Source organism: Bombina bombina, chromosome 3 (assembly GCF_027579735.1).
Source record: "Bombina bombina isolate aBomBom1 chromosome 3, aBomBom1.pri, whole genome shotgun sequence".
NCBI classification, from domain to species: Eukaryota; Metazoa; Chordata; class Amphibia; order Anura; family Bombinatoridae; genus Bombina; species Bombina bombina.
In genome coordinates, this window is record NC_069501.1 from 693,399,847 (window position 1) to 693,471,935 (window position 72,089).

A 72,089-nucleotide genomic window follows, 5' to 3' on the forward strand; every position below is an offset into this window, starting at 1 on the left:
AGGTATATATGTACATCCACCAATCAGCAACTAGCTCCCAGATCCTGAACCTACATAGGCATGCTTTATAACAAAGGATACCAAGATAATAAAGCAAATTGGATAATAGAAGTAAATAGGAAAGTTGCTTTAAATTGTACCTGAATCATTAAATAATTTATGTGGGTTTTATGTCCCTTTAATAGCAATTCACTGCCCTCACATCTTTCTCTCTGAACTATATAAGACAGAGGCCCATTAAAAGGACATAATACTCATATGCTAAATCACTTGAAACTGAGGCAGTATAGCTGTAAAAAGCTGACAGGAAAATATCACCTGAGCATCTCTATGTAAAAAAGGAAGATGTTTTACCTCACAATCTCCTCAGTTCAGCAGAGTAAGTTCTGTGTAAAAAGTTATACTCAGCTGTTGCCCAGCTGCAAGTAAAACAAATGAAGAAATTAACTGCAGCCAATCAGCATCAACAGTGCTGAGGTCATGAACTCTTTTACTGTGATCTTATGAGATTTGACTTAACTCTCGTGAGATTTCATAGTAAACTTCCTTTAAACTGAATAGGGAAATAAAATAACATGGCTCAACCCCTTAGCTGTCCTGGGACAGACATACTGATTTGCTGCTTAAGACGTTCCTTTACAATGGGATGTGGCTACTGAGAAACTTTTGAGGTAAAATATCTTTCTTTTTTACATAGAGATGTTAAGGTGATATTTTCTAGTCAGCTTTCTAAAGCTATGCTGCATCACTTTCAAGTGTTTCAACATTTGAGTATTATGGCCCTTTAAGCAAACATTTATCTCTAAGGGTGTTTGGTTAGTTGGACGAAACTAAAATAACTACACATTTTCTTTAGCTTTACCATCTTCACATGTATCATTAATGTCATCATATCCATCTTTTCCAGATCATATGCCATTCTATACAGCTGATTCACTAAAGATCAGTCATGTATGCATTATTTAAGGAATCAGTTACACAGTAACACTGATTCAATTGTCAGAGGCTGGACAGACCTTTTAGTGAATTTTAGTTATTGGATATCCATGCACCAATTTCCTACCTTCAGTATATATTTAGTTCAGGCATTAAAATATAAAACTTACTGTTATATATTTATGTAACAATATTTTTTTAATGGAATTATGAATATGAATAATCAATCATAAAATTACCGTCAGCAATACCTCCAATTAATATAGTAGAAATGATATCAGTACACTCCAGTGAAGTATAAAATCTCTGTAGTATACTCCAAAATAACACTATTGAGATATCTATAAACTTGACAATGAAATTATCATTAAATATTAACGTTCAACCTCAATTAAAGTAATTCCTAAGTTCTGACTAGTTAATCTCTATGAACACATTGATTGTTTATGTAGTAACTGAATATCACCTATGATCAGATATATATATATCAACTGATTATTACAACCTCAAGGTAATTCAACACGCTATTAAAACCTTCAGGTCATTTAATATGCAATGGAATGATCTGTTATCCTGTGTATGAATAATATTATCTAGAAGTTAACCTTAACTCAAAAATGAATTTTGTATCAAATATCACAATTAAAGTTTACTTGAACAACTTATAACATTAAGCCAATGCTAAAATATGGATTAATGATTTCACAACACTTGATTAACAAAAGATATCCCAATGTTATAATAAGAATCTTAGCTCAAATTTAATGTCTAATGCAATTTGCGGGAGATTATTGTTCAACAACTAGCCAAAAATAGCTATATATCACTTCAAATAATCAACCAGAGAAATGTATATATTATCAACACAATAACCAATTAATGTGCAATTCTTAAGAAATGTCACAGTAAATTAAACAAATTAATTTATAAGTATGGACTGCAAAACCCGCCTTCTTAATAATAAATGGCTAGATTACGAGTTTTGCGGTATGAGTGCAAAAGCAGCGTTATGGCTCTTTTTCACTACCGCTGGTATTACGAGTCTTGCAGGTATATCTGTCCTGCACACTTTTTTGGCCGTAACGCAACGTAACTACCGCAGCTTTCAAAAAGTCCTTTTTCAATGGGACTTCCATAATAATAAACGGCTAGATTACGAGTTTTGAGGTATGAGTGCAAAAGCAGCGTTATGGCTCTTTTTCACTACCGCTGGTATTACGAGCCTTGCAGGTATATCTGTCCCGTACACTTTTTTGGCAGTAATGCACCGTAACTACCGCAGCTTTCAAAAAGTCCTTTTTCAATGGGACTTCCATAGCGCCGGTATTACGAGTTTGCCTGGGAGGCCAAAAAGTGATCAGTAGTTATGGGTTTTATGCTACAAAGTCTTAACATAAAACTCATAACTAAAGTGATAAAAAGTACACTAACACCCATAAACTACCTATTAACCCCTAAACCAAGGCCCTCCGCATCGCAAACACTAAAATAAAATTATTAACCCCTAATCTGCCGCTCCGAACATCGCCACCACTATTAAACATATTAAACCTTAAACCTCCGCACTCCCGCCTTGTAAACACTAGTCAAATATTATTAACCCCTAACCTGCTGTCCTTAACATCGCTGCAACCTACATTACTGTTATTAACCCCTAATCTGCTGTCCCTAACATCGCCGCTACTATACTAAAGTTATTCACCCCTAAACCTAACCCTAAGTCTAACCCTAACACCCACTAACTTTAATATAATTAAAATAAATCTAAATAAAAATTACTATCATTAACTAAATAATTCCTATTTAAAACTAAATACTTACCTATAAAATAAACCCTAAGCTTGCTACAATATAACTAATAATTAAATTGTAGCTATCTTAGGTTTTATTTTTATTTCACAGGCAAGTTTGTATTTATTTTAACTAGGTAGACTAGTTAGTAAATAGTTATTAACTATTTACTAGCTACCTAGCTAAAATAAATACAAATTTACCTGTAAAATAAAACCTAACCTGAGTTACACCTAACCTTACACTACAATTAAATAAATTACATTAATTAAATACAATTAACTAAATTATAAAAAAAACACTAAATTACACAAAATAAAAAAGAAATTATCAAATATTTAAACTAATTACACCTAATCTAATAGCCCTTTCAAAATAAAAAAAAGCCTCCCCAAAATATAAAAAAAACATAGCCTACAATAAACTACCATTGGCCCTTAAAAGGTGTAGGTAGGTGACGGTGACGTTGGGGGCAGCAGATTAGGGGTTAATAAGTGTAATGTAGGTGGCGGCGATGTTAGGGGCGGCAGATTTGGGGTTAATAAGTGTAGGTAGGTGGCGGTGATGGGGGCTGCATCATATTTCTATTAGGGGAATTAAAAGGATTTTAATATTTCTAGTACAATGTTATACTTTTAGTTATTTGATTTTAATAGAATCATATCATTCCATATTATATATTTTATTTCATCATTTCACATGTCTTAATAATGTTTTAGTGCATGGACTCATGCCTATGATACTATTTATAGGACAGCTTATTTAATATGTATTCATCTCAAACCCTCTGTATATTCTGAAATTGTTTGTCAAAAATTTTAAATATCAATACAGATATATATTTACTTCACTTCATATTTAATATATGGTGCAACATGGATGAGACATGAGATATCCCTCAGAACCTATATATATATATATATATATATATATATATATATATATATATATATATATATATATATATATATACAGGGAGTGCAGAATTATTAGGAAAATGAGTATTTTGACCACATCATCCTCTTTATGCATGTTGTCTTACTCCAAGCTGTATAGGCTCGAAAGCCTACTACCAATTAAGCATATTAGGTGATGTGCATCTCTGTAATGAGAAGGGGTGTGGTCTAATGACATCAACACCCTATATCAGGTGTGCATAATTATTAGGCAACTTCCTTTCCTTTGGCAAAATGGGTCAAAAGAAGGACTTGACAGGCTCAGAAAAGTCAAAAATAGTGAGATATCTTGCAGAGGGATGCAGCACGCTTAAAATTGCAAAGCTTCTGAAGCGTGATCATCGAACAATCAAGCGTTTCATTCAAAATAGTCAACAGGGTCGCAAGAAGCGTGTGGAAAAACCAAGGCGCAAAATAACTGCCCATGAACTGAGAAAAGTCAAGCGTGCAGCTGCCAAGATGCCACTTGCCACCAGTTTGGCCATATTTCAGAGCTGCAACATCACTGGAGTGCCCAAAAGCACAAGGTGTGCAATACTCAGAGACATGGCCAAGGTAAGAAAGGCTGAAAGATGACCACCACTGAACAAGACACACAAGCTGAAACGTCAAGACTGGGCCAAGAAATATCTCAAGATTTTTCTAAGGTTTTATGGACTGATGAAATGAGAGTGAGTCTTGATGGGCCAGATGGATGGGCCTGTGGCTGGATTGGTAAAGGGCAGAGAGCTCCAGTCCGACTCAGACGCCAGCAAGGTGGAGGTGGAGTACTGGTTTGGGCTGGTATCATCAAAGATGAGCTTGTGGGGCCTTTTCGGGTTGAGGATGGAGTCAAGCTCAACTCCCAGTCCTACTGCCAGTTTCTGGAAGACACCTTCTTCAAGCAGTGGTACAGGAAGAAGTCTGCATCCTTCAAGAAAAACATGATTTTCATGCAGGACAATGCTCCATCACACGCGTCCAAGTACTCCACAGCGTGGCTGGCAAGAAAGGGTATAAAAGAAGAAAATCTAATGACATGGCCTCCTTGTTCACCTGATCTGAACCCCATTGAGAACCTGTGGTCCATCATCAAATGTGAGATTTACAAGGAGGGAAAACAGTACACCTCTCTGAACAGTGTCTGTGGTTGCTGCTGCACGCAATGTTGATGGTGAACAGATCAAAACAATGACAGAATCCATGGATGGCAGGCTTTTGAGTGTCCTTGCAAAGAAAGGTGGCTATATTGGTCACTGATTTGTTTTTGTTTTGTTTTTGAATGTCAGAAATGTATATTTGTGAATGTTGAGATGTTATATTGGTTTCACTGGTAAAAATAAATAATTGAAATGGGTATATATTTGTTTTTTGTTAAGTTGCCTAATAATTATGCACAGTAATAGTCACCTGCACACACAGATATCCCCCTAAAATAGCTATAACTAAAAACAAACTAAAAACTACTTCCAAAACTATTCAGCTTTGATATTAATGAGTTTTTTGGGTTCATTGAGAACATGGTTGTTGTTCAATAATAAAATTAATCCTCAAAAATACAACTTGCCTAATAATTCTGCACTCCCTGTATATATATATTACTGAGGTACAAATTAAATATCTGAACATTTTTAATATAAGTTATTTAAAATCCCAATTTACTTTCTCATGCCTTTAAGTGTCTCCTCTAGACCACATATTGTGTATTAGGACTTGAAAATGACCTAGTGATCCATCATGTTGATTGCCACATGTATCTGTTAACTAACAATATCCTGAAATTCTGAGTATATTTCACCTAAAGTGCAGACTCAGTGTTTGCGGTCACCACAGGGGCATTATCTAGAAAGGGAGCTTGTAGGCAGTTCCCTTAATTGAGTTATTTAGGTATACATCAAAGTGCAATCTGTATATTGAGTGGGGACATTTGTCTGCTTTGTACTCTGAGATGTCTTGATCAGTAAGGGGGGTTTGTGTCAACCTCCTCAGTAATTTACAAGTGGTCAACGCATTTTATATAATACTGAATATTACATATATTATATGTTGATATATACAATTTGCAGTGCCCTCACAATTCACCAGACATTACTTAGGTGTCTTTGGAAAATCATGTAAATCTGTTCTGTCAAAGGTATGAACTGCTAAATATATATTGCATATCAGCAATTGTGTTGTTTTGAACATAAAGTCCCTCAATTACCTCTATAAATCATTGTAAGTATTGTAGAAAATTAGAAGGGCCAAAGGTCCCTCTTCATTCGTTCATCGCTGGTAGTGATCTGACATGTGGTCAGGGGTCAAGTCGGGCAGGAACACATGGGAACGGAGTTTCTGCGCTATTTTTGCAATAGGAATTAAGTTACCTCTGGACAGAGAACAGAAATACTTCAGTAAACACTGCTGTTGCTGGTATGAGGAGCTGGAGCACAGTTTGTTTCAAGGGATAGGGAGATCCTCTAATAATGGGCAGTAACACCTCCTATAACACACTAAATGGAAGCCTGTCAGTGGTCCTGCTGTGTGATCACCCTGTACTGTGTGGAACACATGGTGCTAACATTTCTGTGTGGCTTGCTCTGGGTTTATTTAGCTCCCCTCAGCAGAAATAGGATAAGTGCACCTTAATTGGGTGAGACTCTGTGACAGAGGAGAATTCTCAGACCCAAAGGCAACTATTCAACACTTCACTGGATTTAATTTGCTTTCATTAACCAAAGTGTATAGATGATATACATATAAATACAGTGTGTGTGTGTAGGTGTATGTATAAAACAATATTAATTGTGAGGGGGTGGACATCTTGGTAAGTTCCAACACTTTTTTTGTAGGACTTGACCCCTGCATGTGGTGTCATCACACACAATAAAGAAGGGCCCAGAGTGACAGGCACTTCCTTATTTGCAGTATTGTGGCTGGATGGCATATTTTGGAGCCAATATCTTGATCCCAATAAACCTAACTTGAAGGAATAGAGTCTGCCCTTTCACAAGATGGGTAGAATGACCCTCTAGATTTCAGGAGGTAGGCACACAATGTGTAATAAAAGTCAGTTTTATTCTCCCATCTTGTTTAACCTAGAAGGACTTTCCTCTTTCAAATACAGTATTTCCCACCTAGGATCTAGGTGATCACTGTGATAAATGGTGATCACCTGTCTCACATAATATTAGCTGACTTTTAAGGAGGGGGTATTATTTAGCCCATATTTAACCCTCTGGTTTACTTACAGGGAAGAGACCCTCAATAGGAAAAAGGGAAAACCCCTATTGTAATAAAGGGGTTGAATGTACCTCTAGTTTACAGGTAATCACTGTGGTGATATTGATAACTTGTCCTACTTAAAGTAAGGGTTTTTAAAAGGTAAGGGTGCTCTTTAACAGCACCTGAACCCATGCAGAGGGGCATAAGACCACATTTGGGAAAGAAAGTTTCACTTTCCAATAAGGGTCTCATACCCCTGTGTTAGATGTGATTTTCTTAAAGCTGGCAAGCACCAATCTAATGTATTTGCCTTGAGAGAGCCTGGGGTGAATTTCCTGGGCATACCAACTAGCCCTGCATCTTTTATATCTGGTAACTTTAACAGCAAATCATCCTGCTTCCAGAAGGATCACCCCAAATGCTTGATATTGTTTAAAAGCTGTCGTTCTGTGAACATTTGGTACATTTTGGTCACATGGTGCAGGGGCAACAAGCCATTTTGCATTTAATGGGTTCTCACAAGCTAGAGTAGCCAGGATTGGGGGTATTGCAGGTTCAGTTAAAGACTATAAAAATGCTTTGATAGGACGCTTTTGTGAGAGGATGTGTCACAGAGTTGCTTTACATTACTAAAAGGTCAAAATAGGACAGAATAAAAGTTAGGGACTTGTGGCTAGGAACCGTCTATATGGTTGGGCTATAGAAAAAGCAACAGGCTTTTTGACTGCAAAGACAGCTTACACCACACACTCCAGCATCCCTCAGAGGAATGAGGAGGTTATAAAATATCAACCAGTCCACAGATTATGATACTGGTGAGACAAAAATGGATATGAAGATCCTTTTAAAATCAGGGCCATAGTGAGACATGAGACCCCTTACTGCAAAAGCAATAAGGCTGATCTTTTAAATGAGTGGTCCTATGTATGTTTAGGTAACAGATGTTTGCCATTTGTCCACTTTTAGGAATTTTGGCAACACTAAATAGGTCTATTTCAACCACTGACAGTAGAAACATATCACAAAACCCCTTGTTTGAAAAAGAGGGTTCTACAACTTAAATAAGAGGCTGCACGTCCTTATGTTTGTCAAATGAGCAACCACTAGCGGTGGTTTGTTTTGTTTGTCATGGTTTGTTTTGTGGATATTGTTAAAAAATAGCAGGTATCCCAATAAGGGCTAGATTACGAGTGGAGCGGTACTTTGCACTCTCACTCAGGTGTTAAAGGGATACTGAACCCACATTTTTTCTTTAATGATTCAGATAGAGCAGGCAATTTTAAGCAACTTTCTAATCTACTCCTATTATCAAATTTTCTTCATTCTCTTGCTATCTTTATTTAAAAAACAGGAATGTAAAGCTCATGAGCCGGCTCATTTTTGGTATAGAACCTGGGTTGCGCTTGCTAAATGTAGCCACCAATAAGCAAGCGCTATCCAGGGTGCTGAACCTAAAATAGACCGGCTCCTAAGCTTGCTTTTAAAATTTTACAAATAAACACAGTAAAATAATAATAAGTAATAATAAATAAATAAATAAATAAAATAAACCAAAAAAAAGTAAAATAATGTTTTGTTTTTGCTTTGTGTAACACAACATGTTCTTTTGCTCCAGAATAAAACTGTTTAGCCTTAGTTAATAACTTAAAATGTATGTTATCAATTAATTTCCTCTCCAAAGGTGATCAAAAACTTTTGACTGGTATTGTATATCTTTATATATTCCTATATATATATAGGTATAGATATCTATTTTACTTAACAGTATTTGATATATATTTAACAATAAAAATGACATTATTTTATGTGAAGAACATAGCAATGTAAAAATACACACATCGGGTTTCCAATTTAGGAAAGGTATCATGAGGAAATGCTATCTTTAATGCGTGTTATTGAAATATTAAATATAAACTATTACAAAATATGAGTACAGTTATTTAAAATTATTATACATAATGCAAATTATTCTAAATAATCCATTAAAAATACACAATCTGCAATTTATTGCAGACATGTTCACAAAATGTGAATCCTGTCTGTTTGCAGATGGATAAAGCTTTCCTTAAGTGTGTAAAATAGGGAATAGAATTCTATCAGCCAATCGGAATTAAGGTAGGAAAAATCCTATTGGCTGATTAGAACAGCCAATAGGATTGAGCTCGCATTCTATTGGCTGTTCCAATCAGCCAATATGATTGAAGTTCAATCCTATTGGCTGATTGCATCATCATTCGTCGGGTAGTCATCGGCCAGGAAGGATGCGCCGCGTCGGATGACTTAAAGATGCACCCGCTCCGCGCCGGATGGATGAAGATAGAAGATGCCATCTGGATGAAGACTTCTGCCCGTCTGGAGGACCACTTCGCCTGGCTTTGTTGAGGATGATCTTCAAGGGGTTAGTGTTAGGTTTTATTAAGGGGGGATTGGGTGGGTTTTAGAGTAGGGTTGGGTGTGTGGGTGGTGAGTTTTAATGTTGGGGGGGTATTGTAATTTTTTTTACAGGTAAAAGAGCTGATTACTTTGGGGCAATTCCCCGCAAAAGGCCTTTTTAAGGGCTATTTGTAATTTAGTATAGGGTAGGGTTTTTTATTATTTTGGGGGGCTTTTTTATTTTATTAGGGGGATTAGATTAGGTGTAATTAGTTTAAAAAAACATGTAATTATTTTATTATTTTCTGTAATTTAGTGGGTTTTTTTTCATACTTTAGATAATTTTATTTAATTGTATTTAGATGTAATTAATTTAGGGAATTAATTTAATTGTAGTGTAGTGTTAGGTGTAATTGTAACTTAGGTTAGGTTTTATTTTACAGGTAAATTTGTCTTTATTTTAACTAGGTAGCTATTAAATAGTTAATAACTATTTAATAACTATTCTACCTAGTTAAAATAAATACAAAGTTGCCTGTAAAATAAAAATAAATCCTAAGCTAGCTACAATGTAACTATTAGTTATATTGTAGCTATCTTAGGTTTTATTTTATAGGTTAGTATTTAGTTTTAAATAGGAATAATTTAGTTAATTGTAGTAATTTTATTTAGATTTATTTAAATTATATTAAAGTTAGGGGGGTTAGGGTTAGACTTAGGTTTAGGGGTTAAAAACTTTAATTTAATGGCGGCGACATTGGGGGCGGCAGATTAGGAGTTAATAAATGTAGGTAGGTGGTGGCAATGTTAGAGACGGCAGATTAGGGGTTAATAAAATTTAACTAATGTTTGCGATGCGGGAGTGCAGCGGTTTAGGGGTTAATATATTTATTATAGTGGCAGCGATATCTGGTTCGGCAGATTATGGGTTAAAATATTTATTATAGTGTTTGCGATGTGGGGGGGTTATGGCTGTTAGTGTACTTTTTAGCACTTTAGTTAAGAGTTTTATACTACGGCGTTAGACCATAAAACTGTTAAAGGGACATAATACTCATATGCTAAATCACTTGAAACTGATGCAGTATAACTGTAAAAAGCTGACAGGAAAATATCACCTGAACATCTCAATGTAAAAAAGGAAGATATTTTACCTCACAATCTCCTCAGCTCAGCAGAGTAAGTTCTGTGTAAAAAGTTATACTCAGATGCTCCCAGCTGCAGGTAAAAAAATAGAAGAAATGAACAGCAGCTAATCAGCATCAGCAGTGCTGAGGTCATGAACTCTTTTACTGTGATCTCATGAGATTTGACTTAACTCTCATGAGATTTCATAGTAAGCTGAATAGGGAAATAATATGAGAGTGCACGAGGCTCATCCCCTAAGCTAACCCAGGAGAGACATACTAATATGCTGCTTAGAAATCCTTTACAATGGGAGGTGGCTACTGAGAAACGAAACTAAAATATATTTCTTTTTTACATAGAGATTTTGCTTTGCTCTGTTTTGTACCAGTGCAAGAATATCCTCTCTACTGCTGCAGTACATTTCCCCTCAGCTGTCTCAATTAATCATGACCCTATTTTCTAAAAGCCAACAAAATAGAACCATAATCCTTTTTTTTATTGTTCCTAGCTGAAGTTTTTAGCTATGCTATAGCTATATGCTATTTCTGTCCTGTAACAGAGGAAGAAGTCTCTGTACTCCTATCCTTGGTTCATCTCACAACCTGCCCACTTGACCCTATTCCTTCATAACTTATTCCCTCTCTCTCTAACTAACCCCTACCCTATCTCATCTCTTTAACCAATCTCTCATTGCTGGCACATTTCCGGATACATCCAAGCATGCATCAATCATACCAATCCTTAAAAAAGCCTTCGCTTGACCCCCCACACCTTGTAACTTTTGACCGGTCTCCTTACTTCCCTTTGCTTCAAAACTATTGGAACGACTGGTCTATAATCGGCTAACTCAATTTCTCACAACTAACACCTTACTTGATGCACTACAATCTGGTTTCCGCCCTAAACACTTAGCAGAAACTGCTCTTGCTAGAGTAACAAATGACCTGTTATCAGCTAAAGCAAAAGGCCACTGCTCTCTTCTTCTTCTTGACCTATCCACTGCTTTTGACACAGTTAACCATCCTCTCCTCCTAAAAATACTACATTCATTTGGCATCCAAGACACAGCCCTCTCCTGGTTTGCCTCATATCTCTCAAACCACTCATTTTCAGTTTCCTTTAACAACATATCTTTTGATCCTATGCCTCTTTCATTCAGAGTACCGAAAGGCTATGTCTTGGGCCCCTTGCTTTCCTGTCCATATACATCCTCCCTTGGAAAACTTGTAGCCTCCTTTGGATTCCAGTAACACTTATATGCTGATAATACCCAATTCTATCTTTCCTCTTCTGATATCTCTCCCTCTTTACTCAACCAGATTTCCAACTGCCTCTCTGCACTTTCCTCTTGTATGTCTTTGCACTACCTCCAACTCAATCTGTCCAAAAATGTGCTGCTTTTTATTCCCCAACTCTTTGAGATATCCAACATCTGACATTTCTCTGATGGTTGGAGTCTCTATTCTCCACACCTCACCCAGGTCCACTGTCTTGGGGTCACACTAAACTCAGAGCTTACAATACACTAGCTCCCCATGCACTCCAGAATACAATTTAAAGTATTAACCCTAACTTACAAAGCAATCAACAGTCTAACTCCCAACTATATTTCCTCTCTCATCATGAAATATGCCCCATCCCATCTTCTTTGATCAACCTCTGACCCACGTCTCTCCACTCCTGTTATATCTACGTCCCACTCTTGCCTCCAAGACTTTGCACCTGCTGCTCCTGTCCTCTAGAACTCTCAACCCCACTCCATACAACTGTCTCCAACCTTGTATAGCTTCAGATGCTCCTTGAAAACACAAACACACCTATTCAGAGTGGCTTACCATCTCTACTCCATTCCTCATCCAAACCAAAATAATACATGAACTGCCTGACTCGCTGCTGCAACTACAACCAATGTGACAAGCTACCCCAAACTTATGTCTCTGCACCCTAAATCTGTAGACTGTGAGCTCTCTGGAGCAGGGCCCTCTTCCTCCTGTACTAGATTTGTTTAGTTTTGTTATTGTCAGGGTAATTGTGAAGTAACATTAAATAAACTACACATGTATCACATCATTTAATATTTAATGTCAACTAATATCTCCCTTAACATGAATAGAGTGGGCTATTACCCTGTCAGTATATGGCCGGGTTATAATATATTTAATAATTATCCTTTAAAATAAACCCCCCCAAAAATGCATATACAAAACAATAAAATTAATGTAAATTCCTAAATTCTTTATATTAGTTAAAATTTATAGACACATTGAATTATATTTATAGAAAACCAGATATGAATCAAACTATACATGTTTAAACTATTATAATATGCTATGCAAACATCATAAAAGTTACCTTATTTATTAACCTTATTCGCAATTGAATTTCATTAAAAAACCACAATGAGATACCAAGATATGAGCCACTAACATTTAGACTGGTACAATTAAGTTATTTCACTCACAAATGATTCTATACAACTCTAATTCAAACACCAGAAGTTATATATATTCTTACTGTAAACAGTCAGTTTATATGCCAATTTATCTAAGCTGAAATAAATTCTTAATTATCTACATTTAAGACAAATTCTAAAACATAGATATATATTTCCAAAGATAAATTACACACCAGAGAGATTTACTTACAATAATGGGCCTGACTTAACAATATGCAATGCAAAGGACCTTTGTTTGGAAAATAACTTATTTAGCAATAGTGATTAGTTAAGCCTACACAGGACTGTGAAACACAAGTTTAAAATACAAATTTTTCTTTCAGAATTACTAACTGCAATTTGACTATAGTCTTAGAATACCTTTGATTTTAGCAATAATGAATGTATTTGCTTTAAAATGTCAAATTATAGAGTTCATACATTACCAACATGAGCCAATGTAATATTCCAAAATTCCTTGTTTTACCTCATATGAAAATAAGGGTATTTGCAATGTGGATAAGAAAAGTAGCCCAATTTGCTTATAGTGACTGTGTTCCCACGCAACCAGTTATCAGTCCAGAATTCAGCAAAAAGTCAGCAGCCTTCCTCTCTCCTCTTGCATTCAGCTTATATCTCTTAATCATTGGTGAAAAAATATGATAGGCCCTTTGGATGCTTGTCTGTGATTGGCTCCTGGATCTGAATATCTCATAGATTATTTTGGGAGACGCCGCCCTCACTGGCTCTGCATGTGTTCTAATAGACAATTTATTTAACTGTCATACCAGTTCCAATCCCCTAGGGGGCAGCAGACAACCAGCAAATACAGTCTCACCATCAATCACTGCTAATCCAAACATCTCCCTATATAATGATTATTTAACATACTATAACTTATTGCAATAATCACTTACAATTTTAATTATAGATGAGATAATATAATGTCATTTTTCTGATTACTCCAATACTAAATATAAGCATTTTTCTAGCGATCACACCAATAATACATACCTTGAGATCAGCAAACATATGCTGTTTTCTTATAATTATATCTACATTGAATTACTATCCCATACAGATTAATATTTCATAGCTGTATATCTCTCTTTGAGAGTACATAATGCACAGGATATTATTTAAAATACCAATTATATATGTACCTTAGATGCCTGAAAGATGTAAAGAAATAGGTTATTAAAATTGGACTGTATTGCCACTTTTTTAATTCCAGCATACACTTATCTAATATGTTACCATTATACAAATATGGGGAGGGTGAGGACCAATACTCACAAACAAAACGGCACTGTGGCGTGCCTGAAAAGCAGACCGGGACCTCAGCGTCGCCCGGAAGACAGACAAAGGCAGCAGCTAATCCTCTAGCTGGACCATGTTCCGTATGGCCAATCAGGATCTCAGAGTAGTGACACACCTTCCTCTTTGTGTGCCGGGAATCTGTACACTTACAGAGGAAAAGTCAGGTAGTGGTAGACAGTGTATAAAGCTCCGGTTTGCTTATACTAGCACAGTCCACAAATGGAAAGAGGGGAGAACAAACTCCAGCAGGGTGAAGATAAAACAATTTTATTAAAATGTCTTAAAATAAAGCAACGCATTTCTCAGCTACACAGAGCCGTTTCATCAGGCTGTACAGTAAGTGTACAGATTCCCGGCACACAAAGAGGAAGGTGTGTCACTACTCTGAGATCCTGATTGGCCATACGGAACACGGTCCAGCTCGAGGATTAGCTGCTGCCTTTGTCTGTCTTCCGGGTGACGCTGAGGTCGGGGTCTGCTTTTTCAGGCACGCCACAGTGCCGTTTTGTTTGTGAGTATTGGTCCTCACCCTCCCCATATTTGTATAATGGTAACATATTAGATAAGTGTATGCTGGAATTAAATAAGTGGCAATACAGTCCAATTTTAATAACCTATTTCTGTACATCTTTCAGGCATCTAAGGTACATATATAATTGGTATTTTAAATAATATCCTGTGCATTGTGTACTCTCAAAGAGAGATATACAGCTATGAAATATTAATCTGTATGGGATAGTAATTCAATGTAGATATAATTATAAGAAAACAGCATATGTTTGCTGATCTCAAGGTATGTATTATTGGTGTGATCGCTAGAAAAATGCTTATATTTAGTATTGGAGCAATCAGAAAAATGACATATTATCCCATCTATAATTAAAATTGTAAGTGATTATTGCAATAAGTTATAGTATGTTAAATAATCATTATATAGGGAGATGTTTGGATTAGCAGTGATTGATGGTGAGACTGTATTTGCTGGTTGTCTGCTATTACCCTATTGGCGCCTTCCTTTTTCCCACCACAGATTTCTTCACCGTCGACATACGTAACGGAAGAGCAGCCTACCATTGGACGATTTGGACAGACCCCCACAACCATTGTCCTGTGCGCACCTCCGTCAAGAATTTGTTTCTCTGACTTTCATTTGCATTATACAAATAGACAATCTGAATTGCATTTCCCCGATCCATATATAGACATTTAATACAGTCTAAGGCATATATTTAATGTTTGAGATTTAAACCCAAGTTGTGATTCAAAATGAATTCACAAGTTATAATGCAAAACATGTGTCTCTGCTAGCCAGTACAGATGTTTATCTAACATCGCAGGTACCAATTTGCATCGAAGGGTGAATGGTCACTTTCCCACAAAACTTGACATTTCTTCAGCTAAAAACTGTTTTTTTCTGAATCTAATTAAGTTTCAAACAGAAATTCTCAGACACAATGTCTTTTTATTTACAGGGGTCTGATAAGTTTATTATTATCTTGGGCAGGAAATCAACTTCAAACAGAGCAGCCACATGGTGACATCTTTTTTGAAAATAACTGTCTGATCTAATTAGACCAAATGTTTCAGAGCAAGAAGAAGGGGAGTGTCTCACCCAGCAAAGACCATCTCATATTGCATTGGATTTTTAGCTACAAAATGAAATATTAAATATCTATGCTATATCTGTAGTTTATTTAATGCTACTTACAGGTTCCCCGACATAATTCCCCTTTCCAATTTTCAATGGATGTAGGACACATGTATTGGAATTGGCTTACAGTTAGTGGTACTTGGTGAGTGCATTGACAGTATGCATCATAGACAGTCTTCTATGAAGAAAGTCCGTTATTTTTGAGCCCTTGTGCTTATTAGTTAGGCATCTTTAAACTACAATATTTCTTTTAGTGCATTTGGGGATATGAAATTTCATTCTCCCTCTATGACTTGTAGTGGGGATCTAGGATGCCACGCTCGCAACTGATTAATATGACCCATAAAAGTATCATTTTTGGGTATCCTTATTTTATAGGCAACTGGAGATATTTTGTCAGTAATGACAAAAGGACCCTTCCATGATGGAAGAAATTTCTTCTCCTTAACCTGATCTCTTCCAATGTTATAGAGATAAACTTTATCAATTATTTCATATTCCTTTTTGGACGTTTTGAGATCATAATAGGTTTAAGTGGCAGTTGCGGATTTCTCTGAGTTCCATTGAGCAAATGCAAAGGCATATTACAGGTGCTTTCTTAGGTTCTCCACATATTGATGTGTATTGACAGCATTTATCAAGTTCTGGTCTGATGTACGGTACAGTAGATGCTGAGGTAGAACCATTCTTCTAACAGTCATCAGTTCAAAAGGTGACATCTTGGTAGCACTACTTGGAGATGCTCTTAATGCATATAGGTAGTTTTACATCCCAGTCTTTACCCATTTCACTCACAAACTTTTTGAGGATTTTCACAATGGACTGGTTGTAACGCTCTACACCACCACTTGAGGCAGCTCTAAATGCAATATGGAGTTTTCTTTTAACCCCTTGTATTTTCCACATTTTGGTCATCACTTCGCTAGTGAAGTGAATTCCCCAATTGGATTTGATTCTTTGAGGCAAATCAAATCTGGAAAATATGTGGTTGATGAGCAAAGCTGTGCATGTTTTAGCACTATTGTTAGGTGCACTGATGCACTCTACCCATTTAGTGAATAGGCATGTTACTGTTAACATGTATTTGTTACATCTTAATGACCTAGTTTCTGGACCAATAAAATCAATTTGTATATCTGACCATGAAATTTGCTTTTCTGCAATGGTGCTCTATGTGTTGGTGCAGTGGGTTGGAATTGTGGGCAGATTAAACAAACTTGACAGTAGGTTTGAACATCTTTCAACATGTGCAGCCAAAAGGCGTAATCATGCAATATTTCATATGTTAATTTGGTGCCACGATGACCAGATGTGGAGGCATCATGGGCATGTTGAAGCATGAGACCTCTGAACATGGTGGGTACCACCCATTGCTGGATGCCAGTTTTGGAGGTTCTAATTAACAAACCCTCCTGTAACTTGAATTGTGATCTGGAGTTCATTAAGATTCTAAGATCTTCCTTGCCAATACAATCATCTTTTGAGATGGGGTTGTTTTCAGGATATTCTATGTGTTTATAAAAGATGCCTACAATGGGGTCTTCTTTTTGACTAGTGATCGGGTCCTCACTAGGAGAATCCTGACTCCATTGTACCAAGTTAGGCTCACTCTGTTGTTTAGCCTGGTTTCTGGTAATGGCTTCTACCTGAATTTCACCCATTAAGTGGTCGATATTAAGGAGTTCTCCAGTTATGGGTCCTTGTTTGGCTAATGAATCCGCAAGATCATTGCCTTCCTTATCAGGACCTAAAACCCTGGAATGACCTTTGGTTTTTTTCCAGTGTATGGTTAACCAATTGGACACCACTAGATTATCAATCTTGCAGAACAACTTGCCATGTTTGACTGGTTTGTTGTTACTTTTTTGCATGCCATTTCTTTTCCAAGTTGGCAGGTATTCAACAAAACTGTCACGCATATAATTTGAGTCAGTAAAGATCACAAATTCATTAATACCATGTTCAATAGCCATCTCAATGGTTTTTAGAACAGCAGTTAGTTCTGCAACTTGACTGGATCTTGGTCCAATGTTGAAAACTGCAAAAATATTTGGGAATCCATTGGTTCAAGTTATACCAATGCCAGCAACTAGTCTGTGCTCATTATCAATAGTGGCATGGTAAGAACAACCATCAACATATACCCAAGGTAATGTTTGACAATGGTCCTCATTGTATATTTTATACGGGGAAAACAATTGTTCCTCCAGGAAATCATCTTCTGATAATTCTTCCCCAGGATCCTTAGCAATACAGTCGTGGAGCTCAGCAAGCCCCTGTGCGACTGGATTCTTTTTATTCTGCTTGTAGTGAATTTCTAAAGGCCAGCCTTGTAAGGAAATAGTACAAGCTGTTATGCAGCTATTAGACAAATTCCCATGTCTTATTATCTTACTTTGCAAATATAGCAAAGGCTGGTGGGCCGTTTCTACAATAATTTTCTCACCCTGTATATAGCTGCCGAAATTTTGTAGAGCCCATACAGTAGATAAGAGGGCTTTTTCACAATCGCTAAATTTTATTTCTATTGGGGAAAGAGTTTTGCTCGCAGTGCGGCACCATTGAGCTTTTTGTAGGGATAATTTGACACCTGCCCTTTTAAGTTGGCTGAGGACGTGTTTAAGCTCTGTGATGTGTTTTTCAAAATTGGTGCTTTTGATTAAAAGATCATCAACATAAGATAAGGTCCCCATTTCCAGTGCATCAGGCATAGCCCTATGCATGAATACAGCAAATTCATGTCCTGAATTTATGTATCCAAATGGAAGTCTCTGGAATGCATACTGGACTTTTGGAATGAGAATGCCAGCTTATACTGGTCCTCCTCATGTACCTTTATGGTCCAATATCCCTGTGCACAATCAATGGCAGTGAATATTTTAGATCCCTGCATCTGTGCTAGGCACTGGTCTATATATGGCACAGGCCAGCCAGACATGTACACTCATTTGTTTAGCTGTCTTAAATCAGCACACAAATGCCATTGTCCATTGGGCTTAAGAACACCTAGAATAGGATTGTTATAAGAGCTGTGCACCTGTCAGATAATACCCCTTTCTTCCAGGTTCCTTATGATTTCTGCGAGAGAATCATATAATGCTAAAAGAAGTCTGTATTGTTTAACAAAGACAGGCAGTGCATTGGGATCTGTTTGGATTCTTGCAATGTGCAAGTCTGTAGTCCCACAGTCATAAGAATCCCTAGCCAAAATATCCTTGTACTCCATCAGAAGTTCTCGCAGCTGTCGGCGTTCATCATCACTGGAACAGCCATTAGCTAAAGATATTTGCTCTTTGACTATTTGCTGAAATCCTGGAAAGATTTCAGGCTGTAATATTTAATAGGCTTCTTCCAATTTAGAGGTGAGGTCCCCTTGATTATAGTTCATATTGCCCCCATGACTCTTGGTATTGGGGTATTCTTGCTGTTTGATCGGCTGATCAAACATCAGGGAGGCTTCTTCAATTTTACAAATGCCATCCTCTGAGCTGAAGGGATAAATAGACTGAATTGTAAATAGTCCTTCTGGCATAGATGCAAAGGATTGTTCTATTAATTGTTCTTCAGTTAAGTATCCTTCAGGTATTAGCCCAATTATATTTTTCTGGAATCCAAAAGTGTAATAACTTGATTCCAGTACATATCCTATGGTAGTTCCCTTGGATAAGGTTATATCCTGTGGGGTCATGTTATGCACAATAACATGTATTGGAATAGTTCCAATATTTACCATAGGAGTATGGGTCATTGTTATACCCAGATTTTGAATTCTATGGGAGAGGCAAATTAGTGTTTCAGAAGTTTTAAATTTCTGACCTCTTTTTACCTGTAAGGGTAAGAGGAATCTGTCAGCCCCAGCAGGGATTATAACATTGTTAGGCACCTGCATATTCACAGCATATGGCATTTGCTGGTTTGATTTCAGGGCTGTGTTTTCATCCTGAAATGCTTCAGGGTCCCCTTTTAACCTGCTCCAGAGGCAAGAGTTAATCAAATCTGTTTGTATGGCATATCTATGTAAGAGATCATTGTCAATGTATATTTGATTATGGGGATCATTTAAAACTAAAAACATGTGCTTAGCTGATTTATTACCTATAAATATATAGATAATAAGCACTTTGCTGTGATGTTATAGCTTTCAGATCTGTCATCCAGGCCGTGGACACAGTGGTTATGGGGAGAAAGATATTTCATCACTTTAGGTTCAGCTATCTGCACAAATAAGCCTTCGCTTATTTAGCTAGCTTTCTGTTTTAAGTTCAATTTAGCATATTTGGTTTTACCAAGGTCATGCACTTGCATAGGGATAAATAGATCCTCTTTAACTCTCTCAATTCCAGCGAGGTATTGAGCGTGGCCTCCTCCTTTAGGGATTTTATGATCCCCCTTGTGGTGAGATATGGTTAATACATCACCGTCTAAGGAGATATTTGCTATATCTCCAGGCGAAATTTTAAAAGTGTTACCATCAGAGCCACTTAAAGGAGTCTGATCATCTATTTGTAGTGATTTCAGGTATGGAGTCATTCCAGAAAATTATCTCCACAGCATCTGGCTTCTTGTCCACCACGTGACAGATATGCCGGATCGCTCATAATTAAGAGGTCTTTTTACTTGTGACCAAATTACTTTATTTATGCAATCAATTATGGTGCTTAATTGCTTGAGGAGATCACTACCAATAATTAAACAATCAGTTGGCAGATCCACTATAATGACAGGGTGTCTTATGACCCTGTTCCCCAGTTTAAGTTTTAACCATGCCATACCATAGACTTTTAGAGAGTCACCCCCAACACCTATTAGTGTACCATCAAATTCTTTTATTTTAGGTTTGTGGGGTGTTAGCTAATTTAGCTGTGTGTAGTACCTGTGGGATAAAATAGTTGCCTGAGATCCAGTATCAATTAATCCCATGATAGTGTTAGAAACTGAATCCTGGAGCTCAGCTAATACATACTATCTCCCTGCAGTTTCTATCATTTCACACATAAAATTGGCATGATTACACAATTTTGGGCTTCGCCACGTGTTACCTGAATCCGCCGTGCTACCTGATGCAGAAGAAACTTCATATTGACTGGTCCCCTCTATAATAGGGTTGACTGGGTTCTTGTGTACTGCATCTGTGGAAATAAGGTTAAGATGATGCTTCAAAGGAAGAGATTTGTTAAAGTGCCCCGGCTGAGGTTGCTCGTCATCACAGTTAGATCGTCCGTTTCCGGTCTGTAGGGAGAGAATATGATTAGTACCATTATTGATATTTATCATTTCATTTGGTATATCTCTCCCCTCTCTTTCAGGTGATATTGCAGTATTTATGACTGTGCCTGTGGCCCTCTGCTGGCCACTGGCTGTACCCCTAAAAAGGATTGTTAGGTTGCTGAGCCGTCAAAGCTTGACTCATATTAGTAAATAGTGTACATAATTGACTAACTTGTGTGCTGAGTTGGCCCACTTGAATGGACAAGCTATCTTTACCCATGGACCGATTTTTAGATGTCCCAGGGTATTGATTCCTGGATCCTTGGGGTCCCTCAGAATCATAGTTATTTCTCCTATTTTGACATGGTTGTCTTTGGGGTTCAACTTGTTCAGCGTTAGTATCTTGGGGAGCACTATTTACTTGGGATGTCTGGTTACCCTGAGAGTATTCTCGCGACTTTTGGTATTTATTTTTACGGGGATACAGATAACCTTGTGGGTTTTCATCTCTTTGGGGATAATTATTTACCTTGGTATGTCGCCCATCTGGAGCATAATCTCTCTGCGCCTCAGCCTGTGTGGGGGGAGGGGCAGAGTTAAAACTTTGTGGGGATGGCCTGTTTTTTTCTGGCTACCTCCGCATAGGTTTTCTTTTTAGACTCCAAATTGAGGGGGCTAGGTGACACCCTAGTTTCTGCCACAATTTTGGGACTGGGTTTTGGTTCCCTTTTAACCCCCTGTTCACCAGACTGCTGAATAGAGTATAACTTTGTACTCTCTCTGATCAGCCAGTCCAATGAGCAGTGCTCATCAAAATCTCTAGCTAAATTAAGTTTGATGGGCGTGGGTAATGCTTCGAAAAATAAATTCACAAATTCTGAGCATTCAAATATGGGATTATCTTCAGCCATACTGTACGGACTTTTCAGTACAGAAAGTAATTCTATAGGGCTTTGCACTACATTTTAAACCGTATACAGCTATTTTCACTGCAGTTTTAGTGCGAAATTGCCCGAACTCTTTTCTGCACTGTAGTTTTGTCTCATTCCAGGAATGAATATTCATATCCTTTAGTGAAGCAAAGAATTTGTGATATTTACCTTCAAATACCCAGGGCAGAAATTACATTTTTGACTGCTCACTTGTAACATTCATAAACAGAAGAAAAGACAGATGCGCCACATGGCCCAGTATTGTTTGATCCGCAGAGTTAAACTATCAGATTGTATTACATTAGACTCACAATCTTGGAAGCACTCCAATTAGGGCAATGGGAACAGTCTGGGATCTATAACAGTCACCCAGCAGACCGACCTCTTAGGGTGAAGAAGGATAATCTGTAGTAAAACACAAGAGGACACAAGGGTGCCTATATGGCCTAGTACAGTCTTATACCAGGAGCAGTAATATGTATGGTAAGATATATACTCACAAAAAGTAAAGCATCTCCATTGATACTAATCAGACAGGAAGGGATCAATGTAGTCACCCAACAGACTGTAGCAAGGCTTCCACAGGAGGCAGGCAGCAAAAGCAAAGGTCCAGTGGACCAATGAAAATCCGAATAAAACACAGTAGCAAGTGTTTGAGATAAAAAAGTATTAAACTTTACTGAAATAAGTTAAAATAAAGCGACGCGTTTCTCAGTCACAGACTGTTTCCTCAGGCATAATAAAATGGTTTACAAACACTTGCTACATATACCTAACAAACCAATTAACATAATTGATATCACTTGTAGTGGGTGTGATCTATGACATCATAGGTATCCTAGTTACAAATCTGTTTTGACAACATAAGTAAACCCAATTTGTGTGTTGTATATTTAAACAAAAAAAAAATACAAATTATAGCAAAGAATGCTCAAAACAATCCTAAACCAATTTATACAATTACATATAACAATGATTTATATATCTTTTTTTATATATGTGGAAAATACATATCCATCTTAGCTTGTAATAAATAGTTTAGTCAGATATAAACTCCATTTGTGTACCACATATAGGCAGAACATATGTATATTAAACACCTTAGTTGTTTCTAATAAGTTTCTTATTTAACTTGTTCTTTTTATATAGCAACTCATTCATATAATGCCCCATTCATATCCCTAATTGCAAGGAAATACTCTTTTTCTGTTTATCTTTTCCATTCATTTTTACAAACAAAGTCGTATGTTATCTAATATACGAATTTCAAATGCTCATGCCTTACAGTTTCATAATCAAGACTGTTCCTATTGATGATTATGTCCTATCAATACAAAATTTTAGGTTATTTCTAATCCGGATCACTTACTTTGTTTTGTTGTAAATCGCCATTAGAGTTTCTGAATGGCGTGCATCTCACGCTTATGCGCATGTCAATAGTGTAACCATAGGAACCATATGACTAATTCGGCTCCACGCTAAGCGCAAGTAAAGAGCTGTAACCTGATAGGTTTGTGTAACTCTTTGGCTCAATATAACAATTGGCTGTGTTCCAATCACTCGTGTTAGTATAGATACAATAAGGCCTATTCAGAACGGCACTAGATATAATAAGAAGCTGTTAGCAAATAAGGTAGTGGTATCTTTTAACTATAGATAACTAGTGTCTGTGTTCCATCTCAGGGTATTAGTATGTCTAATTGTTCCGTGGATGGTACTATACCGATAAAATATTGTAACCAGAGTCCACCTATATTTAATGAACAAAGGAGAAAAACCAGTGATTATTTGTACTTAGTAAACAGTGAGCGTATATATATTTGAGATGAGAATAATAATTAAATAAATGTACCATATATGCAGTAGTTGCTCGATAATGTATATAAATTGTATGAGGATTATTGAATAACCCTCTTGTCATATAAAGGGCTGGTGCCTAATTAAAAACTAAACTAAATCTTCCATGAGTGATGTGTTTAAGTGGCTTAATGACAATAATTTAAATATAATCCAAAAAAACCTACGTGACTTAATGACAATAATTTAAATATATATATATATATATATATATATATATATGGATTGCCTAGTATTAATAGTGACCCCAATGAGTATTTAACTAAACAATAGTGGTAATGTGATAGGACCTTGGTGATAATGATATATGTATATGTGTGGATTACAGTAATAGTATAAAATAGTGTATTGGGTCCCCTATGATGATAGTGAGACTCTTAGTTATATGTGATATTCTTATCTATACTTACAAATAAAATGGTGACATTGGTGTTATGTGATAATGATTAAAACTGATATGTTACATTTAAAGTGTTTGGTCAATATAAATAATAAGGTTGTAGTCCAAGGAAGTAAAGTAATAATAGCTCAAATTGGTTAGACCTCTAGATAGAAAAAGTGTTCTTATAATATACTTGTGTGATCTCTCAAAGAATCTGTGTAAATCACAATTAATTATATATAAGGTGGGCATATGGTTCACTATACTCTGAACAACTAAGAGACTGTGAAAATTAGATCTATATGGGAGAGGGAGCTAACAGTTATAAGGAATCTCCAATCAGCTTGCAGCTGTATCAGCTAGATGCAATCTAACATTGTGTGAAGTATAAGATAAGTCCCTCAGTATCCTGGAATAAAACTTGGGGATAAGGTACCCACAAATAATACCATATTTGTGCCAAGGGTTATCACTAGATGAGAAGTAGTAACTCCTATGATGTCAAATCACCTTGTCATATATCAAAGGCAGCCAAATCAACACATTCATTTAGACCATCTGGTACTAAAGAATGTAATTTATGTATCCAGTATGTCTCTCTACGGCGTAAATTGAGAAGAGGGTTGTGACTATTTCTGGAGATTTGTTCGATAGGTAATACAGATAGTGTTTTCGCTTCCTTTGTGTGAAAAAGCACAATGTCTAGATAGACTGTGTTTAAGATATTTTCTCTTGATGTTATAGATATGTTCACTCCAGCGTTTTCTAATGGTGCGGCTCGTGCGCCCTACATATTGAGCCCCACAAAAACAATTCACTAAATAAACAACATAAGTAGATTCGCAAGATAATCTCTTGTTAATTTTAAATTGTTCCCCTGTTTGGCGTGAAGAAAATGTCGTAGTGCCACTTTTAATGACTTTACACATATTGCATTTGCGCTTCATACATTTATAAACTCCACTTTGGGGGGTAAAGTTGCCTAAGAAAGTCCTGTTTAGGCCTAAATGATGGTTAGTACCCATAATCTTGTCTCTCATAATCTTGCTGGGGGCCAATTTATTTTTAAGTGTGGGCGCCCTTCTGTAGACTATCCTAGGTTTGGATGGAATGAGTTTTTTGAGATGTGGATCATCACAAATTATAGGCCAGTGTTTGGCTATAGTTTTTTGAATCTCACGATAATTGCTGTTAAATCCAGTAATAAATATTGGTGTCTTGTTATATTCAGCAGATATTTTTTCTTTAGACTTTTTTTGGATCTTATCTGATAACAGGTAGGTATTTCTATCGTCATTCAATGCGCTAAGGTATCCTTTCTGGATGAGATCCAAGGGATAACCCTTTTCCAAAAACCTATCCTTCAAAATCAGAGCTTGTTTTTTGTAGCCTTCAATGGTGCTGCAATTACGTCTTATTCGTCTAAATTGGCCATAAGGCACGTTCTTCTTCCAACTCATATAGTGATTACTGCTAAAGTTTAAAAAACTGTTACAGTCAACTTTTTTAAAAAAAGTTTCAGACATAATTATACCGGTTGTTGAAAAAGATAAAGATAGATCTAAAAATTCAATTATGTTGGACTGAATGTTAGAAGTGAATTCTAATTTGAATTTGTTGGAATTAAGCAAGATAGAGAAGGTTTTAGCCTCTTCATAGGTCCCCCTAAACATAATAAGTAGATCGTCTATATACCGGCCATAGAACACCAGACTCGCACCCATAGGAGACCCATAAATGTGGGTCTCCTCAAATCTGCCCATATAAAGATTGGCAAAACTGGGTGCGAATCTGGTGCCCATGGCCGTACCCTTCACTTGCAGGTAATGCTGCCCCTGATAGAGAAAATAATTGTGGTGTAGTATAAAATAAATTATTTCACTAATGAATTGTTGTTGTCTTAGTGGCATGTATATGTCAGTCGCCAGATATGATTGTATCACTGATAAGCCCTTATCATGTGGAATATTAGAGTAGAGCGAGCTTACATCGCTTGTGATCTACCACAGCCTATTATCTGTTTTGGTAATATTTAAACTATTCAATTTATTTAGGAGATCTGTAGAATCCCTGATAAAAGAGGGTAAATTGATAACATGTTTCTGCAGAAAGGAATCCACATAGGATGAGAGGTGGTCTGTCAGGCTGTCTATCCCTGCCACAATCGGGCGACCAGGGGGTGGAGAAGTGCTTTTGTGGACCTTAGACAGGTGATAATAGAACGCCACCCTGGGATTTTTTGGATAAAGTTATTCTTTCTCTTTTTTAGAGATGATGCCTTCATCAAACCCTTCTTTGAGAAGGGAGTAAAGTTGTTTTTGATATATAGGGGTGGGGTCCTTTGCTAAGATTTTGTAGTAGCTCTCATCTTTCAGAATCCTGTCAGCCTCCAAAATATAATCTGCCCTATCTTGGAGGACAATCCCTCCTCCCTTGTCTGCCTGGCGTATTATGATGTTTTTATTAGAAGTCAGTGTTTGGAGTGCTAAACGTTCACCTGGACTTAAATTATGTTTGTATTTAGTTTTTTTGGAAAGTTTCTCAAAATCTTTTAGTACCATCGACTGGAAGATACTGATATGAGAGTTCCTTACACGTGGGGGGTTGAATTGTGATTTGGGCTTGAATTCTGTTTGTATGTATTTATCATTAAGCTGTTGTAATAGTGTATCTGGTTCAGAAATAGCGAAACCGTCTCTCAGATGTCCATCCATAGAATTGAGAACTATCGGTATACACCCTGTATTTTTAAGGCGTTTCTCTGCAAAATATTTTTGCAGAGATAACTTTCTGGTGAAACTATTAATATCTACAAAAAGTTTAAACATGTTTGGACCATTGGATGGACTAAATGATAGTCCCTTTCCCAATATTCTGATTTCATCATCAGATAGTTTGTGATTTGACAGATTAAATATGCCTTTTTTATATTTTAATAATTTTTCCTTTTTAATGGTTGAGGATTTTCCTCTATTTCCTCGTTTATGTGTAGTCTTTTTTGACGTGGTGGTCGAGGTGACATGGACCAATGTTCCACGCGATGGTCTGGACCCATCTCTAAAAAAGGAGTAGTATTCTGTTCATTGTTATAAGATGTAGAGGGATTGTTTGTGGCATGTGGGCTTTCAGAATTTAATACCTGAAATCTATTAGTTGATTCAAATGATCTATTAGTAGGTCTAAAGTGATTTGATGTATCCTGGGCCCTAGAGTCATTTGTATTACTTCTTTCTCTCATGTGAGATCTCTCTTTATATGTGTCAATAGCAGCATTCAGGGGTCTGTCAGTGTGGTTATTATTTCCTGTCCTTTAAGGAGAATGTCTCATATTCTCTCTAAAGTCATGATTATTATCATCATTTTGTTTGTGTGTCCAATTGCGTTCACTAGATCTGTCCCAATAGTGGTGAGATTGAGATTTATTATATTGATGGTATGGGTGTTTATTTTCATAATAATTATCCTGATTGGAGCGTGTATTGTTATAGGATTGGTGAGATCTAACATTACCTCGTTGGTAAGGTTGTTGGTAGTAATTATGCTGATTATATGGTTGATGTTGTGTACCATCTCTTGTCCTATTGTATTCAGCATGTTGGTGTCTGTATTGTCTGTTCATATCAGACTCTGTAGATCTATTTTCTTGATTATAATTCAATCTAGTATTGTAATTGTTATCACCATGTCTCCTAGGGGTAAACCTTGGTGTGTTTCTTGAGGGATTGTTATTAAAGTTAGTGTTCCTATTGAAGGTGTTCCTTTCATTAGTCCTATTAAAGGTATAAACCTCACCCTTGGCATAATCACCCTCCTCTCTTGCTAGTTTTTTCTTTTTTCTTCTAATCACTTCACTTTGATATTCTTCTGCTCTATCATAGGCGGATTTTCTTAGTCCCTCAAATTCTGCATGATTAGTGTATTTTTCTAAATTCTGTTGTGTTTCATCTATTTCAATACCTACTTGATTGTATAGATGTTTCCTATGCTTAATTAGAATATCTATAAATGTGTTAGCACAGACATTGAGGGCATCCTCCCATTCTTTGAGGATGTCATTATTATCCTTAAAGGAGCAATTTTTGAATACTCTCAACCCTCTGGGTATCTGTTTTTTAGTTTTGTATTTTTGTAGTGTTTCAAAATCCCACCAATGTCTGTGCTCAGACTTTAACAAATTCTCCAATTTAGAGAATAAAGTGTGCATAGAGGGATCAGATGTATTTTCAATCTGATGGTCAGTGGTATCTAAACCACTGTTTTTCTTCCTCTTATTAGATCTTTCAATTGCAGATAACATGATGGTAAGGTCGACTACCCCTAGAGGCCAGTAGCAGAATACACCTAAGTGTATTAGCAAGATATGTCTATAAGATAGGGGGCGCCCTAAAAAGTTAGCACTCAATAGGCTATATGGTGTATATGATAGTAAATATGGTACACAAAGGAAGACAATAGGAAAAATACTATTAATCAATTCAACAAAATATAATAAAAAAGTCTTTAAATTTGTGAAATGAAATAATGTTGAGGCAGCAATCTGTTGCGGACCCGGCCTGGATCCAAGAGGATAATCTATAAACAGAAGAAAAGACAGATGCGCCACATGGCCCAGTATTGTTTGATCCACAGAGTTAAACTATCAGATTGTATTACATTAGACTCACAATCTTGGAAGCACTCCAATAAGTGCAATGGGAACAGTCTGGGATCTATAACAGTCACCCAGCAGACCGACCTCTTAGGGTGAAGAAGGATAATCTGTAGTAAAACACAAGAGCACACAAAGGTGCCTATATGGCCTAGTACAGTCTTATACCAGGAGCAGTAATATGTATGGTAAGATATATACTCACAAAAAGTAAAGCATCTCCATTGATGCTAATCAGACAGGAAGGGATCAATGTAGTCACCCAACAGACTGTAGCAAGGCTTCCACAGGAGGCAGGCAGCAAAAGCAATGGTCCAGTGGACCAATGAAAATCCGAATAAAACACAGTAGCAAGTGTTTGAGATAAAAAAGTATTAAACTTTACTGAAATAAGTTAAAATAAAGCGACGCGTTTCTCAGTCACAGACTGTTTCCTCAGGCATAATAAAATGGTTTACAAACACTTGCTACATATACCTAACAAACCAATTAACATAATTGATATCACTTGTAGTGGGTGTGATCTATGACATCATAGGTATCCTAGTTACAAATCTGTTTTGACAACATAAGTAAACCCAATTTGTGTGTTGTATATTTAAACAAAAAAAAAATAAATACAAATTATAACAAAGAATGCTCAAAACAATCCTAATGTAACATTCATAATGGATAAAGCATTTTCATAAGTCGCTAAGTGGTCAATTATAGAATTGGTTCCTTTGTTGGAGAACTTAGGTACTGCATGACTTAAAATTTTTATTATTTTAGGGGTGTCATATACTATATTAGACGTATCTAAGGCTTTCCTAGGAGCTAAACTAGGAGCTTTATTTTTGGTGTTGGAGCATTCCCTATCTTCCCTTTTGCTATGGGGAGAACCCTTATGCATATTAGTATTATGGGGCTATTGGGTAGCTAGTTCCGCCCTCTGACTCACTACTTGAGTTTCCCTCCCCTCCTCAGCTGAGTTATAGCAGCTCCCTGAATTTATATCATGAGGAGACTGTCTATTTGAGAAATTTACTTCTGACCAAATAGGGGTTCTTTGTCTAAATTCTTCCCTAAATTTCTACATTTCATCCCTGATGCATTCTTTAAGAGAATTAGAATTATCTGCATTATTCTCACTGCTAATAGAGGGGGTTTCATTATGACGATACAACCTTTTTAAACCACTTAATTCTCTCTGGCTTTGTGCGAGTTCTTTATGCAAATCTTCTATCTGGGCAACTAAATTCTGGTTATATTTTTGTAAAGTGGCCATGTTTTGGGCAAACTCATCAATTTTATTTCTCGGCTATAGCGAATACTATCTTCTAGTCCCTGTATTTGCAATTCCTTCTCTATGAGGTATAGCTACATTTCGTCAACAATGCATATTACCAGGGGCCAAGATTTTAGTATTAGTTTGTTCCATTTTTTGAGAGTTTTGCATTGATTAATTTTTAATAGTTCTTGGACTAATTTACTTTTTTCATTCCACCTTCTATAATCAATAGCAATATTTTTAGCCTTAATTGTAAGCATATCCAGGTAATCATTTAAATCACCCGCAATATTACACCTCTTTTTAATGTGGCCTATAATGTCCATCTTAAGAACATCGCCTTGAGTGAGGGGTATTGTCAGGGAACAAATTTCAACACTATGTACAGATTCAAATTATTCACTTCTGGTAACAGACATTATTATATTGGCTTTGTATTTAGTTAAATTAAAACGCTAATAACATTTTAACCAATAAGAAGAAAAAAAAAATATTTTCAAAATATTAATTTTGAATTACGAAAAATTAAACATTTTTAATCAATTTTTCAATTTTTTTTCTTTTTATAATTTTTTCTTTTCATAATCTCTGTTTACTACACATATATTATATCAATGTGATAAATATTAATAATATCTAAAGCAGTGTGCCTCCAAATAATTTGTCAGTATATGACCAGGTTATAATACAATATATTTATATATTTAAAAATTATCCTTTAAAATAAACCCCCCAAAAAATGCATATACAAAACAATAAAATTAATGTAAATTCCTAAGTTCTATATTAGTTAAAATTTATAGACACATTGAATTATATTTATAGAAAACCAGATATGAATCAAACTATACACGTTTAAACTATTATAATATGCTATGCAAAGATCATAAAAGTTACCTTATTTATTAACCTTTTTCACAATTGAATTTCATTAAAATACCACAATGAGATACCAAGATATGAGCCACTAACATTCAGACTGTTACAATTAAGTTATTTAACTCACAAATGATTCTATACAACTCTAATTAAAACACCAGAAGTTATATACAGTATATTCTTACTGGAAACAGTCAGTTTATATGACAATTTATCTAAGCTGAAATAAATTATTAATTACCTACAATTAAGACAAATTATTATTATTAAAATATAGATATATATTTGCAAAGATAAATTACACACCAGATAGATTTACTTACAATAATGGGCCGGACATAGCAATATGCAATACAAAGGACCTTTGGCAAATAAATTATTTAGCAATAGTGACTAGTTAAGACTACACAGGACTGTGAAACACAAGTTTAAAATACAAATTGTTCTTTCACAATTACTAACTGCAATTTGACTATAGCCTTAGAATACCTTTGATTTTAGCAATAATGAATGAATTTGCTTTCAAATATCAAATTACAGAGTTCATACATTACCAACATGAGCCAATTTAATATTCCAACATTCCTTGTTTCACCTCATATGAAAATACGGGTATTTTCAATGTGGATAAGAAAAAGTAGCCGAGTTTGCTGATAGTGACTGTGTTCCCATGCAACCAGTTAACAGTCCAGAATTCAGCAAAAAGTCAGAAGCCTTCCTCTCTCCTCTTGCATTCAGCTTATATCTCTTAATCATTGATGAAACTATATGATAGGCCCTTCGGATGCTTGTCTGTGATTGGCTCCTGGATCTGAATATCTCATAGATTATTTTGGGAGACACCCTCACTGGCTCTGTATGTGTTCTAATAGACAATTTATTTAGCTGTCATACCAGTTCCAATCCCCTAGGGGGCAGCAGACAACCAGCAAATACAGTCTCACCATCAATCACTGCTAATCCAAATATCTCCCTATATAATGATTATTTAACATATTATTACTTATTGCATTAATCACTTACAATTTTAATTATAGATGGGATAATATAATGTCATGTTTCTGATTACTCCAATACTAAATATAAGCATGTTTCTAGCGATCACACCAATAATACATACCTTGAGATCAGCAAACATGTGCTGTTTTCATATAATTATACATACATTGAATAACTATCCCATACAGAATAATATTTCATATCTGTATATCTCCCTTTGAAAGTACAAAATACACAGGATATTATTTTAAATACCAATTATATATGTACTTATTAGATGCCTGAAAGATGTAAAGAAATATGTTATTAAAATTGGACATTTTAAAATTGACTGTATTGCTACTTATTTAATTCCAGCATACACTTATCTAATATGTTACCATTATACAAATAGACAATCTGAATTGCATTTCCCCAGATCCATATATAGTCATTTAATACAGTCTAAGGCATATATATAATATTTTTCTGAATCTATTTAAGTTTCAAACAGAAATCCTCAGACATAATGTCTGTTTATTTACAGCGGTCTGATAAGTTTATTATTATCTTGGGCCAGAAATCTACTTCAAACAGAGCAGACACATGGTGACACCTTCTTTGAAAATAACTGCCTGATCTAATTAGACCAAATGTTTCAGAGAAAGAAGAAGGGGAGTGTCTCACCCAGCCAAGACCATCTCATATCGCATTGGATTTTTAGCTACAAAATGAAATATTAAATATCTATGATATATCTGTAGTTTATTTAATGTTACTTACAGGTACCCTGACAACCCACTACAAACCCCCCTCACTGTTGAAGACAAGTTGAGGACAAAAGGGATTATACAGTTGTTCAATTAGTAAAGATGGGTATCTTCAAAGAAACCCCTGGGGAGAGGAGCCAAGAGTCTGGACAGAAAAACAGGTTTTTATAGAAGGCAACCACTTAGCATGCAAAAGTTAAATATCCCATGCTGGGCTGCATACACAGAATTCTAGATATCACGACTCTATGGAAGATAAGTAAATGTAGCATTTTAACCCTGTGAGTAGCTAAATGCATATAATAATTTAACTCTTAATAGCAGAAAAAGAAGTTAGGAACTCATCTACAGTATATGAATTGTATAAATTTCAAATGTTCCATCCATTTATACTCAGATCATATTAAAAATATATATACTGTATATGTATTGATCTGAAAAGTATAGTATATTGGATAAATGTCTGCTGTATTGAATGATTAGCTACACTGATAAATTTAAAATGTGTTCCAAAATCTCAGAATAATACCATATTTTTGTTCTTCATAGAAACATAGATATAGACAGTGGATAAGAGTCATAGGCCCGATATTACCTTATAGTATAAACCTATCTAGTTCGTAGGATAGCCTTATGCTTGTCCCAGGCATTTTTAAAGTCCCCCACAGTGTTTGTCATTACTACCTCTTGAGGAAGTTTATTCCATAAATCAATCACTCTTTCTGTAAATAAGTGCTTCCTCAAATTACTCCTAATTCTACTACATTTCAGCTTGAGAGCATTAAATTTTCCATTTTATGTAAAATACCCACAGCCTCAGTTTTACTAAGCCTTTTAACAAACTTGAAAGTTGCTATCATATCACCTCTTTCCCTTCTCTCCTCTAAGCTATACATTTTTAGGTCATTGAGCCTATCCTGGTAAGTTTTATTTTTTAGACCATGTACCATTTTGGTAGCCCTCCTTTGCACAGATTCAAGTTTGTTAATATCCTTCTGAAGATATGGCCTCCATAACTGCACACAATACTCTAGATGAGGCCTAACTAATGATCTATAAAGTGGCATAAGAACCTTACCATTTCTGCTGCAAATGCCAATACATTAAAGCATTCTGCTAGTCTTACTCGCTGCATTACTACATAGTTTACTAAGTTTTAAATAATTTGAAATAATAATTCCCAAGTCCTGTTCCTCATCTGTAACAGTCAGTAAAGTGTCATTGAGTCTCTAATTAACATTTGGATTTTTCTTCCCTAAATGTATTATTTTACACTTTGCTGTGTTAAACTTTAGATCCTAGTCGTTTGTCCAATCCTCCAATTGTTGAATATCACTTCTCATTTTGTCTACCCCCCCTGAAACATCCACTCTGTTACAAACAGACATACTTTCCCCTGTAGCCCTTTGCTGATACCACAGATAAATATGTTAAACAAAACAGGACCCAGAACTGACCCCTGAGGAACACCACTAGTAACAGCCTCCTCTGCTCAATGAACTCCATTTACTAAGACACTTTGTTTTCTGTCCTTAAGCCAGCATTCCACCCAGTTCACAATTTTTGAGTCTAGACCAAGGAGATACAGTTTGTGAATTAGTTTATTGTGTGGGACGATGTCAAATGCTTTGCTGAAATCTAGATATGCTACATCAACTGCTCCACCTACTTTTGTTACATAATCAAAGAAGTCAATTAAATTAGTCTGACATGATCTCCCTGAAGTAAAACCATGCTGATTTTGGTCCTCTAAATTGTGTGTAAGTCATAATTCTTTCTTTTAAGAGACTTTCCATTAATTTCACTACTACTGAAGTTAAACTAACCTGAAGTTAACTGATTCTTCTCTACTGCCCTTTTTATGAAGAGGTATTACATTTGCTATTCTCCAATCATCTGGGACAGCTCCTGTTAATAGTGACTGATTAAACAGATCAGTGAATGGGACAGTTAGCACTGATCAAAGTTCTTATTAAAACCCTTGGATTAATATTATCAGGACCCACTGCCTTTTTAACATTTATTTTTGAAAATGCTAACAAAATTTAATCCTCTGTAAAAAGATTAGTTTAAGCTTGTTTCTATTTTTCATAGAATCCCTTAATGTAGACATTCTATCTTTACAATCTTTTGTGAAAACAGAAGTAATCATTAAAACAGTCTGCAATTTGCTTAACTCTTTCTATCATTCTACCATCAACGGATTTAAATTTTACTATTCCTACCTTTTTTCTTCTTTCACTGATATATCTAAAGAATGTTTTGTCCTCATATTTCACTGATTGTGCTATCTTCTCTTCTGCATGAGCTTTAACCTTCCTAATTAACTGCTTAGTCTTTTTTTGTTGGAGTCTCCATATTTTCATATCATCATCTGCTTTTGTGTGTCTGTAATTTTTATAAGCTATCTTTTTTGTCTTTACAGCATGTGCTACTTCTTCTGAAAACCATATTGGTTTCCGCTTTCTTTTACTTTTACAGACATGTCTAATACAGTGTGCGGTTGCATCTAAAATGGCACCTTTCACAAATTCCCACTGTTCTTGAACCCCTGTAATAAGAGTTTTCCCTTTTAAATTGTTTTTTATGTATTTTCCCATTAATGAAAAATCTGCCTTCCTAAAGTCTAAAGCCTAGATTTAGAGTTCTGCGGCCAAAGGGGTGCGTTAGCTACGCGTGCTTTTTTCTGGCCGCACCTTTTAAATACCGCTGGTATTGAGAGTTCACAGAATGGCTGCGTTAGGCTCCAAAAAAGGAGCGTAGAGCATATTTAACGCAACTTCAACTCTCGATACCAGCGGTGCTTACGGACGTGGCCAGCTTCAAAAACATGCTCGTGCACGATTCCCCCATAGAAAACAATGGGGCTGTTTGAGCTGAAAAAAACCCTAAAACCTGCAAAAAAGCCGCGTTCAGCTCCTAACGCAGCCCCATTGTTTGCTATGGGGAAACACTTCCTGCGTCTGCACCTAACACTCTAACATGTACCCCGAGTCTAAACACCCCTAACCTTACACTTATTAACCCCTATTCTGTGGCCCCCGCTATCGCTGACCCCTGCATATTATTATTAACCCCTAATCTGCCGCTCCTTAAACCGCCGCTACTTACATTATCCCTATGTACCCCTAATTATGCTGCCCCTAACACCGCCGACCCCTATATTATATTTATTAACCCCTAATCTGCCCCCCACAATGTCGCCTCCACCTGCCTACACTTATTAACCCCTAATCTGCCGTCCGCACGCCGCCGCTACTATAATAAAGCTACTAACCCCTAATCCGCCTCACTCCCGCCTCAATAACCCTATAATAAATAGTATTAACCCCTAATCTGCCCTCCCTAACATCGCCGACACCTAACTTCAAGTATTAACCCCTAATCTGCCGATCGGAGCTCACCGCTACTCTAATAAATTTTTTTATCCCCTAAAGCTAATTTTAACCCTAACCCTAACACCCCCCTAAATTAAATATAATTTTATTCTAACTAAATAAATTAACTCTTATTAAATAAATTATTCCTATTTAAATCTAAATACTTACCTGTAAAATAAACCCTAATATAGCTACAACATAAATTATAATTATATTATAGCTATTTTAGGATTAATATTTATTTTACAGGCAACTTTGTATTTATTTTAACCAGGTACAATAGCTATTAAATAGTTAAGAACTATTTAATAACTAAAATAGTTAAAATAATTAAAAAATTACCTGTAAAATAAATCCTAACCTAAGTTACAATTAAACCTAACACTACACTATCAATAAATTAATTAAATAAAATACCAACAATTATCTACAATTAAACCTAACACTACACTATCAATAAATTATTTAAATAAAATATCTACAAATAAATACAATGAAATAAACTAACTACAATTACAAGTACAAAAAATAAAAAAGAACTAAGTTACAAAAAATAAAAAAATATTTACAAACATTAGAAAAATATTACAACAATTTTAAACTAATTACACCTACTCTAAGCCCCCTAATAAAATAACAAAGCCCCCCAAAATAAAAAAATGCCCTACCCTATTCTAAATTAAAAAAGTTCAAAGCTCTTTTACCTTACCAGCCCTGAACAGTGCCCTTTGTGGGGCATGCCCCAAAGAATTCAGCTCTTTTGCCTGTAAAAAAAACACATACATTACCCCCCCCAACATTACAACCCACCACCCACATACCCCTAATCTAACCCAAACCCCCCTTAAATAAACCTAACACTAAGCCCCTGAAGATCTTCCTACCTTATCTTCACCATACCAGGTTCATCGATCGGTCCTCGGATCGGAAGTGTTGATCCAAGCCCAAGCGGGGGGCTGAAGAGTGACGTCCATCCTCGGGCTGAAGTCTGGATCCAAGCGGCGGCTGAAGAAATTCATCATCGGGCTGAAGTCGGAAGTCCATCATCGGGATGAAGTCTTCTATCAAGCCGCATCTTCAATCTTCTTTCTTCTGGAGCGGAGTGGAGCCATCTTCTTCCAAGCCGACGCGGAACATCCTCTTCAACCGACGCCTACTCGCCGAATGACGATTCCTTTAAATGACGTCATCCAAGATGGCGTCCCTCGAATTCCGATTGGCTGATAGGATTCTATCAGCCAATCGGAATTAAGGTAGGAATATTCTGATTGGCTGATGTAATCAGCCAATCAGATTAAAGTTCAATTCGATTGGCTGATCCAATCAGCCAATCAGATTGAGCTCGCATTCTATTGGCTGTTCTGATCAGCCAATAGAATGCGAGCTCAATCTGATTGGCTGATTCCATCAGCCAATCAGAATTTTCCTACCTTAATTCCGATTGGCTGATAGAATCCTATCAGCCAATTGGAATTCGACGGACACCATCTTGGATGACGTCATTTAAAGGAACCGTCATTCGGCTAGTAGGCGTCGTTAGAAGAGGATGGATCCGCGTCGGCTGGGAAGAAGATGCTGCTTGATAGAAGACTTCATCCCGATGATGGACTTCCGACTTCAGCCCGATGATAGATTTCTTCAGCTGCCGCTTGGATCCAGACTTCAGCCCGAGGATGGACGTCACTCTTCAGCCCCCCGCTTGGGCTTGATTCAACACTTCCGAGGACCGATCGGTGAACCTGGTATGGTGAAGATAATTAGGAAGATCTTCAGGGGCTTAGTGTTAGGTTTATTTAAGGGGGGTTTGGGTTAGATTAGGGGTATGTGGGTGGTGGGTTGTAATGTTGGGGGGGGTATTGTATGTGTTTTTTTACAGGCAAAAGAGCTGAATTCTTTGGGGCAAAGGGCCCTGTTCAGTGCTGGTAAGGTAAAAGAGCTTTGAACTTTTTTAATTTAGAATAGGGTAGGGCATTTTTTTATTTTGGGGGGCTTTGTTATTTTATTAGGGGGCTTAGAGTAGGTGTAATTAGTTTAAAATTGTTGTAATATTTTTCTAATGTTTGTAAATATTTTTTTATTTTTTGTAACTTAGTTCTTTTTTATTTTTTGTACTTTAGTTAGTTTATTTCATTGTATTTATTTGTAGATATTGTATTTAATTAATTTATTGATAGTGTAGTGTTAGGTTTAATTGTAGATAATTGTAGGTATTTTATTTAATTAATTTATTGATAGTGTAGTGTTAGGTTTAATTGTAGATAATTGTAGATATTGTATTTAATTAATTTATTGATAGTGTAGTGTTAGGTTTAATTGTAACTTAGGTTAGGATTTATTTTACAGGTAATTTTGTAATTATTTTAACTATTTTAGCTATTAAATAGTTCTTAACTATTTAATAGCTATTGTACCTGGTTAAAATAAATACAAAGTTGCCTGTAAAATAAATATTAATCCTTAAATAGCTATAATATAATTATAATTTATATTGTAGCTATATTAGGGTTTATTTTACAGGTAAGTATTTAGATTTAAATAGGAATAATTTATTTAATAAGAGTTAATTTATTTCATTAGAATAAAATTATATTTAACTTAGGGGGGTGTTAGGGTTAGGGTTAAAATTAGCTTTAGGGGTTAAAAAATGTATTAGAGTAGCGGTGAGCTCCGATCGGCAGATTAGGGGTTAATACTTGAAGTTAGGTGTCGGCGATGTTAGGGAGGGCAGATTAGGGGTTAATACTATTTATTATAGGGTTATTGAGGCGGGAGTGAGGCGGATTAGGGGTTAATAATAGAGCACAGTAGTTAAGAGCTTTATAAACTGGCGTTAGCCCAGAAAGCTCTTAACTACTGACTTTTTTCTGCGGCTGGAGTTTTGTCATTAGATTTCTAACGCTCACTTCAGCCACGACTCTAAATACCGGAGTTAGAAAGATCCCATTGAAAAGATAGGATACGCAATTGACGTAAGGGGATCTGGGGCATGGAAAAGTCGCGGCTGGAAAGTGAGCGTTAGACCCTTTAATGACTGACTCCAAATACCAGAGGGTGGTAAAAACCAGCGTTAGGAGCCTCTAACACTGGTTTTGACGGCTACCGCCAAACTCTAAATCTAGGCCTTAAACTTTTGTTTTAGTCTGGGTGAACAGTTCCTGCACATGAATACTAAACCAAACAGATTGATATACAAATTAGGTTCCAGATATGACTAGTAGATACTGATATACGAATGCCTATATAATGTGTGCCCTGAATCATATCATATAGCTTATACACTAAATATTAATATGATATCCACAGATATGCAATATTTATAGTAAATGGAATAAGATCAGATACACAAATATATATATATATATATATATATATATATATATATATATATATATATATATATATATATATATAATTTATTACATCAGACTGCTACTCACAAGGTATGTATGTGATATAAGGTTGATAACCCGAAAAGGTGACAATACTATATCAGAAAATTAACTAAAATATTAATTAAATTAATTCAGAAAGTATTAAAATCCTTTTAAGTGCCATAATAGAAATATGCCTTTGAAATACATCTCTTGAGACATTGTCGGTAGGAAGTATGTATTATATGTATATTCTATAAATTTAATATTATGCACAGGTCTATATCTAAATGTATAGGAAATATATATATATATATATATATATATATATATATATATATATTCATGTATATCATAAGTGGAATATACTCGTATTTGATACACTCCTCTTTAGTAGTATTAGATACTAAAACAGAGACATTCACTTTGATTGAGAGAGAAACACACAGATTTGTGCTGGTATTTTCTCTGCATTTTTGCATCCTTGCAAAATAATGTGATAATCCTTCTTATATGACCAACAAGAAGCCTCAGGATAAGCTGAATTCTCATATGGTTATTTTGTAATGTATTAATGGCTTTTATATTTTAATAGATTTTAGCAAATAAATTCTTTATAGCATAGTTAAACTACAGCTGTGAGTTACAAGGTAATTTATTCTTATATTTAATATTAATTAGACCAAGGGTAGTAAGTATACTGGTGTCAAATATTAATATTTAGAAAAAAAAATTGTATTTTAATGTCATAAGTTAGTTGCAGCTATTGTGATATATTTTAGAATTCGTTTTATTGTGGCTAAATAAGAGTTTGTTTTAGGCCAAATTAATTGGAATATAAATTGGCCATTGCATTAATAAAATACAATTCTTGGGCCTAGATTTAGAGTTTGGCGGTAGCCGTGAAAACCAGCGTTAGAGGCTCCTAACGCTGGTTTTAGGCTACCGCCGGTATTTGGAGTCAGTCAGGAAAGGGTCTAACGCTCACTTTTCAGCCGCGACTTTTCCATACCGCAGATCCCCTTACGTCAATTGCGTATCCTATCTTTTCAATGGGATCTTTCTAACTCCGGTATTTAGAGTCGTGTCTGAAGTGAGCGTTAGAATTCTAACGACAAAACTCCAGCCGCAGAAAAAAGTCAGTAGTTAAGAGCTTTCTGGGCAAACCCTGGTTTATAAAGCTCTTAACTACTGTGCTCTAAAGTACACTAACACCCATAAACTACCTATGAACCCCTAAACCGAGGTCCCCCCACATCGCCACCTACGTTATACTTATGTACCCCTAATCTGCTGCCCCTAACACCGCCAACCCCTATATTATATTTATTAACCCCTAATCTGCCCCCCACAACGTCGCCTCCACCTGCCTACACTTATTAACCCCTAATCTGCCAAGCGGACCGCACCGCTATTATAATAAAGTTATTAACCCCTAATCCACCTCACTAACCCTATAATAAATAGTAATAACCCCTAATCTGCCCTCCCTAACATCGCCGACACCTAACTTCAAACATTAACCCCTAATCTGCCGACTGGAGCTCACCGCTATTCTAATAAATGTATTAACCCCTAAAGCTAAGTCTAACCCTAACACTAACACCCCCCCTAAGTTAAATATAATTTAAATTTAACTAAATTAATTAACTCTTATTAAATAAATTATTTCTATTTAAAGCTAAATACTTACCTGTAAAATAAATCCTAATATAGCTACAATACAAATTATATTTATATTATAGCTATTTTAGGATTTATATTTATTTTACAGGTAACTTTGTATTTATTTTAACCAGGTACAATAGCTATTAAATAGTTATTAACTATTTAATAGCTAAAATAGTTAAAATAATTACAAAATTACCTGTAAAATAAATCCTAACCTAAGTTACAATTAAGCCTAACACTACACTATCAATAAATAAATTAAATAAAATACCTACAATTACCTACAATTAAACCTAACACTACACTATCAATAAATTAATTAAATACAATATCTACAAATAAATACAATGAAATAAACTAACTAAAGTACAAAAAATAAAAAAGAACTAAGTTACAAAAAATAAAAAAATATTTACAAACATCAGAAAAATATTACAACAATTTTAAACTAATTACACCTACTCTAAGCCCCCTAATAAAATAACAAAGACCCCCAAAATAAAAAATGCCCTACCCTATTCTAAATTACTAAAGTTCAAAGCTCTTTTACCTTACCAGCCCTGAACAGGGCCCTTTGCGGGGCATGCCCCAAAGAATTCAGCTCTTTTTCCTGTAAAAAAAACACATACAATACCCCCCCCCCAACATTACAACCCACCACCCACATACCCCTAATCTAACCCAAACCCCCCTTAAATAAACCTAACACTAAGCCCCTGAAGATCTTCCTACCGTATCTTCACCATACCAGGTTCACCGATCGATCCAGAAGAGCTCCTCCGATGTCTTGATCCAAGCCCAAGCGGGGGGCTGAAGATGTCCATGATCCGGCTGAAGTCTTCATCCAAGCGGGAGCTGAAGAGGTCCATGATCCGGCTGAAGTCTTCTATCAACGGCATCTTCAATCTTCTTTCTTCCGGATCCATCTTGCAAACCTCTGACGCGGAACATCCTGCTGGCCCGACGGACTACCGACGAATGAAGGCTCCTTTAAGGGACGTCATCCAAGATAGCGTCCCTCGAATTCCGATTGGCTGATAGGATTCTATTAGCCAATCGGAATTAAGTTAGGAAAATTCTGATTGGCTGATGGAATCAGCCAATCAGAATCAAGTTCAATCCGATTGGCCGATCCGATCAGCCAATCAGAATTCGAGGGACGCCATCTTGGATGACGTCCCTTAAAGGAGCCTTCATGCGTCGGTAGTCCGTCGGGCCAGGAGGATGTTCCGTGTCGGAGGTCTGCAAGATGGATCCGGAAGAAAGAAGATTGAAGATGCCGTTGATAGAAGACTTCAGCCGGATCATGGACCTCTTCAGCTCCCGCCTGGATGAAGACTTCAGCTGGATCATGGACATCTTCAGCCCCCCGCTTGGGCTTGGATCAAGAAATCGGAGGAGCTCTTCTGGATCGATCGGTGAACCTGGTATGGTGAAGATAAGGTAGGAAGATCTTCAGGGGCTTAGTGTTAGGTTTATTTAAGGGGGGTTTGGGTTAGATTAGGGGTATGTGGCTGGTGGGTTGTAATGTTGGGGGGGGGGTATTGTATGTGTTTTTTTTACAGGAAAAAGAGCTGAATTCTTTGGGGCATGCCCCGCAAAGGGCCCTGTTCAGGGCTGGTAAGGTAAAAGAGCTTTGAACTTTAGTAATTTAGAATAGGGTAGGGCATTTTTTTATTTTGGGGGTCTTTGTTATTTTATTAGGGGGCTTAGAGTAGGTGTAATTAGTTTAAAATTGTTGTAATATTTTTCTGATGTTTGTAAATATTTTTTTATTTTTTGTAACTTAGTTCTTTTTTATTTTTTGTACTTTAGTTAGTTTATTTCATTGTATTTATTTGTAGATATTGTATTTAATTAATTTATTGATAGTGTAGTGTTAGGTTTAATTGTAGGTAATTGTAAGTATTTTATTTAATTTATTTATTGATAGTGTAGTGTTAGGTTTAATTGTAACTTAGGTCAGGATTTATTTTACAGGTAATTTTGTAATTATTTTAACTATTTTAGCTATTGTACCTGGTTAAAATAAATACAAAGTTACCTGTAAAATAAATATAAATCCTAAAATAGCTATAATATAAATATAATTTATATTGTAGCTATATTAGGATTTATTTTACAGGTAAGTATTTAGATTTAAATAGGAATAATTTATTTAATAAGAGTTAATTAATTTCGTTAGATTTAAATTATATTTAACTTAGGGGGGTGTTAGTGTTAGGGTTAGACTTAGCTTTAGGGGTTAATACATTTATTAGAATAGCGGTGAGCTCCAGTCGGCAGATTAGGGGTTAATGTTTGAAGTTAGGTGTCGGCGATGTTAGGGAGGGCAGATTAGGGGTTAATACTATTTATTATAGGGTTAGTGAGGCGGATTAGGGGTTAATAACTTTATTATAATAGCGGTGCGGTCCGCTCGGCAGATTAGGGGTTAATAAGTGTAGGCAGGTGGAGGCAACGTTGTGGGGGGCAGATTAGAGGTTAATAAATATAATATAGGGGTCGGCGGTGTTAGGGGCAGCAGATTAGGGGTACATAGGGATAATGTAAGTAGCGGCGGTTTACGGAGCGGCAGATTAGGGGTTAAAAATAATATGCAGGGGTCAGCAATAGCGGGGGCGGCAGAATAGGGGTTAATAAGTGTAAGGTTAGGGGTGTTTAGACTCGGGGTACATGTTAGAGTGTTAGGTGCAGACGTAGGAAGTGTTTCCCCATAGCAAACAATGGGGCTGCGTTAGGAGCTGTGTTAGGTTTTTTTTCAGCTCAAACAGCCCCATTGTTTTCTATGGGGGAATTGTGCACAAGCACGTTTTTGAAGCTGGCCGCTTCCGTAAGCAACTCTGGTATCAAGAGTTGCAGTGGCGTTAAATATGCCTGTACGCTCCCTTTTTGGAGCCTAACGCAGCCATTCTGTGAACTCTCAATACCAGAGTTATTTAAAAGGTGAGGCCAGAAAAAAGCCAGCGTTAGCTACGCGGGTCGTTACCGACAAAACTCTAACTCTAGGCCTTGGTGTTTTAATTAAAGTTAGATAGAACCATTTGTGGGCTAAATAGTTTAATTATACTTTTCTGAAAGTTCTCTTAGATTTATTGAGATTTAGTAAGATTTGCGTGAGGTATCTTGTTATATTGTTAACTATGCACTGTTAAGTTAGCAGTCCATATTTCTGCATTGGACTAAGAATTGTTGGCTAATTATAGACTGTTCTGGTATTTTCATTTGTTGTATTTTAATAAGCGATTCATTGTGAGTAAGGTTAATTTTTAGAGATATATTTTATGAGCTGTTTTATATAGAAAATTGTAACAGAATAAATTGTATACAATTGATTCACAATATAGTTTTTACATAAATATAATTCAATGGGGGGTAGTTATCAACGTGTCAACTTTCCTGCCTTCGCCGGCCCAATACGCCCACCTAAGCTCGCCTCACATCGCCGCCGCGGACCTGAAAAAATTTGCCTAAGTTATCAAGTAAAGCTGTCAAAAAGCCACGCACCAAGTACGGGGCGATGAGCAGCGGACTGTGAGAGTTATCACTCATCCGATCTCGCTGCTCTTCGGCTTTTTTACAGCTTTCTTGCTAGCCTGTCACTAAGCACTCACACTAACTACACTCTTCTACCCCCTATACCGGCGCCCCCAGAGCCCCCCGCAACTAAATAAAGTTACTAAACCCTAAACTGCCGCTCCTAGACTCCGCCGTAAGTCTTATAAATGTATTAACCCCTAAACCACCGCTCCCGGACACCGCTGCCACCTACATTATACCTAGTAACCCCTATCCTGCCCCCTATACCGTTGCCCTCTATAATAAAGTTATTAACCCCTATCCTGCTGATCCCGCACCTCGCCGCAAATAAATAAATAGTTTAACCCCTAAACCGCCGCTCCCTGAACCCACCGCAACCTATATTAAACTTATTAACCCCTAATCTGCCCCCCCTACACCGTCGCCACCTATATTAAATTTATTAACCCCTATCCTGCCCCCCACTACACCGCCACCACTGTAATAAAATTATTAACCCCTAAACCTAAGTCTAACACTAACCCTAACACCCCCCTAACTTAAATATTAATTAAATAAATCTAAATAATTTTTCTATTAATAACTAAGTTAATCCTATTTAAAACAAAATACTTACCTATAAAATAAACCCTAATATAGCTACAATATAAATAATAATTATATTGTAGCTATCTTAAGATTTATTTTTATTTTACAGGTACCTTTCAATTTATTTTAACTAGGTACAATAGCTATTAAATAGTTATTAACTATTTAATAGCTACCTAGCTAAAATAAAGAGAAATGTACCTGTAAACTAAAAACTAACCTAAGTTACAATTGCACCTAACACTACACTATACTTTAATAAATTATTCCTATTTAAAACTAAATACTTACCTGTAAAATAAACCCTAAGATAGCTACAATATAATTAATAATTACATTGTAGCTGTCTTAGGATTTATATTTATTTTACAGGTAACTTTGTATTTATTTTAGCTAGTTAGAATAGTTATTAAATAGTTATTAACTATTTAATAACTACCTAGCTAAAAGAAATACAAAATTACCTGTAAAATAAATCCTAACCTAAGTTGCAATTAAACCTAACACTACACTATCATTACATTAATTAAATAAATTAACTACAAATAACTACAATTAAATACAATTACATAAACAAACTAAAGTACAAAAAATAAAAAAAGCTAAGTTACAAAAAATAAAAAAAATAAGTTACAAACATTTTAAAAATATTACAGCAATTTTAAGCTAATTACACCTAATCTAAGCCCCCTAATAAAATAACAAACCCCCCCCCAAAATAAAAAAATTCCCTACCCTATTCTACATTAAAAAAGTTCAAAGCTCTTTTACCTTACCAGCCCTTAAAAGGGCCTTTTGTGGGGGCATGCCCCAAAGAATTCAGCTCTTTTGCCTGTAAAAGAAAAATACAACCCCCCCAACATTAAAACCCACCACCCACATACCCCTAATCTAACCCAAACCCCCCTTAAAATAACCTAACACTAATCCCCTGAAGATCATCCTACCTTGAGTCGTCTTCACTCAACCGAGCAGCGATGGAACCGAAGAGGTCAACCGGAGCGGCAGAAGTGATCATCCAAAGGGGCGCTGAAGAAATCTTCCATCCGATGAAGTGATCCTCCAAGCGGTGCTGAAGAAATCTTCCATCCGGGCGATGTCATCTTCCAAGAGGCGCTGTTTTTAGTTTACAGGTAAATTTCTCTTTATTTTAGCTAGGTAAGCTATTAAATGGTTAATAACTATTTAATAGCTATTGTACCTAGTTAAAATAAATTGAAAGGTACCTGTAAAATAAAAATAAATCTTAAGATAGCTACAATATAATTATTATTTATATTGTAGCTATATTAGGGTTTATTTTATAGGTAAGTATTTAGTTTTAAATAGGATTAATTTAGTTCATAATAGACATATTATTTAGATTTATTTAATTAATATTTAAGTTAGGGGGGTGTTAGGGTTAGTGTTAGACTTAGGTTTAGGGGTTAATAAATTTATTACAGTGGCGGTGGTGTAGTGGGGGGCAGGATAGGGGTTAATAAATGTATTATAGGTGGCGACGGTGTAGGGGGGGTAGATTAGGGGTTAATAAATTTAATATAGGTTGCGGCAGGGTCAGGGAGCGGCGGTTTAGGGGTTAAACTATTTATTTATTTGCGGCGAGGTGCGGGATCGGCAGGATAGGGGTTAATAACTTTATTATAGAGGGTGGCGGTATAGGGGGGGAGGGATAAGGGGTTACTAGGTATAATGTAGATGGCGGTGGGCTCCGGGAGCGGCGGTTTAGGGGTTAACATATTTATTATAGTGGCGTGGGCTCCAGGAGCGGCGGTTTAGGGGTTAATCATTGTATTTAGTTGCGGCGGTATAGGGGGGACAGATTAGAGGTGTTTAGACTCGGGGTACATGTTAGGGTGTTAGGTGTAGACAGCTCCCATAGGAATGAATGGGATGTCTGTCAGCAGCGAACTTGTACTTTCGCTATGGTCAGACTCCCATTGATTCCTATGGGATCCGCCGCCTCCAGGGTGGCGGTTTGAAAACCAGGTATGCTGGGCCGTAAAAGTGCCGAGCGTACCTGCTAGTTTTTTGATAACTAGCAAAAGTAGTCAGATTGTGCCGCACTTGTGTGCGGAACATCTGGAGTGACGTAAGAATCGATCTGTGTCTGACTGAGTCCGGCGGATCGAAGTTTACGTCACAAAATTCTACTTTTGCCGGTCTCTAGCCTTTGATAACTAAGGCAAATCAGCCTCGCCACAAATACGCTGCGGAATTCCAGTGTATTTGAGGTTGACGGCTTGATAACTACCCCCCATAGTGTCTATAAAGATAACTGATCAGAACAAAGGATTTAATATTATTTTTTAATAATATTATTGTTGTCAAATTTATAGATATCTCAGTAGTGATATGTTGGAGTTCACTATAGAGATTTAATATCTTACTGAAGTGTATTGACAAAGTTCTGCTATATTAATTGTAGATATAGCTGATAATAATTTTATACTGCTATTAATAAAAAAAATATTTATAATTACAATACGTAACCCGTTGAAGGACACTTCTGAGATGTATCAACAGTATGTTTTTTATCACAAATCCTTGTCATTGTATACCCCTATCATTGTACCCAGCGCTACGGAATTTGGCAGTGCTATACAAATAAATGATAATAATAATAATAATAAGTATTCAGGTGGTGACCAGCCTGCTTTGAACACTCAATCTTTTTCAAAGAAAATGACCCCCGGGACACTCAGCCAAGAGTATAAAGTAACTGAGAGCCTGGCGGTGGGACAGGCAGTATCATGCCTTGCTGCAGATTAACAGCCCTGAGATCCAAGAAACTTATTTTAAACTGCAGCAACATTAATATCAATGATATTGCAGATATAATAAACCACGACTTCTGGCACCAGACTTGCACTCTAATTGACAGTTGTTAAAGGATTTAAAGTGTGTTCATTCCAATTACAGGGCCTTGAAAGAGTACTGCATTGTTATTTTTCGTCACTACCTCCCTCAGGCCTGGATTACAAGTGGAGCTTGTTACCTTCCTTGTATGTGGTGGATGTTTATCAGGCTTCCTCTCAGGAATATAACCTTGATTCCGCCATTAATCCTGGTGTTAGGTGTGTACTTTTAAAAGCTTACAAAACTTTCACCAAGATTACGAGTTTTGCGGTAACAGGGGTGCGATGCTAACAAGCATTTTTTTTTTCACCGCTCACTTAAGACAACGCTGGTATAACAGATTTTTTTAAACCCGGCGTTATACGCAAAATTTAGCTCCACATCTCACTTCAATGCCAGCTTTGCTTACGGCAGAGGTGAGCAGGTAAAACGTGCTCGTGCACGATTTCCCCATAGGAAACAATGAGGCAGATTCAGCTGGAAAAAAACCTAACACCTGCAGAAAAGCAGCGTTCAGCTTCTAACGCAGCCCCATTGATTCCTATGGGGAAATAACATTTATGTCTACACCTAACACCCTAACATGAACCCCGAGTCTAAACACCCCTAATCTTACACTTATTAACCTCTAATCTGCCGCCCCCAACATCGCCGACACCTGCATTATATTTTTAACCCCTAATCTGCCGCTTCGGACACCGCTGCCACCTACATTATCCCTATGAACCCTTAATCTGCTGCCCCCAACATCGCCGACACCTACATACTATTTATTATCCCCTAATCTGCCCCCCAATGTCGCCACAACCTACCTACATTTATTAACCCCTAATCTGCCGTCCCCATTGTCGCCGCTACTATATTAAATTTATTAACCCCTAAACCTAAGTCTAAACCTACGTCTAACACCCCCCTAACTTAAATATAATTTAAATAAAACGAAATAAAATTACTACAATTTAATAAATTAATCCTATTTAAAACTAAATACTTACCAATAAAATAAACCCTAAGCTAGCTACAATATAACTAATAGTTACATGTGTATCTATCTTAGGGTTTATTTTTATTTTACAGGCAACTTTGTATTTAATTTAACTAGGTAGAATAGTTATTAAATAGTTATTAACTATTTAATAACTACCTAGTTAAAATAAGTACAAATTTACCTGTAAAATAAATCCTAACCTAAATTACAATTACACCTAACACTACACTATCATTAAATTATTTACCTAAACTAAATACAATTAATTACAATTAAATTAAATAAACTAAAGTACAAAAATCAAACACTAAATTACAGAAAATAAAAAACTAATTAATTTTTTTTAAACTAATTACACCTAATCTAATCCCCCTAATAAAATAAAAAAGCCCCCCAAAATAAAGTAATCAGCTCTTTTACCTGTAAAAAAAAATACAATACCCCTCAACATTAAAACCCACCACCCACACACCCAACCCTACTCCCCCAATCCCCCCTTAATAAAACCTAACACTAACCCCTTGAAGATCACCCTACCTTGAGCCGTCTTCACCCAGCCGGGCACAAATGGTCCTCCAGAGGGGCAGAAGTCTTCATCTGATCCAGGCAGAAGAGGACCTCCAGACGGGCAGAAGGCTTCATCCAGACGGCATCTTCTATCTTCCTCCATCCGGAGCGGGTCCATCTTGAAGCCAGCCAACGTGGAGCATCCTCTTCTTCTGACGACTCCCGACGAATGAAGGTTCCTTTAAATTACGTCATCCAAGATGGCGTCCCTTGAATTCCGATTAGCTGATAGGATTCTATCAGCCAATCGGAATTAAGGTAGGAAAAATCCTATTGGCTGATGCAATCAGAAAATAGAATTGAGCTTGCATTCTATTGGCTGATTGGAACAGCCAATAGAATGCAAGTTCAATCCTATTGGCTGATTGGATCAGCCAATAGGATTGAAGTTCAATCTTATTGGCTGATCCAATCAGCCAATAGGATTTTTCCTACCTTAATTCCGATTGGCTGATAGAATCCTATCAGCCAATCAGAATTCAAGGGACACCATCTTGGATGACATCATTTAAAGAAACTGTCATTCGTCGGGAGTCATCGGAAGAAGAGGATGCTCTGCGTCAGCTGGTTTCAAGATGGACCCGCTCCGCTCCGGATGGATGAAGATAGAAGATGCCGCCTGGATGAAGACTTCTGCCCTTCTGGATGACCACTTGTGCCCGGCTAGGTGAAGACGGCTCAAGGTAGGGTGATCTTCAAGGGGTTAGTGTTAGGTTTTATTAAGGGGGATTGGGTGGGTTTTAGAGTAGGGTTGGGTGTGTGGGTGTGGGTTTTAATGTTGGGGGGTATTGTATTTTTCTTTACAGGTAAAAGAGATAATTACTTTGGGGCAATGCCCCGCAAAAAGCCCTTTTAAGGGCTATTTGTAATTTAGTGTATTGTAGGGATTTTTATTATTTTGGGGGGCTTTTTTATTTTTTAGGGGGATTGTAGTAGGTGTAATTAGTTTAAAATTCTTGTAATTATTTTTTTATTTTCTGTAATTTAGTGGGGTTTTTTGTACTTTAGTTTATTTAATTTAATTGCATTTAATTGTAGTTAGTTTAGGTAATTATTTTAATGATAGTGTAGTGTTAGGTGTAATTGTAATTTAGGTTAGGATTTATTTTACAGGTATATTTGTACTTATTTTAACTATGAAGTTATTAAATAGTTAATAACTATTTAATAACTATTGTACCTAGTTAAAATAAATACAACGTTGCCTGTAAAATAAAAATAAACCCTAAGATAGATACAAATGTAACTATTAGTTATATTGTAGCTAGCTTATGGTTTATTTTAAAGGTAAGTATATAGTTTTAAATAGGATTCATTTATTTAATTGTAGTAATTTTATTTTGTTTTATTTAAATTATATTTAAGTTAGGGGGGTGTTAGACTTAGGTTTAGACTTAGGTTTAGTGGTTAATAAATTTAATATAGTAGCAGCGACGTTGGGGGCGGCAGATTAGGGCTTAATAAATGTGGGTAGGTGTCGGCGATGTTAGGGATGGCAGATTAGGGGTTAATAAAATGTAACTAGTGTTTGCGATGCGGGAATGCGGCGGTTTAGGGGTTAATATATTTTAAAAATATTATGTACAGCAGCACTTTAAGCAAAGGAGTCGCAGGGCAAAAAATGGTTAAAAATAATAACCTTTATTTAAACGTGTTAAAAAATTACACAGCTCCAAACTCCCTGACTAGTTTTGTGCCCTGTTGGGCACTTAATCATAGGATAAGTTTGTCAGGTGTTGTTAGCCCTATTTAAAGGGACAAATACACATGTTGACAATTAAATGAAACAGCATACAAGTATACATAAAATACAAATATATGCATATATCATAAAAAAATGAATGTTCCTAATTACATGCATTATACTATTAAGGAAGAAAAAAGTGAGCTCCTCTAACCCATTAGTCAATTATAACAAAATAGATATATCAGTATATAAAACATGCCAAACATGTTAACATATAAAATATTTATATATCAAATCCTGCATGTGTCCAAAGGGAGTTGCACAGAAAGGACCCAATGCAGCATAGCCAGAAAAGTACATACTAGACAGCCCAATGTTAATCCTATACATTAATACAAATATAAAAATATGTAAATATATATACAAAGATGCTGTCAAACTAAGGTATCACTATGTTCAATGATGGGTCATCAAAAAGTCTGCAAATAAAAGTTAGAAAAAATGCATAAAATGCCAAAAAGATTTTTTTGCTAATAAAAATTGCATACATTTGCAGAAATTTCTGACAGCCCATCTGAAAACAAATAAATAAACAACAATCCTAAACTGACAAACTGCTATCCTGAATTAATGCCAAAATACACAGACATATACTTTATGTATAACCAATCAGTGTGACCATAAAAGTTATAAACAATGACATATATCCTATTGGTTTATTTTAGATTAATATAGTATATTTGTGTCCTTAAAGCTAGGAAATTGTTATATGGACATATATGTTTATAAGGTCAAATAACCCAAATGATACAACAGGTTCAAATATCAACCAGTTGTTAGATTTTGAAGATAACATTTTGATACAACACCTTAGTGAAATGGAGGGCAATTATGGTTTACAGGATACAGATATTACAGCACCATCAAAATATTCATCCAGTTTTTATCCCACACAGTTTAGGGGAACTGCATTAAACATGTACCAGAAAAAAGTCGAATGAGAGATATTAGCATTGGAGGATAGTGTTAAACAGATGAAGAGGAAAGAATTTAATTTAACACTGAATGAAAGAGCCTCATTAACTTCTCTTGAGAATAATGACAACATTGTTATCCGTAACTTGGATAAGGGTGGGAATGTGGTCGTTCTCAATAAGAGCGACTACATCCTAGAGAGCAAAAGGCAATTATGTGACCCCAAAACATATAGGAAGATCAGTTTTAATCCCACTTCTTTATTCAAGTCAAAGCTTATAAGAATATTAGAACAAACAGTGGCTGTTGGACTCCTCACCAGGGATCAAGTTGAGATGTTGGTCCCTGAGAATCCGCGGATTCCAATTTTCCACTACTTACCTAAAACACATAAGAGTTTAACCCAACCTCCGGGATGTCCTATCATCTTGGGGATTGGGTCTCTCTTTGAGCCTACTTCTGAATGGATAAACTCAATTTTGCAACCTCTGGTGAGGAGTCTAAAAAGCTATTTGAGAGATTCTACACATCTCTTGCAGCTGCTGAAAATGTTAAAATGGGAGAAGGAATACAAATGGGTAGTGGTGGATGCCACTGCCCTATATTCCAGTATCCCTCATCATATGGGGATACAGGCCATTAGGTATTTTCTTGATGGTCAGACGAGATTTTCAGAGGAGACCAAATTGATATTGTGTAGAATTATAGATTTCCTGCTCAAACACAATTTTTTCATGTTTAATAAAGAATTCCACATACAGATTTGCGGGACAGCCATGGGGGCAAAATGTGCTCCCTTGTTCGCAAATCTGTATGTGGGATGTTGGGAGGATAGATATCTTTACTCCAATGACAACCCATTCAAAGATCGGGTCGTCTTTTATATGCGTTTTATTGACGACCTGATCTTTGTTGTCAAAGAGCCCTTTGATTATAAATATTTTCTTACTTATTTAAGTAACAATGAATTTAATCTTGGTTTTGTGGGTGACACCTATGGAACAACAGCCAATTTTCTTGATCTTACTTTAAAGGGTGATGCCGACTTGGGAATGATTGTAAGTGACACATTCCGTAAGGTGACAGCAGGGAACACCATTCTCCATGCGAAATCTTGTCATCCTCCCCACCTGGTGCTTTCAATCCCAAGAGGTCAGCTCCTGCGATTGCACAGAAATACCAATTCTGATGTGCTATTTGATGAGCAAGCTAAGGCATTGATTGAACGACTCAAGGTGAGAGGGTATGACGAATCGTTGTTGAATCAGAGTTAAAATGAGGTGAGGTCTAAATCGCAACATGAGTTGGTTCAAGGATCTACTAAACCAAGTGCTGTGACACAAGAAACAGTGGTCTTTTCAACTGAATACTCGAGCCAATTCAATCAAGTTTGTTTTATTTTGAAGAAAAATCTTTACCTACTTGAAGAAGATGAGACCTTGAGGTCACATATTGGCAAATGTAAATTTGTGTCGAAAAGACCACCAACATTGTCTTCCAAGTTGTCTCCAAGTTTGGTTTGTTCTGAAAAGATAGACAGATGTGACTGGATCAAAAAGAAAGGGACCTATAGATGTGGACATGGTCCATGTGTTACTTGTAGTCACATTAGCATAGGTGATGGTTTTAAGAGCACACACACTGGAGAAGAATGAAAGGGTCTCCCTTTCATCTGTAGTTTGTCGCTGGTGCCATCAGCTTTGGAAGGAGTTTCAGCTGCCGCATATCCGCTATGAGTGGACACCCGGAGAGAAAAATCTGCATCACTTGAACTATGTTTAAGGACTATTCGTATTTACTATAGGACCCGGGTATTTGATTACTGTATATATTTCATCATTGTGTGTCTATAATATCATTTGCTATTATTGTTTGCTCACTATTTTACGTGCATTGATAGATATTTGGTTTTAGGATCTCAATTTTCATTGCAATTGTGGTCACCATTAGTAGGACACACTACACTATATATATATTTTTGGCACTGTATATTATGATATATTGCGTTCACATTTTCATTTTGTTACACTCCAATATTCACATCTTTCACTTTTGTATAATTATATACACTTGACACATGTTTTTGCATCATATATCCAGCATTGTTGTATAATTTTATTCACGCACATTACTTGTCCTTTGTTGAAGAGTATATTTAGGACACGGAGAATTATATATTTTATATATATTTTTTATATATTTTTTGTATGCACTGTATTAGAGTGCACTATTTATAGGCGCCTTCACTATATCATTTCACATTTTGTTTTACACTGGAGAAGAATGTCTGCATACATTCTATGCTAATTGCAGAACCACATTTGCAGTATATCTTCTTGAATGTAAATATTGCAATCTACAGTACACAGGTCAAATGACCAGGGAATTGAGGTCCAGAATTAGGGAGCACATAAGAGACACAAGGGAATATGTAAAAGAATCTGCAGTGGCCAGGCACTTTAATCTCATACACATGACCAATGTTTTTAATACGAAGGTTCAAGTGATTGACCGCATCATGTTCCCACCTAGGGGGGGTGATAGGTGTAAATTGTTATTAAAACAAGAATTATATTGGATTTATAAATTAAGAACCATCACCCCCCCTAGGTTTGAATCGTGAATGGGACATGAGCTATTTCGTGGAATAAATATACCGAGGTTCACACACATATAAACATATATGTCCATATAACAATTTCCTAGCTTTAAGGACACAAATATACTATATTAATCTAAAATAAACCAATAGGATATATGTCATTGTTTATAACTTTTACTTATAGTATGGTCACAATGATTGGTTATACATAACGCATATATCTGTGTATTTTGGCATTAATTCAGGATAGCCGTTTGTCAGTTTAGGATAGTTGTTTATTTATTTGTTTTCAGATGGGCTGTCAGAAATTTCTGCAAATGTGTGCGATTTTTATTAGCAAAAAAATCTTTTTGGCATTTTATGCATTTTTTCTAACTTTTATTTGCAGAGTTTTTGATGACCCATCATTGAACATAGTGATACCTTAGTTTGACAGCATCTTTGTATATATATTTACATATTTTTATATTTGTATTAATGCATAGGATTAACATTGGGCTGTCTAGTATGTACTTTTCTGGCTATGCTGCATTGGGTCCTTTCTGTGCAACACCCTTTGGACACATGCAGGATTTGATATATAAATATTTTATATGTTAACTTGTTTGGCAGGTTTTATATACTGATATATCTATTTTGTTATAATTGACCAATGGGTTTGAGGAGCTAACTTTTTTCTTCCTTAATATTATAATGCATGTAATTAGGAACATTCGTTTTTTTATGATATATGCATATATTTGTATTTTATGTATACTTTTATGTTGTTTCATTTAATTGTCAACAGGTGTATGTGTCCCTTTAAATAGGGCTAACAACACCTGACAAACTTACCCTATGATTAAGTGACCAACAGGGCACGAAACTAGTCAGGGAGTTTGGAGCTATGTAATTTTTTAACACGTTTAAATAAAGGTTATTATTTTTAACCATTTTTTGCCCTGCGACTCCTTTGCTTAAAGTGCTGCTGTACATAATTTTTTGGTACGTTTATCACGACTGCACCAGTCGTTTCTATACAACCCCTGTTGCCTGTCTCTTGTTTTGATCAGTCCGCCACTGTTCACTGATCGCGCCGCAACTACTTGTCTGTAGCGGCCTGGTTGTGATTTTGTTAATATATTTATTACAGTGGCGGCGATGTCCGGTCGGCAGATTAGGGGTTAAAAACTTTATTTAAGTGTTTCTGATGGGGGGGCTCGGTTTAGGGGTTAATAGGTAGTTTATGGTTGTTAGTGTACTTTTTAGCACTTTAGTTAAGAGTTTTATGTTATGGTGTTAGCCCATAAAACTCTTAACTTTTAAATGCGGTAGGAGTCTTTGACAGGAGAGGGTCTACCGCTCACTTCTTCCAAGACTCGTAATACCGGCGTTAGGAAAATCCCATTGAAAAGATATTAGACGCAATTTACACAAGGGGATTTGTGGTTAGCTGGAGTCGAGGAAGAATAGTGAGCGGTACACCTGTACCTGCCAGACTCGTAATACCAGCGGGTGTTAAAAATTAGTGTTGGGACCTCTCAACACTGCTTTTTAAGGCTAATGCAAGCCTCCTAATCTAACAGTTTGAGTTTCTTATGGATAAAAAGTTAATTAAACTCCTTGTATAATGTAAATTGTGTATTGGCTCATTGCTATAAATTTATCAGATCATAAACTTATTTACAGTCTCCAGACAATAAAAAAGGGGGACTAAACAATGTGACAACCCCCTTCCCCCCACTCACCTCCACACCTTTCCACCACCAAATATTCGACAGAGGAATTGCAGATGTGTCAAGTTGCTTGGATAACTTGGATTGATTTAAAGATATAAACTATAAGAAGTAAATACATAACAAAGCTCTTCATCTCATTTCTGGCTATTATCAACTATTCAACCTTTCTTTTTAAGAATCAAGTTAAAAGAATGCATGTACTGTCTTTTTTAAACACAATAATTAAACCTTTAACGTTTACAAACAGAAAAATAAAATAAAAAATAAATCAAAAAGCTACATGATTTAAAAAAATCTAACTATAAATGTCTTCCTTAGGATTAATGTTATTTAATGTAAAAGTCATCTCCAATAACACTGTTGCTGCTGTTCCTAAACTGATGGTGATGTTATGAATTCCTTAGGGAACAAATGCCGCGGTATTCAGGGGAGTTGTGTTTTAGGCTGCTTCTTTCCAAATTTAGCTGTAAAAGCCATCTCCAAAACCACTGCTTCTCCTATACTAAGAGTGTGCTATATCATTAATTTAAATATAATATTCATGGGGGGACAAAAAGCCGGTGTGTGTTTTATTATTAATAATTTTATTCTCTGAATTTTGTAATATAAAATAAGTTAAATGTTCTGTTAGCATTGAAAGGTAAGTTGTTTTAATTCTTCATATTTTATAATGTAAGATTTTTGCTTAAATTAGTGTATCTTGCTTGCCATTGCAAATAATATTAATTAAAGAGCAACTTTTTCATTCTCCTTTAAATTATATTGATAATAGTTAGTTTTAGTTATAAAAACTAGTCTTGTGCAGCACCAAATAAATTTGGTTCATCCGAATCGTTCGTAACGAATATTCAGGGAAATTTGTTTGCCCAAATATTCGTTGTCTGCTCTATTTGGTATTAGGTTAGTTTTAAACAAAACAAATTCTGAATATTCATAAAACATTTACATTTGTTTTTGTTAAAAGTTTCAAAGCTACAGGTGAAAAAGTTCACCTGTAGCGTATATTTACCTTTAGCATGTTATAGAGCAACGCTAACGTGCTCCTCTTCTTCACAGAGCCCCAGCCACGCTAATAGGAGGCTTATCGTGGCGGCTCCCAGGGCCTGTACTAAAGGACCTTTTCCGGCGTGCTAAAGGTAAGTATTTAACCCCTTAACAGTAATTTAATGAAAACAAATGAATACTGACAAATTGTGTTGGTGCTTTCACTTGGATAGTTGTTTTGTTCAAAAGAAAACAAATATCCTTTTTGCATTACAAATTTGCGTTTGCAATGAAACAAATGCACATCTGTAATAAAATGCAATGAAACAAAACATCTGTAATAAAAATAATACTGTGCACTTTTCAATCTCTGCTAAATACTGCATAAAAATCAAATATCCATATAAGCAGTATAAAATGCCATGCCCTGTTATTAAAATCATATTTGCTCTTCTGCAGAGAAAGAGATACCGTATGTTTTTTATTATAAATAACAGTGATCTAATTGCTGAAAGATTTATATTGTCACAGTGTATGAAGCCTTTCTTTAATTGTGTTTTGATAGCAATAAATGTGCTATATGGTTCAGCAGAAATCTAGAGTACAATGCATTTCTCTTATGCAAACACTCAGGGGACCAGATAAAAAAGGCTATTTAGAAATGGAATGTTCTTGCTACAGGAAATTACTTCCATTACTTCCATAGACAGAATATAGCAGAATTGTGATCAAATATTACTGGAATAAGTTGAGTTCTTAGTCAGATATTTCTTTATGATGAATTGTCCAGAGCAAATAATAAAGATGTTCTAGAGAAATGTTCACATGGTAAAACACTTACATTTTGTGCCTTAAATGCAGGGAGAAACAATTCTTTATATTCTTAGTACAAAAAGATGTTCCTCAATGGACCAATATGCTGAATTCAGTTGCATAGTCTTTAATTAGCATATGGTAACCATTGTATATGCTTGATGGCACTGCTAAGTGCTTTGCTTGTAATCAGCATTTAAAACACTTTCTTGAATAAATATTCCTTAACAGTATTTCATATAATAGATTGAAAATGTAGATACTAGAACCATGTTGAATTAATTTCCCTATTTCAACACTCAGTGCTTTGAAAAATGTTTCAGTATAATGTACAATGAACTGTTCCTTTATCATCTGGAACACTCTACCTGACAACATGTAAATCATCAAGAGATGATAAAGTTTAATCAGATCAGTTGTCCGTGGGAAATTATAAAAAAAGTTGTTAAGCAAAAACATTTGCACAATCCACAAAAGAAATATTAAAGACTCAACAAGCAGTAAAATATTTTGTTTGATATGCTTTTCACATTGAGAAGGAAAACAAATTATTTGATCCAGTCATGCTGCAAAAAAAAGGCATAACCAAAGGAGCTTGACATAACTAGAAGCTCATAATTTGCAAGGGAACTGTTGCAGGAAACTGATTTACCACTTTAATCTAATGCTTAATGCAATACACTTTGATCCATACCTATTATTGGTAAAGATAATACATTGATGTAAGCTGTCACTGGAATGTTAGGAGGTTATAAAATACAACAATATGAATTGTTAATATTATATAGGGGAATGTAATAGAATAAAAGTATATATATATTTTTAATTATGTTGCTGTGAAGTAATATTATTATTATTATTATTAATAATAATAATAATTATAAAGATATTATATATTTCTTAGTAGTATTCGAGAGTGCAATGCATACATCTTTAATATAAATCAGAACATAAGTTAATAAAATGATACAGATGATGTGATAGGCTATTTTCTTGCAGGGAGTGGCACTCTAGTTGGTAAACTGGGGTGATACGAGTTAGAAATATTGTATGGCAGGTTGTGTTTGGATCAAAGGGCAAATGGGGTGAAGATCATTAGGGGGCTATCTTATTAGCACTTATTGGCTAAGCAATGTTTGTATATGAGTAGTAGGTTTTCATGGAACATTTTTCCCTTTTAGGGCCAAATGTGTTGATTAAACTTGCTACTTTAAATAGATATTCAAGACCAAGCACATGAATTTAACCCTTTGTGTGCTAAGCACTTTGCCACCTGGGTGCTAAGGTTTTTTAAAGGTTTTTTTATTTTATAATTTTAAAAAATATTTTTTTGTAACTTTTTTTTTAAAATTTACTTCAGATCCCCAAGACTTACACTGTTGGAAAGGTTAAGCAATTACCTTTCCAACGGTGGGTCTTGGCGGTCTGTAGCTGCTTAGATGCCTCAGATACAGGCTTCTAAGCAGCATGCCCCCTGCTCCTATATTTAACATTGTTAATGTTAAATAAAGTTATGCGGTAACGTCATCACGTCATTGCGTGTGATGTCACCGCATGTAACATGAAGCCCCGGTGATGCCTATCGCTATGCAGGCCCGATCACCGGGGTAGGAGCCAGTGGGAGCCCCCAGATCTCCCTCAAAGTGGGAGAGTGATAGTGACGGCTCTGAGCCGTCATTAGCACCTGACTGAGACAATTTGTGATGGCTCAGAGCCGTCATTAGCACTCAAGGGGTTAATATACAGCACTTTTCATCTGATCATCATCTATTGCAAGTTAGTGGAGTTGTAGGAGGATGCCCTACCAAAAGGTACATTTTTATTTAAGTGTATGGGGTCCACTTATCAAAAACTGGGCGCACAAGGACAGACAAAGGTCGACATCTCTGCCTCTGTCCACCCTTCATAATGACTAAAGGGCAGCAAAAAACTGCCCGCATTTATCATTGCACAAGCCACACGCATGCAGTTAATCAAGCAGCAACTGGCAATCACCCCGGTTGGATAAGTAGTTACTCAACAGGATATTTGCCATCATTGTGTTCGATTAGGTGGTTTATGATACCAATTATAGGTGATATATATTAAAAATGTTGAAGCACAGTGGAGTGCACAATTTTATCTCCTTACCCATTGCTAAGATCTAATTGTGGTATTGCAGTTCTATGAGAGCTCTTAGCAACACCAGTGCTGACATTTTTCAGATCCATGGAACTATGACAAAGACAGATCTTAAAGGGACACAACCCAAATGTATTCTTTTGTGATTCAGATAGAACATGACATTTTAAGCAACTTTCTAATTCACTCCTATTAACAAATTTTCTTAATTCTCTTGGTATCTTTATTTGAAATGCAAGAATGTAACTTTAGATGCCGGCCCATTTTTGGTGAACAACCTGGGTTGTCCTTGCTGATTGGTGGATAAATTCATCCACCAATAAAAAGTGCTGTCCAGAGTACTGAACTAAAAAAAAAGCTTAGACACCTTCTTTTTCATATAATAATATAATAGGAGTAAATTAGAAAGTTGCTTAAAATTGCATGCTCTATCTGAATCACAAAGAAAAAAAAAATTGGGTTCAGTGTCCATTTAATAATATTCAGATCCATGACTATAACACTTCACCTAACTATATCACAATTACTAATATATTGCATTTCCTATTGTAGTATCCCAAGTTCACATTCTTTAGATCTTTGGAATCATTTACAAAAACTATATGGTACTAATGGTACATATACACTATATATGAGCAAAAGTATGTGGACTGTACAGCCTTACTAGTTGTTGAGTTCAGGTTTGGAACTGTGCTATGGGTCATTGCCCTGTTGCAGGAGTAAATTGGATCCAATTAAGCACCGTCCACAGGGTATGGCATTGAAAAATGAAGTGTAGCCTTCCTTCTTCAAGGTCCCTTTTACCCTGTATAAATCGGCTACTCCTCCAGCATCTTTTCATTTGGTCACAAATGTTCTTTTTTGTGATCTGAACACCTCAAACTTAAATTTGTCTGTCCATAACACGTTCCAATCTTCTTCTTTCCAGTGACTGTGTTCTTTTTCCCATTGGAGCACAGAACAGATGGTTGCTGATAATGGGCCTCTGTACACCTTTATAGATATTTCATTAAAAATCAGCTATTTCCAGCTACAATAGTTATTTACATCATTATATATATATATATATATATATATATATATATACACACACACATACAGTCGTGTTTAAAAGAAACTACACCCTCTTTAAATTATATGGTTTTACATATCAGGACCTAATAACAATCTGGTCCTTAGCAGGTCTTAATATTAGGTAAATACAACCTCAGATGAACAACAACACATGACATATAACACTGTGTCATGATTTATTTAAAAAAATAAAGTTAAAATGTAGAAGCCATGTGTGAAAAACTAAGTACACCTTATGATTCTATAGCTTGTAGAACCACCTTTAACAGCAATAACTTGAAGTAATCATTTTCTGTATGACTTTATCAGTATCTCACATCACTGTGGAAGAATTTTGGCCCACTCTTCTTTACAATTGTTTCAGTTCATAGAGGTTTGTGGGCATTCATTTTATGGACAGCTCTCTTAAGGTCCCACCACAGCATTTCAATTGGGTTGAGGGCTGGATTTTGATTGGGTTATTGTAACACCTTGATTTTTGTTTCTTTTTCATCCATTCTGTTGTAGATTTGCTGGTGTGCTTGTGATTATTGTCCTGTTGCATGACCTAATTTCTGCCTCACATTTGACTCTAGAATACTTTGGTATATAGAGGAGTTCATGGTCAACTCAATGACTGCAAGGTGCCCAGGTCCTATGGCTGCAAAACAAGCCTAAATCATCACCCCTCCACCACAGTGCTTGACAGTTGGTATGAGGTGTTTGTGCTGATATGCTGTGTTTGTTTTTTTGCCAAAAGTGGTGATGTGCATTATGTTTAAACATCTACACTTTGGTCTCATCTTTCTAAAGAACATTGCTCCAGAAGCCTTGTGGTTTGTTCAGATCCAACGTTGCAAGTCTAAGCTGTGCTGCCATGTTCTTTTTAGAGAGAAGAGGCTTTCTCCTGGCAACCGTTCAATACAAATCATACTTGTTCATTCTTTTTCTAATTGTACTGTCATGAACTTTAACATTTAACATGCTAAATGAGGCCTGAAGAGCCTGAGATGTAACTCTTGTTTTGTTTGCAATTTCTATGAGCATTGCACTGTCTGACCTTGGGGTGAATGTTTTGCGACGTCCACTCCTGGGAAAAATTGGCAACTGTCTTGAATGTTTTCCATTTGTGAATAATTTTTCTACAGTAGAATGATGGACTTTAAATTGTGTGGAAATGACCCTATAACTCTTCTCAGATTGATAGGCAGCAACAAATGCTTCTCTAAGATCATTGCTAATGTCTTTCCTCCTTGGCATTGTGCTAACACACATCTGAATGCTCTATACCAGCAAACTGCTAAAATTCTGCTTTTATAGAGGTGATAATACTTGCTGATGATCGATTAAAGGGACACTAAACCCAAATGTTTTCTTTTTTTAATTCAGATAGAGCATGCAATTTTAAGCAACTTTCTAATTTACTCCTATTATCAATTTTTCTTCATTCTCTTGCTATCTTTTTTTAAAAAGTAGGAATGCAGCGCATAGAAGCCGACCCATTTTTGGTTCAGAACCTTGGTTATTCTTGCTTATTGGTGGCTAAATGTCAGCCACCAATAAGCAAGCGCTATCCATGGTGCTGAACTTAAAATGGGCTGGTTCCTAAGCTTTACAATTATGATTTTTTTTTTTAAAAAAAAAAGCAAAATAATGAATAAAAATTGATAATAGGAGTAAATTAGAAAGTTGCTTAAAATAGCATGCACTATCTGAATCATTAATGAAAACATTTGGGTTTAGTATCCCTTTAAGCAAAGGCATCTGATTAGCCACACCTGGCTGCTACTTAGCCTTTTAATTCTTATGGAAGCAGTGAGGGTGTACTTAGTTTTTCACACATGGCTTCTGCATTTTTGGTTTTATTTTGTTAAATAAATCATGACACAGTGTAATATGTCATGTGTTGTTGTTCATCTGAGTTTGTATTTACCTACTTTTAACACCTGCTAAGGACCAGATGATTTTTATTATGTCCTGATAATGTAAAACCATAGAATTCAAAGAGCTCTCCACATAAAAGTCTTTGTGGAAAGGGAGTTAACATGGTCCCAATATCTGAAGTCCTGAGTCTTTCTCTCTCAATCTAAGTTTTTACTTTCAACTTGTAATACCAGCACTAACCTGAGAGTGCTACTTCTTTTACCTTGAACAGAGTTAGCGCTCATGAGCGATTAAAAAAATTATCGCTCCACTTGTAATCTAACCCATTGAGTATAGAATATTGCGGAGTACTACTTCAACAGTTTAAGCTGTTGACTGTATGGGAAAAAAATGTTTGATGTTTTCTTTTGTCATAACAGAAAATGCATTGTTCTCATTTATTGCCTACAGAGGGTTTAACACATATATTCCAGTGATCTCATGCTATTATCATGTGGAGTGTGATAAGGCTCTTTTATCTCTGTGGTTTATGAAACTACTACTCTTGATAAAAAAAAAAAAAAAAAGATATTAAATGTGTTCTTCACAGTTGTGCAAAATCACAGGATTGCTGCAGAATGTAACGTCACTCAAACATCAAGTGTCAGTCATTATATTCTTTTCTTGAGTAATATGGTCTAAATAAATCTTCTTGCCCTGTGAAAAGGAGAGGTTAAAATGTTTTCAAATAGCAGTCAAAATTTGTATTGACTTACTACAAAGCACAAAAATGCTCAAAGATTGCTGAGTGGGGATGTGGATAATAATAATTTGGGATTGAGAGAGATAAAAATACATTGTCCTCTTTTATCTCCTTTTCTGGTGCTGCATCAACTGAACTAGAGACAATGGTGCCGATTTATTATTGCTTCAATCTCGACGCATTCGCTGGAGTCAATACGCTTGCCAGACATCGCTGCTGCAAATCTACAACAACATCAACAATGGCTTTATTTATTAAAAAGTCTGTCAAAAACACACTCGTCAAGTACGGCGCGATAAGCATCAGACTGTTGATAAATAAGAGTCATCGATGTTGCGGATACTCTGTTTTTTCCCAACTTTATTTATATCATTTCATTACTGTCCATGAACAAGCACATTTCTCAAACGCTAATCTTTTAGTTTTTATCTGTAAATGTCCAAGAAATAGCTAGATTTAGATCTGAACAAACAAGTATATCTCATAAAAAGTTATTTTTTAATTTATTTGTTCTACAAAAAATCTGATATATGATATTTTCACATAAATCAATGTGTAAATCGTATGTCTATCTCATGATATGTACATATATCTTTGCAAATACTTGTATATATATATATATATTTAAAATATTTTTGAAAATAAAATTTACTCTTGTTTTTAAGAAAAAAGATTCTTCACAGCATTTCTCTTTTTTTCTGGAGCTGCGGGATAACAAAATGTTTTATATATATATATATATATATATATATATATATATATATATATATATATATATATATATATATATATGCATTATGTCAGAAATATTTTGCAAACATATTTACATGTCCCTATTTATATATAATTATTCTGAGCAAGACTAATTGTGAATATAATGTAATCAGGGTATCATATGTATTTATTTGCAATCAATTGATATTTTAAGAGCTGGGACAGTTTTCTCTTTGCACCTGTGTAACCCTTCCTGATTGCAGTCTAGTTTAAAACACTACCCCTACACAGTGTAAGGGTGCCAGGAATCAGACTGAGACGAGAAGTGCAAAGATAATCGCATCTTTATTAATAGCAAAAAATAATAAAAACTCCACAAGTCAAATAACAAGCCAGGAATCAAAACCAGGGCTGGTAGTCAGACGAGCCGAGTCAGGAGCCAAAGCAAGTAGTCAGACGAGCCGGAATCAGGAACAAGGAGAACAGCAGAGTCCGGAACAAGCCAGGGATCAGGAACCAGGAGGGATGTCAGAAAGCCAGGTAAAACACAAGAGCTCTCACAAACAGGTGTGAGACAACGCAAGTGCAAAGCATACTGAACAGAGGTCCTTTAAATATTAAGTGATGACATCACAATTCTGAGACTGCATCCTGTCTACACGGATGATGTACACCAGTCTGGCCATAAAAGGAAGTGCAGGAAATGATCAGAATCACACAGTATGCACCAGAGTCAGCAAGAGAGGTGAGTAAAATGGCTGCCAGCAGCACATGGCAAACAAAACAGGGAAAAAAAACCTGACACTGTCACACAGGTGTAACCCTGACACTGTCACACAGGTGGTAAAAATGGGCTGGCATTTAAGATGACATTTCTTAATGAAAATTAAATTCAAGAGAAGGAAGAAAAACACTGAAAATAGCATGACAGTAAAGAGGTGATTTTAATTTCTGCTGTATCTGATTCATGACAGTTTAATGTTAGGTAGACTATTCCATTGAGCTATCATTTTAAGATTATATTAAATCAAACATCATTCAATTATTAAAATCATTGTCAGAAATATTACACTATGTAGCATAATGTCATCATCAATGTTTATCTTTAATACTAATTTCACATATACATAGTTTCAAAGTATAATGCACAATGTAACTAATGGCACTCACAAGTTCTGATGAGTGATCAATGACTCAAGTATAGTTCTGATGAGTGATCAATGACTCAAGTATAGAGCAATTCGATTCATTAGTTATAGTAGAAAATTTATATTTCAATCAAATTGGTTGATTTCATTAATCACGTGATTATGCATTTACGAACAAGAAGTTGTGGAAAACTTTACCAGTTTGTGAGTTTTTTTAGGAGTTTGAGTATTGGGTCAAATTTGGTGTGAAAAGTGTTGCGTCAAATTTGGTGCGAAATGGAGAGTGGGAAGTGTATTACATGCGTTAAACATGGTGCAAATGGATTTATCAAAAATAAAGGAAGTTGGCTATATTATGTAATGTACCCAGTATTTATTTCATTTTATCCCTATATCTACTAGTGCATCAAATTTGAAAAAATACTTCACACCAAATTTAGAGCAATAATATTGTCCCCTTGCTATGTAATGAGAGACAAAGATGTAACATAATCCATAAGTAGGGTAACATCTCCCTAATTGACTTTTATTATCTAATATGCTTCATTATCTTGCAGCATCAAACATAACCTTTCTGTGTTTTCAGACTCCCATTGATTTCTATGGTATTCACGGCCTCAAAGGTGGCAGTTTGAATGATAGGTATGCTGTGTTGGAATAGACGTGAGCATACCTGTTAAATGTAGCATCGATCTGCTTTGGATTAATATCGCAGGAGAGTATATTACGTCACACATTTCTACATTTGACGATCTTGATGCTTTGTTAACTACGCCGGATCAACTTTGCATCTAATTTAACGCCAGATTCCAGCATATTATCAGTTGAAGCATTGATAAATTACAACTAGAGTGGTATTTTGTGTGAGAATTCTAGTGCAAATCGTGCTTGTCTGAAACTATACTGTTTTTATATAGCAATCATCTGTGCGTGTTTATTACAAATTAAAAGTAAAATTTTCCCACTGGAGCATTAGTATCGATCAAGCACAACTTAACAGAGGTGAACGTAAACGAAAGTGACTTCTATTGTGAAGTTCAGGTCAGTTTCTAAAGAATCTGGGCTCCAGGGAAACATTTAAAAAAGTACCACCCTCCAAATTCTAAAGGGTAACTTTAACCCTCCTTGACCTTCCATGTGTCACTTTAATTTATTTTTAAATGAGGCAGTCATAAACTAAATGCACACATACAGACACCCACACTCACACACAGACATACATAGACCAGCACATTAACAAGCACACACAGGAACAAACAGACATAAACATGCACACACACACACACACACAGGAATACATAGATATCCACATGTACAAGCACCAACACAACAGCATTTATAGATATTCACATGCACATACTCATACACTAATACCCTCCAAATTACAGACCCATATTCAGAGATACACACACACACACTACACACATACGGCTAGATTACGAGTTAAGCATTAGGGTAAAAAAGCAGAGTTAAGAGGTCCTAACGCTGCTTTTTTACACCCGCTGGTATTATGATTTTTGAAGGTTTAGGGTCACCACACACTTTTTTGGCCTTACCGCAAAACGACTTACGTAAACTTCGTAAAGTCTTTTTTCTATGGGACTACCATAGCGCCGGTATTTCAAGTCTGCCCTAGGAGGCCAAAAAGTGAGCAGTACACCTTACCACGTCAAGAGTCCTAACGCATTTAAAAGTCAGTAGTTAAGAGTTTTATGGTACAACGCCGTAACATAAAACTCATAACTAAAGTACTAAAAAGTACACTAACACCCATAAACTACCTATTAACCTCTAAACCGAGGCCCTCCCGCATCGCAAATACTATAATAAAATTATTAACCCCTAATCTGCCGCTCTGGACATCGGTGCAACTATAATAAACCTAACCTCTAAACTACCGCACTCCCGCATCGCAAACATTAGTTAAATATTATTAACCCCTAATCTGCCATCCCTAACATCGCAGCCACCTATCTACATTTATTAATCCCTAATCTGCTGCTCCCAACGTCGCCGCTGCTATACTAAATGTATTAACCCCTAAACCTAAGTCTAACCCTAACACCCCCTAACTTAAATATAATTTAAATAAATCTAAATAAAAATTAATATTATTACCTAAATTATTCCTATTTAAAACTAAATACTTACCTATAAAATAAACCCTAAGCTAGCTACAATATAACTAAGAGTTACATTGTAGCTATCTTAGGATTTATTTTTATTTTACAGGCAAGTTTGTATTTATTTTAACTAGGTACAATAGTTATTAAATAGTTATTGCCTATTTAATAATTACCTAGCTAAAATAAATACAAAAGTACCTGTAAAATAAAACCTAACCTAAGTTACAATAACACCTAACCTAACCCTACAATTAAATAAATTAACTAAATTAAAAACAATTAAATTAATTAAGTTAAATTAGCTAAAGTACAAAAACAAACAAACATTAAATTACAGAAAATAATAAACAAATTACAAGATATTTAAACTAATTACACCTAATCTAATAGCCCTATAAAAATAAAAAAGCCCCCAAAATAAAAAAAAAACCCTAGCCTAAACTAAACTATCAATAGCCCTTAAAAGGACCTTTTGCGGGGCATTGCCCCAAAGAAATCAGCTCTTTTACCTGTAAAAAAAATTACAAACAACCCCACCAACAGTAAAACCCACTACCCACACAACCATCCCCCCAAATAAAATACTATCTAAAAAAACCTAATCTCCCCATTGCCCTGAAAAGGGCATTTGGATGGGCATTGCCCTTAAAAGGGCAGTTAGCCTTATTGAAGGCCCAAACCCTAACCTAAAAATAAAACCCACCCAATACACCCTTAAAAAAACCTAACACTAACCCCCTGAAGATTGACTTACAGTTCTGAAGACCGGACATCCATCCTCAAGGAAGTAGCAGAAGTCTTTATCCAAGCCGGGCCGAAGTCCTCAACGAACCCGGGAGAAATCTTCATCCAAGCTGAGCGAAGTTGTCCTCCAGATGGGCAGAAGTCTTCATCCAGATGGCATCTTCTATCTTCATCCATCCGACGCGGAGCGGCTCCATCTTCAAGACATCAAACGCGGAGCATCCTCTTCATCCGGAGTCTTCTTACTGAATGAAGGTACCTTTAAGTGACGTCATCCAAGATGGCGTCCCTTAGATTCCGATTGGCTGATAGAATTCTATCAGCCAATCGGAATTAAGGTAGAAAAATTCCTATTGGCTGATGCAATCAGCCAATAGGATTGAAGCTCAGTCCTATTGGCTGATCCAACAACTAATATAATGCGATCTCAAGCCTATTGGCTGATTGGATCAAATTGGATAGAATTCTATCAGCCAATCGGAATCTAAGTGACGCCATCTTGGATGATGTCACTTAAAGGTACCTTCATTCAGTAAGAAGACTCCGGATGAAGAGGATGCTCCGTGTTGGATGTCTTAAAGATGGGATGTCTTGAAGATGGAGCTGCACCGCGTCGGATGGATGAAGATAGAAGATGCTGTCTGGATGAAGACTTCTGCCTGTCCGGAGGACAACTTCGCCCGGCTTGGATGAAGACTTCTCCCGGCTTCATTGAGGACTTCGGCCCGGCTTGGATGATGTGATATCCCTTTAAGACTTTCTGACTATCAGCACTTCCTCCTATTTAAGGAAGTGCTATTCCATTACTCAGGGCCTGAAAATTAAAGTGGATTCTCTCATCCTGTGTTACTGCTTGATCCAAGCAGTGTATTTTGCCTTTCAGGTCTTATCTCTCATATTGTTCAGAGACTGTTTGTGTCTCATATTTGCTGCACTTCTTCCCTGCTACTACTGGACTGCTACTCCTAATCATATCCCTACGCTACCGGATCTCAATTCACACGCGGCTGAAACTGCACTCACACAAGCTGCTACCGGAACGCCGCTCTCTACTGATTCTCCGGTTTAGCACTTACTCTGCTGTTATTACCGCTCTCCACGCTACACCATCTCTCCAGGGGAAATCTGGATCTGTCACCACGCTGGTTTGGGTATCGTACTGTATACATAACATAAGGTTTCCTAATATAATGCTAAGTGTCATTACTTACCTGAGGTGTATTACACTGAATTAACCTCCTCCTTGCTGGTCAATATTGTGTGTGTGTTGGAACTTTGTATATATATTTTAGAGTGTTTGTGTGAGTGCGTGAAGCTTAAGGAAAGCTATATGAACATTTCATTATCCGGATTTAAACTTTGTCCCCATACTTCTTATCCTGAATATAAAGGATTTTTCTCATTTTTTCTTTGTCAATCATATTAAGCAATTATATCTTATATTTTGAGGCTAAGCTAGTTTCTCTCATAACCTTTATTACTATCCTGCTTTGTGAGACATACCATACTTTTCACATCAATTACTAAAGTAAATGCTCACCTTGTGCATGCTAGTAGAATAAGTCATATTTACTTGCTGTTTACAAGAATAGAGCTACATTACAATTATTTTATTTTTTAATATTATACCCTGAAGTTTGGTGAGACAAAAATATCACAGAATTTTCAGGCCCAAAAGTTTTTTTTTTTTGTTTGGGAAGATGGATCCCAATGAAATTAAAAATGAATTTTCTAATATTCATCAAAAATTAGAATATCTTGCTAGAGCCTTAACAGAGGTACAAACTGAAAATAAAGCTCTCAAAACCCTAATAAAAGATTGTATGTCAGGGAAAGAAGCAGGAATTGCTGAACCTCACATACAATACCCTCAACCCTTTTCTGGCAAGCGTAGCGAATTCAGGGATTTTAAAAGTGCATGCAAACTTCTTTTCTCACTTAGACCTAAAACATACCATAGTGAAAGGATAAAGGTCTGTACCACTATTTCCTTCCTCCAGGGGGAGCCACGCTCCTGGGCCAATAGATTCTTCGAAAGTGAACATCCAATATTGGATTCACTTGAAGTATTTTTTCTAGCAATGACTGCCTTGTATGAGGATTCCCACACTCAAATAACCGCTGAAAATAAATTAAGATCTATGAGACAGGGGAAAAGAAACATTGAGGATTATATCACGGAATTCCAAATGTGGATAGATGACTCCCAATGGAACGAAATCAGCTTGAAGAACCAATTCAGATTGGGACTCTCTGAATCCCTTAAAGATGAATTGTCACGATTAGAGATGCCTGACACACTGAATGGATTGATGAAATTAAGCACCACTTTGGATCGAAGGTTACGTGAAAGAAAGGCTGAAAGAGCTTCCTATGAAGTTGTGCCCAGACGTTCCTATCCCTGTTCTACAACCATGGAAAAAGCTGTTTCAAACCAGATTCCTATGGAAATTGGAGCTATAAGGGGTCCCCTAACTCCAGAAGAAAAGGCCAGACGCAGATTAGAAAATCTCTGTCTTTATTGTGGACAAAAAGACCACTCCGTTACAAATTGTCCATCTCTGCTGAGACAGAAAAAGGGTAAGGGTCGTTTCAATCACAATATTTTGCATATTACTCAAAATCCACATCTCACTCTCACCCTTTCTTTACAGTGGGATCAGAAAAACGTGCGTTCTAATGCTTTGATTGATTCTGGGGCGTCAGGAAATTATATTGACATATCCTATGTTAAGCTTAATAAAATTCCAATTGTTGGCAAATCACATCCTGTTTCGGTTAAACTTATTGATGGTTCTATCATACAACAGGGCCCCATTACCCACCAGACAATCCCTTTACTCATAACAACTGACCAGGGACATTCTGAATATATTACTTTTGACCTCATACCTATCTACATGCATACTATCATCTTAGGTTTTAGCTGGTTACAAATACATAACCCACATATTGACTGGTCATCACCACAAGTAATCTTTGACTCTGACTATTGTATAAAGACTTGTTTTCCCTATCAGGTAATCTCTACTATAGAACATAATCTACCTCAAGTTTATCAGGACCTGGCAGAGGTGTTTGACCTCAAGGAGGCAGAAAACCTCCCACCACATAGGGA